The sequence below is a fragment of the Equus przewalskii genome, chromosome 6 (genome assembly GCF_037783145.1).
Source record: "Equus przewalskii isolate Varuska chromosome 6, EquPr2, whole genome shotgun sequence".
Taxonomy (NCBI): domain Eukaryota; kingdom Metazoa; phylum Chordata; class Mammalia; order Perissodactyla; family Equidae; genus Equus; species Equus przewalskii.
The window spans coordinates 46,786,043-46,849,232 of NC_091836.1; the positions used below are offsets into that span (position 1 = coordinate 46,786,043).

The 63,190-nt window shown below is 41.2% G+C and overlaps 1 protein-coding gene and 1 long non-coding RNA gene across 2 annotated transcripts; both read right to left on the reverse strand.

Moving 5' to 3' along the window:
* Positions 1–10,353: 10,353 nt before the first annotated feature.
* Positions 10,354–24,097, reverse strand: LOC103540828 (zinc finger protein 709-like). Its single transcript, XM_070625376.1, is given in 5 exon segments — positions 10,354–13,721; positions 13,724–14,310; positions 14,705–14,765; positions 14,958–15,084; positions 23,861–24,097. Coding segments are annotated over 5 exon segments (2,259 nt in total). The 5' UTR covers positions 23,975–24,097; the 3' UTR covers positions 10,354–12,351.
* Positions 24,098–55,293: 31,196 nt separating this feature from the next.
* Positions 55,294–58,819, reverse strand: LOC139084128 (uncharacterized). The gene is made up of 2 exons (XR_011541471.1): positions 58,455–58,819; positions 55,294–56,998 (listed from the first exon to the last, which is right to left on the reverse strand). It is a non-coding gene; the product is annotated as an uncharacterized lncRNA (long non-coding RNA).
* Between the last annotated feature and the right edge of the window lie 4,371 nt (positions 58,820–63,190).

Here is a 63,190-nt window from a genome sequence, read left to right on the forward strand (position 1 = left end):
TAAAATAGTCCTTTTTCTGCTGATAGCTTCTTATCCTCATTGCCTATACAGGTTCCATCCTTTTCCCGGGAGCTTCTTATCTTCTTTTTCCCATATAGATTCCAACCTTTTCCTCCTCCCCTTTTATGTTTCTGTTGTCACAAATTATCCTTTGTTATCTTGTGAGTTTATTACTAAATTGAAGTATAGTTATTTTAAATTCTTTTCTACCCTCTAACCTGTATGCTATAATTAAGTGTTTAACACCCTATTCTGAAGTAGATGTGCAATTTACTGGTTCTGTCTATTTATCACCTTTCTCAGATTTGTGTATTTTTGCTCTTTTTTGTTTCAGGGAGAGAGGCTCCCTGAAACATTTCTTGTAAGGCAGGTCTAGTGGTGGTGAACTCCTTTAGGTTTTGTTTGCCTGGGAAAGCCTTTATTTCTCCTTCATATCTGAAGGGTAACTTTGCTGGATAGAGTATTCTTGGCTGGCAGTTTTTAGCTTTCAATATTTTGAATATGTCATTCCTCTCTCTCCTGGACTGTAGAGTTTCTCCTGAGACAACTTCTGATAGCCTATGAGAGTACCTTTGTAGGCTGCTGTCTTTTTTCCTTGGCTGCATTTTAAATTCTTTCTTTATTACTGACTTTTGACAGTTTTAAGCTAATGTGTCTTGGTGAAGGTCTTTCTGCATTGAGAGAATTAGGCATTCTCTCAGCTTTGTGGACTTGTGTATCCAGTTCCGTCCCCATGCTTGGGAAGTTGTCTGCTATTCTTTCTTTAAATAAGCTCTGCTCCCTTCTCCCCATCTTCTCCTTCTGGGATACCCGTTATCTTTATGTTGCCTTTTCTAATGGAGTCAGATAGTTCTCATAGAGTTTCTTCACTTTTTAAAAATCTTCATTCTCTCTCCTCTTCCACATGAATCATTTCTAGATTTCTATCTTTGAGCTTCTGATTCTCTCTTCCATTTGGTCTACTCTATTTCCAAAGCTTTCTATTGCATTCTTCATCTCATTTATCTAGTTCTTCAGCTCCAGAATATGTTTGCTTCTTTTTTTTAGAGTTTCAATCTCTTTGGTAAAGTGCTGCTTCTGCTCATTAATTATATTCCTGAGCTCATTGAACTGTCTTCCTGAGTTTTCTTTTACCTTATTGAGTTCCTTCATGACAGCTACTTGGAATTCTCTATCACATCACCATCTTCTGAGAATTTAAGTTTGGTGTCTGGAGAATTGTCATTTGCTTTTTGTGATACCATGTTACCATGATTTTTCACAGTGCTGGATGAGTTGTCCTCTGCTGGCACATTTGAAGTAGTGAATACATTTCTTATTTAGGTAAAGTTTTGTTTATTTTGATTCTAAAAGTTCAACAATTTAGAGGCCTTTCTTTTGTTTTTCAGTAGGTGGTGATATAGTCCTAGTTTTTGGTTCTTGTTACCTGAGCTGCATCTGCCTTTGAGAGCCAGCGCTTTCATCCCTCCACTGCCTCTGACACAGGTGATGCCAGTGCCCTCATGGTTGCTACTTGTGCCTCCAAGTTTGCTGGTGGCTTGTTGCTGCCAGTGTCACTGTGGTCATTGGTATCACCACCAGGGGCACTGGGAGGGCATGTACCTCCATTGTTTCTGGAAATGCCTGGGTCACAGGCACTACTGCTGCTGCTGGGGAGGGGAGTGTAGGGTGGGAGCCGGGGTCACATGCACCTCTACTGCCTCTGGGGCTGTCAGGTTTGCAGACACTGCAGCCACAGTTGGGGTCTGGGGTCACAGGCCTGCTACTGCTCTTGCACATTTATCTGTGGCCATGGGTGTCACAGCAATGAGGGAGCCAAAGTAGCATGTGCCACTGCCACTGCTGCCACCAGGTTTTCTGGGGCTGTGGACTCATCTGCCATGCCCAGAGGGCTGGGTTTGTGGGCCCTGCCTCCACTGTTACCCCATTTTTGCCCCTTCTATGTGCTCTAATCATTATAATTCCAATGAACAGATACATGGATCTCTCCAATACCCTGGTCAAGCAGAGGAAACTTTGTTGAGTTATGAATGTCTGACTAGCTACAGATTGAAAGGGAGAGAGGAAGGGAGCAGCTCACCCTGCCATAATGCTGACATCACTCTGTTTTTTTCTTTAAGGAAGTGGATAATTTGATAATGGAGATTAGGTAAATTGGAAATCTGCAATCTAGATGGGCAGGTTGGAAACCCTAAGAAAGAGTTGTAATCCAAGTCAAAAGTCAGTCTAGAGGCAGAATCCTTCCTGATCAAGGAAGGTCAATTTTTGTTCTATTAAGAACTACAATTGATTGGCTGAGGTGCATCCACATTGTGGAGGGTAATCTCACTCACTTAAACTCCACCCATTGAAATGATAATCTCAGGAGAAAAACCTTTCACTGAAATATCTAGTGGGATGTTGGATTAAATATTTTGGTGCTATGGCCAAGACAAGTTGAAACAGAGATATTGGCTTGTAGTTTTCTTTTCTTGGGATGTCTTTGTCTGGCTTTTGTATCGGGTAGATGCTGGCCTCAAAAAAATAAGTTTGGAGGCATTCCTTCTAGTTTTTGGAAGAGTTTAAGAAGGATTGGTATTAATTCTTTGAATTTGTTTATTGGTGTGTTCAGGTGTTCTATTTTTAATTTTTCTTCGTAGGTTGTATGTTTCTAGGAATTTATCCTTTTCTTCTAGGTTACCCAATTTTTTCACATGTAATAGTCCATTTTGATTCTTTTCAGTTTCAAGGCATCCATTTTAATATGTCCTCTTTCACTTCTGATTATATATACTTTATTCTTCTCTGTTCTTTTCATAGCCAGGTAAGCGTTTGTCTATTGTGTTTATATCAAAAAATTGTTAGTTTTGTAATTTTTCTGTTTTCCTATATTCTATTTAGTTTTGCTCTAATCTTTATTTCCTAACTTTGCCAACTTAAGGTTGTTTGTTGTTCTTTTTCTAGTTCTTTGAGGTGTAATTTTAGGTTGTTGTTTTTGCTGTTTCTTTCTTAATATAGGTGTTTATTGGTATAAACTTGCCTTTTATTACTCCTTATGCTGCATCACACAAGTTTTTGTAAGTTGTTTTCATTTTTGTCTTATTTGTTAAATTCTCTATTGATTGTCTCTTTGACCCAATGGTTGTTCAAGAGTGTTTGATTTAATTTCCACATATTTGTGAATTTTCACAATAAGATTAGGTAAACAGTCCTTTAGTGTGAGGCTGCATGATTTCCTGAACAGGCCTTAGGCTATTAATGTTCGCTTTAGCTGTAGGTGTCAGGGGCTTCAATATCCTCTAGTGTCCTCATAATTTTCTTCCCTAGTGTGTTTTGGGATCCCTAGAAACTCAATATTATGTAGACTCTGTGTCTTACAACCCCATTTTATTCCACTGTTTTTATATTAGATCCCTGTTGATATGGTGGGAAGGTATTAGGCTGGCAAAATATTCTCTTATGTTATGATTAAACTAGTAATGTTTCGGTGGACAGAATCCCTGGACTATGAACTCCAGAAGAGATTCTTAGCATTTATTCCTCCACTTTTGTCAGAGGGGAAACCTGAAGAGCCTGGGAATTGTTGGACTGCTCTTCCCCAGTCAGATAAGGCTTTGTCAAGTTAGTTTTCCTTGAAGGATGGCCTAAGTTACAGAGAGGATGCTTCGCATGTATATCAAAATGTTTTCCCTCCATTTCCTGCATGGAGAATGAGAACTTTTCTTCCATTCTCCATGGTGAGAACCTACTTGGGCTTCTGTAGGAAAAGTTCATGAATTTTGAGGAATTTCCCACGATGGCGGCCCTGAAAAATTTTAAACCTCACTGTAATCTCACTAGTCCACACTTTGGCAAATTCATCTCTATCAGTTTCTGTGTTCCTAGAGGTGGCTGGCTCAGTCACTTCTCCTCCCAGTAAGTGGTAATTCTCTATATTCACTGGTCTCTCATTTTGGGAGCATTGTTTTGCCATGTAAACTCAAATCTCTCATGGATCTAAGAAGAGGTGTTGCCTTTCAGGTTGTTCAGTTTTTTCTTGTTGAGTGAACATGAGGATGATCACTCAGAGCTCTACATATCGGAACAGGAACCATCCATTCACTCAGGTGCTCTGAATTTTTCCCTTGTGAGACTGCACCATTTTCACTTACTGATTTTACTGCTGGAGCTCTTGTAGGGGGTTTCAAAGTTTTTCTTTTGTGACTAATGCATCTAAAAATTTACCATACTGCAGTCTCTGCATTTGGATTCCACTTTTTTTCTTTTTCCATTTTTTTTTTTTTTTTTTTGGTGAGGAAGACTGGCCCTGAGCTAACATCTGTGCCAGTCTCCCTCCATTTTGTATGTGGGATGCCACTGCAGCATGACTTGATGAGCAGTGTGTAGGTCCACACCCAGGATCCAAACCCATGAATGCCAGGGCACTGAAGTGGAGCACACCAACTTAAGCACTCTGCCACTGTGCTGGCCCTGGTACTTGGGTTTCTTATCCTCATCTTCTAAAAACTCCCGACCCTGAAATCCTGTGTGTAAACTGAAAGACATTTTCCATCAGTTATCTTCTCTCTTATCATTGCCATTTTTTTAAAAAAAAATTTTTTATTTTTTTTCCTTTTTCTCCCCAAAGCCCCCCAGTACATAGTTGTATATTCTTCGTTGTGGGTCCTTCTAGTTGTGGCATGTGGGACGCTGCCTCAGCGTGGTTTGATGAGCAGTGCCATGTCCGTGCCCAGGATTCGAACCAACGAAACACTGGGCCACCTGCAGCGGAGCATGTGAACTTAACTACTCGGCCACAGGGCCAGCCCCCTTATCATTGCCCTTTTGAGGGAGGGATAAACATCCTACCTTAAGAGGACCACACATCAACTGATGTATCACTTTAATAGAAATGTGTTTCTTACCAAAGGAATGTTTATGGAGAGTAAGAAAATGGTAAGCAGGTTCAGGTGGATTTTCCAAAGGACATGGGATTGGCCGTTTCAGCCGTGCAGGGATGAAGCTGCTCATTTTAAAGGTTTGACTCTCCTATCCGCTGACACAAAAAGAAAAGGGCACATGTCAACCTTCCTAACTTGTTTACCATTGTGGACTAGACAGGGTGAGCAGGTATCTACAGCTGATGGAGATTCAAATGTTGAAGATAAGGTCAGTGTCTTTTTTTTTTTTTTTTTAAGATTGGCACCTGGGCTAACAACTGTTGTCAATCTTTTTTTTTTTTTTTTCTGCTTTATCTCTCCAAACCCCCCTGTACCTAGTTGTATATCTTAGTTGCAGGTCCTTCTAGCTGTGGGACGTGGGACACCGCCTCAACGTGGCCTGACGAGCGGTGCCATGTCCGCGCCCAGGATTGCAACCCTGGGACCCCGCAGCGGAACGTGCGAACTTATCCACTTGGCCACGGAGCCGGCCCCAAGGTCAGTGTCTTTATTAGTGTTCACTCCTGAACTTAGATGAGTGAATAATGAGAAATCTCATCTAAATAAATCTGAGTATTCATTAAAAAGCCATGTGAAAAGAAAAAGCAACATATTATATTAAGATGACCAAGCCTGAAAAAATAATTTGAATCTAATCATCCAAAAGTGTTGGAGACATCCAGGAAAGTGTGTGAGTGTGGTCTGGAGCTCTGTTCACATATTTTAGTAGCGCTCCTGTTTAAGTTGTTGTGTTCTTGGTGGCACCCTGCCAGTGCAGCCTGCCCACATGCAGCGAGCAGCCCTTTTAAGGGAACAGAGCTTTCCCTGGCTGGTTGATAAATAGTCAAACCCAAGCAGTCATCAGCTACCACGGCTGACAGGGGGTTTTCCTTCAGGAGAACATCTCAAACATAAGCTGTCTGCTACACGTATTCTGAGTGTTTGGGACATTTCTCGATTGCTATTAATCATGTGTTTACTGAATACATCATGTGTGTCCAGGTCAGTACCAGGGACTCCCACACCAATAAGCACATGATTGCAAGTGGTAGGAAAACAGCACATTTGTATTTGATGGGCTAGATGGGTATTTGAAGGAGGGCGCCCAAAATTAAGTATGGACATGCAGGGCACACAGGCGACAGGCAATGTGAGGAGGAAGGCTCAGCATGGGATACAACAGTGGTGCCTAGGGTGCACAATTACAAGAAGCCAAGACCTGCAGAAGTGACCATTTTGGCACAGATATCTATTACTGAAAGGCATCTATCTATAAGGTGCCAGTAAGCCTGAGGATCACAACAAAGTATATAAGCCACAAAGACTGGGGATTGACTCTAACTAATGCCTCAAACAGCAGGAGGGCCTGTTTGTAAGAAAGGTAATTTAGTCTAAGTAAGCCATAAGACCAGCCTTCGGTTGTGAAAGAGGTAAAACTGTTGAATTGACAATGTCAATATTTTCTAGAGCATCATGGTGAGTCTTTGTATTTTGGCTTCAGCAGCATCATGTATGACAGCATGAGTAGTTTGTGTATATGTTTATATCATGGTCTGAGCACAGCATGGAGCCCAGCAGAGGCGCTTAGTGGCCCTACAAAGTCTATCTGCCATCAGCAGTGGAGACCCCTTTCTCAGCCGGAAGGTATGTCCATCAGTTATAATACCAGCGAATTGTTTTCTCATATCAGGTGCATTCGTTCGTCAGTCACTGAGTTAACCATGGCAGAGGACAGAAATCAACTGAATTTTGGCTAGACTCTTAGGTTAGAGGCCTATAAATGGTTTTGTGTGAACATAGAACGAAGGTTAATACCATCAGTTCTGAGGTGTTACGTATCTCAGAAATGAGTCAATTATCACCCTGAGCAATGAAATGAGCCTCTGAGATTGAGGTTTAATATGTTCAGAGTAAGGAGTGACCCGATGTGTACTTGAGTAATTGTGAGGCAAGATATTCCCAGGGTTCTTTATGCTGTAGGTGGCAACCTTGGGTAAGGAGTCGTTGCTATTGGTGGGACAACACAGCTAGATCATTGGCAATGGCCAAAGGATCTGTAAAGATGTACAGATGTGTTTGATTCTTGGCCAAGAAATTTTCTGTTGACAGCATGCCCGCTACTTGACTCATCGATCTGATGCTTGGGTCTGTTCTTTGATCAGGGATGGCCCCTTAGTTCTAGGGACAGAAGCCAGGCTCTCTGCACTGGGCTCCATTAGGTGTGGTGGTGCACACTGCCCGTAAAGTATATGTACATCCTGGTCACCCATGTGCCCCCAAGTGACTCGCCAAGTGTCCAATGTGTCTGAAAAGCAAATTTCCTCCTCCACAATGGAAACATCAATCAGAGCAGAGGGAAACACCCTTCTTACTGTTCGTGGGATAAAGCAGAGGTCCCATCTTTGGCCCTATGCTGTAAGTACCCGTATCTCTTCAATGAGGAGGGCTTTGATTAGCAAGCCTGAGGAGTCCTGCGTCCATGGGTGCTGGCTGTGGAGAATCATTAACTCAGGCCTTGGGAGGGGCTCCATTTAGAAAAAGACTCTGTAAGTTGCCAGCAGTGGCTTCTCTAATTGTGTGCAGCACCCGCTGAAGACAATAGTTTCTGGTACAAGAATGTCTTGGGCAATTTATGTCGATCACAGGAGGATTAGACTCTTGGATGCAAGATGGGAGGCTGCTAAAGCCCCTATGATAAAGGAGTGGGGGGAGGGGGACACTAATGGTATTGTTATGTCAAAAATCCTACAGCGTTGTTTCTTAATCCAATGTAAGTCAATTTCTAAGTGTTGTGTGAGTAAGCAAGCAAACAGATCTGAGAAATCTGAGATGGCTGCATCACTGTGGCTGCCAGAATGTGCCCATGACATGGGTTCTACCACTGCTTCTGTCACCCTCTCAGCTCACTGCCCCCTCCCGTTGCCTCAGAGGAGTTTTGCAGAGTGGGACATGTGTGGATTTCTAAAGATGTTTCCAAGTCAACAGGCACGGAGAAGGTTTGAGATCGGAAATGAACAGCTGAAAACGGTCTATGGATGGCAATGAAAAAAATGATGCTGATGCACATGAACGAGGAGTCCACAGGCATAGAACCACTGTAATTCCTAAGGTTTGTCCAAGGAGGCTCATTCAAACTCAGAGATTCTGGGAGCCTCTCACTGAGCTCATGTGTATGAGATGAGGGCAGGGGCAGCTCTAGGGAATTTCTTTTTTTTTTTTTTACTAAGACAGGGCTGCAAGAAAGGCCTGCAGAGGACTGAGTCCTTCTTCCCCACTCCTCCAATTCTTCCTAAGGATCGCCCTTGGTGGAAAGAAGACTTGAGCACACAAAATCATGGTTCAGGAAAGTTAATATTCTCCTGGCATCTGAAAGCAATTGTGTTGTTTTCTAATTACTATACAGACATGCACACGTGTAACAAAAATACATATAAAATATTTTTAGTGTATTTAGGAGTTTTCACACATGTATAGTAATACTGCATTCAAAAGATGGAAAATACATCATCACCCTAAAAGAACTTGCGGTGCCCATTTGAACAGGACCCTCTCCGATACATAAGTTGACACTAAAAAAATGGAAAAGATTGAACTTCCCTTGCTCTTCTAAACCTCAAAATTGTTACTGTTTCCCACATTTCCACAATATGTGCTGGATGTCTAGGCATACGGCAGTGAAACGTGTGAACAGCAATCTGGACTATGGGGCTTTGTGAACCACTGAAATAAGACTTCCAGCCACTCCTGAGATGAAAAGATGTTGAAAATCTCCCATTTCTCCTTTTATACTCATTAGGATACTACTCCAAATGACACCCTCTCTCTGCAGCTCACCTCATTACTCCTCGGATGATTGCCTCTAAACACCCAGAGCTGTTTTTGAGGTTTCCACTGCGAGATCACAGTGGACTTGCAAAGATATAACTCTAATGATAGAATACACTCAGGATGAGCTAGGACACTGCAGATGAAGGCAACTCTTTCTGTAAATGGGAGGAACTCCACGGTTTAGTGGGGTATAGCATATTCAGTCTGTAGAGCAGCAAAATGAAAATGCCAAATACTATAACATTTTAAATATTTAAATGTAAGTGAAAATCCTCTCCTAGAATATTAAACACAAAATGACAGCACAAATATCTGTGGCCTAAATCAATAGGAAGTCTCAACTCCCAGATAACAAGAATGACATCCTCACTCACCCCTACCCTCACAGAAAAGACATATACCGACCTCGGCCTCCCTGTTAGCTTATATTGCTTTTTACTTTCCTTCAAGGCCCTTATTTCCACCTTACAAACCACAGCTTTATCATTTGTTAATCATCTCTCTTTTCCACAAACCTATAAGCACCAAGACTTCAAGAACTTGTTTATTTCATGCAGCTATATCCAAATCCTACCTGCCTTATTTCTCCTAAACTGGGTACACTGACTCTACAGTGCATGGGATGTGAAGGATGTTGAAACATTAGCATCAAGAGCACAGTCTCTGAGAAAGACTTGATTGGCCTAGTGGTCCTGTCTCTCTCCCTTGCTAGGTGTGTATTGTCTCAAAATTTACCTAAACTCAAAGGCCTGAGTTGACTCATAAATAAGATATTAAAAATATTATGTAGTATACTAAGAAGTGAATGTATATATTTTAATTGAGATACTTTATGGTAAATAGTGTCTAACACACTGTAGGAAATACATCAGTGTTTTGACTATAAGTAGCAAAGGCAAAAGCTCTTCCAGAGGACCAGGAGGTGGCCTGCATTCACTGCAAGGCCAAGTCATCCTGCTGAAGAGAAAAATGTCACACACATCCTTCATCAAAGTTACACAGTTGTCAGGAAAAAACTAAGAGTATTTTGTAACCATACCAGTAAAATCAGTAAAAGATAAAATTACAAATCAAAAAAATGAGTAATAGCCCTGCCTTCTTACTAAAACGACCAACTGGAACTTCTTAGAAATTAACTTTAGCTCCACTACATTGTTTCTGCCTTCTAGAAAACAATGATTATGTTTACCAAAGATAAAATGTTTGCCAAAGATAGGTTTACCTTCTCACCACTTTCAATACAAAAAATGACTTACCTCCTTGAATAGCAGTCAAATACACACAGGCCAAAATCTTGTAAGAAGTTCTTCTGAGCACCCTGTTATTGTTACACTTCACAGTCCTTTATGGTCTGTGGTCATTCTTAGTAGAATTGCTAACAACCCTCTCTTTGCCTACAGGTGCAATCTTGCAGGTCACTGGCTAGTGGGCACTGACAAAACCCATGATTTTTAAGTTTTCAGTTAAGAATGAATGAGAACTTACTTTCATGAAGAAGATTATAACCATAAAATAAAAAATACAGTTTGCCTGAGGAAAAAATACCTGAATTTGTATGCACATGATAAAAGTGACTCATAATGTATAATGATTAAGTGAAGAAAATTGCAAAGTGTATCTGAAAATCCATAATAAATATGAATTTTAATATATTTTCTGAGGAAATGAAACTCACAATAATAGTTATAAACATATGATGGCTTGGAAAACAGTTGGTAAAATATATCATTCAAGCTACAGTGAACAATTTGTGAAACAACAAGTGAACAAAAGAAGTATTCATTTCACAAAGAAACTGACAGTTTTAATGACATACAATCAAACATTATTGAAAACATAGTGAGGGAATACCTTCAGCTGCAAGTAATAGGAAACAAAACAAAAAAAAACATCTTCCTGACATGAGAAAGGTGATTGTTCTCATGTGGAAGAACTGGTGAAGGCAGCCTCTGCACAGTGCAGCAGAGAAACAAACTCCCATTTCTTTCTTTTTATGTCCCATTGTAGATGTCATGGTGAATCAGGAAAACATATTAACTAACAGTATTAACAGCACACACAGTATTTACTATACAAATTAGACCTTATACAGATATAACCTAGAGAAAAAGGGAATCAGAGAATACTCCCAACCACAAAAGTCTGAATTAGTTTCCAAGAGGCCTTACAGAAAAATCCTAATGGATCTTCGATGTGAAACTTGTGAAAACATCAGTGGAAAATACACCTCTATGAAAATGGAAATCTAACAGTTGGTGTGATTTTCAAGATACTCTTGACTAGAAGGGCAAAGAATCCAGAAACTGGGATGGAAAATGCTGTCCTCAAATCTCATACGTAGCTGACTCTCTCTCTGTGTGGTGACTCCCAAATCTGCCTAATGCCTTGTTTGCTTCTGCCTTCCAAATCTCATGCAAGTGAGGCTATTGGGGAATTCCAACACGGAACCATAAAGGGGATGGATTCTTAAAGATCTGGTTCTTATTATTACTCTCATCAACAAAACACAAGGGTGATATGTCCAGCTCTAGATTTTGTTGCCCTATTACAGGTCTCTAATTCAAAGTCTATTCACCAAATACCAGTCAGAAGGAAGGACAAACCACAAAGGCCCAAATATGAAAATAAGAATTCCCAAGAAACTATACTCTTTGATAAACTTGCCACACATGAAGATTTGTCCCCACTGTTTAATATATGGAAAATAAAAATAGGCTCCTATACTGACCACCCCAAAAAAGGAGCTTTCTCTGAGAAAAGAACAATCTATACAATGGATTAGGCATATCCAGGAATTGCAGTATAAGGCCAGTAAGAAAATCCCAACAAATACAAACTTCCATTTTTCAATGGCCCCTTAACACAGAACAATTAAAACATTACAAAAAAGACTTAAAGGGAAAATATTAATAGATTTAAGGAAAAAGCACCTACTTAGTAATCTTCTGTACTATTGATGCAGGATGACTTTCAGAATTATCTCACTTCAATATTCATTTCTGAAAGTCATTAATAGAAATCTGCAATCCAATGCTGCACTTTAAGAGGAGGCTTGGTAAACAATATTTTTACAACTCTTTTATGTTGAACATTTTCTAGAACATCATACACAATTTCCATCAAGCTTTTCCATGATTACATTTATATCTCTTTTTGGTGGGAGATTCACATAGAAAAATGTAGGCCATTTGAAGTCTTTCCCATGCTGTTTATATTCAAGAGGTTTTTATCAAGGTTTTTCTTTCCTGCCTTCCTGACGTGTATACAATTTCTCTTCAGTATGAGTTCTTTCATGTCTTCGAAGAGAACTGGGAAAACTAAATGCTTTACTACATTTCTCACATTCATACTGTTTCTCTCCACTATGATTTCTTTCATGTATTTGGAAACTTTGATGAGAACTGAAAGCTTTCCCACATTCCTTACATTCATAGGGTTTCTCTCCCGTATGAACTCTTTCATGTTTTCGAAGAGAACTGGTATGACTGAATGCTTTATGGCATTCTTTACATTCAAAGGGTTTCTCCCCAGTGTGACTCCTTTTATGTACTTGAAAGGCACTGGGAGAAATAAACGTTTTCTCACATGCCTTACATTTATGAGGTCTGTCTCCAGTGTGAGAGATTTATGTGTGATCGAAGGCTTGAGGAATCTCTAAAGGCTTTCCCACATTCCTTACATTCATAGGTTTGTCTCCAGTATGAATTCTTTCATGTACTCGAAGAGAACTGGTATGACTGAATACTTTATGGCATTCTTTACATTCATAGGGTTTCTCCTCAGTGTGACTCCTTTTATGTACTTGAAAGGTACTGGGAGAAATAAATGTTTTCTCACATTCCTTACATTTATGAGGTCTGTCTCCAGTGTGAGAGATCATGTGTGATCAAAGACTTGAGGAATCTCTAAAGGCTCTCCCACATTCCTTGCATTCATAGAGTTTCTCTCCAGTATGAATTCTTTCACGTCCTCGAAGAGAACTGGAAGTAGTGAAGGCTTTACTGCATTTTTCACATTCATAGGGTTTCTCGCCTGTATGAGTTCTTTCATGTACTCGAAGAGAACTGGTACGACTGAATGCTTTACTGCATTTTTTACATTCATAGGGTTTCTCTCCTGTATGAATTCTTTCGTGTACTCGAAGAGAACTGGTACAAGTGAATGCTTTACTGCATTCTTTACATTCATAGGGTTTCTCTCCAGTGTGATTCCCCATATGTACTTGAAAGGCACTGGGAAACATACATGTTTTCTCACATTCTTTACATCTATGATGTCTATCTCCAGTGTGAGAGGTCATGTGTGATCGAAGGCCTGAGGGATCTTCAAAGGCTTTCCCACATTCCTTACATTCATGGGGTTTCTCTCCAGTATGAGTTCTTTCAGGCATTTGAAGAGAACTGGGATAAGGGAATGCCTTACTGCATATTTTACATTCATAGCATTTTTCTCTAGTGTGATTTCTTTCATGTCTTCACAGAGAACTGGAAGAAGTGAGTGCTTTATTGCATTTTTTACATTCATACAATATCTCTCTAGTGTGATTTCTTTCATGTATTTGGAAAACTTGAAGTGAAATAAAAGCCTTACCACATTCATTGCATACAAAGGGTGTCCCTCCTGTGTGAGTTCTTTTGTGTGTCTTTAAGTTATTGTACAAACTGAAGGCTTTCCCACGTTCTTTACATTCATAGGGTTTTTCTCCAGTGTGACTCCTTTCATGTATTTGAAATGAACTAGGATAAACGAAAACTTTTCCACATTCCTTACATTTATAAGGTCTGTCTCCAGCGTGAGTGATCATGTGTACTCGAAGGTTTGTGAGAGCAATAAAGGCTTTCCCACATTCCTTACATTTATAGGGTCTCTTTCCAGTGTGACGTCTTTCATGTTTTCAAAAAGTACTGGAATCACTGAAGGCTTTGTCACAATTTTTACATTCATAGGGTTTCTCTCCAGTTTGTCTCCTTTCATGTATTCGAAGAGATGTAGAAGAAATGCTTTACCATAATTTTTACACTCATAGGGTTTCTCTCCAGTGTGACTCCTTTCATGTGTTTGAAAAGCAACGAGAGAAATGAATACTGTCTTACATTCCTTACATTTATAAGGTCCATCTCCAGTGTGAGAGATCATGTGTGAGCGAAGAGTTGAGGGAACTCTAAAGGCTTTCCCACATTGTTTACATTCATAGTGTTTCTCTCCTGTATGAACTCTTTCATGTCCTTGAAGAGAACTGGAAGAAGTAAAGGCTTTACTGCATTTTTCACATTCATAGGGTTTCTCTCCAGTATGAGGTCTTTCATGTATTTGAAGAGAACTGGGAAAAGGGAAGACTTTCCCACATTCCTTACATTTGTATGGCTTCTCTCCATATTTTTGATAGGCATATGTTTTGTGTTCAGTGTGACATCTAACGTGCCTATTAAGGGATAAATGATGGATGAAGTCTTTTCCACTTGCGCTGCCTTTACATGGTTTTGCTGTAGTTTTCCTTTTCGGTTTTAGATTTGGAATACAGCTAAAGTTTTCTCCACATTGACTACCCTCTTCACTTTCACAGAGTCTCCCTACCATATGATTTCTGTAAAAAATGAGAAGCACATTATAAATGATTTCTTTATAACAATTTTGTATTTGTCATATTTATTGTGATTTATAGGAAAAGTTTAGGTGTTCTGCCTTGTCTGAATGCTCGCAAATTGAATAAACTGAATACTCTGCAAGAGGACCTCACCCCTGCTATTATCCAAACAGTGATATTCATACATAGGGTTTATTAATACTGTTTCCAAGAGAGCCATTTTGCAAAAGCTGAACCTCTATAACACATCTTAGAAAGTACATTTGGTGAAAATTTTCCAAGAATAGCTAAATTTGAAGAAAGGGTCATTTGGTTTCTTTGCGTCTTTTAAAAATTTCATAACACACCAGGATTCTCATCTAAGACACTGCTTTCTATTGTAAGTGTAACTCACCTTAGTTTTCTCTCCTGGTTTTTGTCCTGATCTTCAATATTATGATCGTCCCATGTTTTTCCTAAAATGCAGACCCGGAAAGTTGATTACAAAGTACTAGAAGTTATGGAAAAAATTTCAGATTCTAAGACTATGTTGAGTTATGACCATTTCTAGTTTATTTACCAACATCTCTCCTTTCCACAGTCAATCTTGATGGTCAAGAAACACTTGTTCTCTCATTGAAGCAGTGAAGGAATGTCCTCACTCTTACCTACTGAGGCCAGGTTCCTGAAGGTTTCCCACATCACATCTCTGTAGAGTTTCTTCTGTGAAGGATCCAGTAAAGCCCACTCCTCCAGAGTGAAGTTCACAGTCACATCCTCAATGACCACTGAATCCTACAATAATACAAATATGTGTAGAATAGGATGCATGAGACTAACAATACTGGGGATCTACATTCTATTGGTAGGAAGGTTACATATGATTCTGTTATCTCCAAACATTTATTCTGTGATGCGATCATCAAAAACTCAGTTTTTCTGTACACACTTCCTCACCAATTTAACAGCATCATGAACACATGGAAATTATCCATTTTTACTGTGATCACATTTCCTCATATTTCTCTGTAATGGCAGTGTGAAGAGCATGTTGGGTAATGACATAATGCTTTACAATGAAACAAGTATTATAGTTATGAGACAAAAAGGAAAAAAAAAACAAAAAAGACAGAACACAATATCCATGAAACCTAGGACAACCCTCTTTAACAGAGGCTTAAATTACCCAGAACAGGAATACCTGAACAACAAAAAAAGGGCAGAAAGCAATAGAAGAAACGACTGAAATAAGAATCATGAAAATATCCTAAAATTAATGAGAGCTGGCAAATTGTACATCTAGGAAGCTCAGAGAACACTAAAAATGATAAGCTACAAAAGTGTACACCCAAGATTATCCTATTCAAACTAGAGAAAAATCGAAGACAGAGAATATATTGAAAAGTGCCAGAGAAGAAACACAACTTGGGTATAAAGAAACAATAATTCAAATTAAATTGGACTTCTTTTCAAAAACAATGCAATAAGAACACAGTAGAGTGAAATATTTAACGAGTAGAGGGAAATGTTGAGAATAGAAAATGACTCTCTTAGAAGTCCAGTCAAGGAAAATTATCCTTCAAAAATAAAGGAAAAATAGCAGCTTTCTGAGACAAAAATTGAGGAAATTTGTCATTAGTACACCTACTTCAAAATGATCAAAAATTTATTGGAAAGAATGTAAATGATAAAGGTAGAAGATTAGAAAAAGAAAAGATGATGGTAAAACATCTTTTATGTTTATAATTAATATAACAAATGACGCTTTGTTTCATATAATATTAGCAACAATGTATTTGGTAATGAGAAGCTTATGGACAAGTGAAATAAGTGACAGCAATGTGACAAGGCATAGGAAGGGGAAATAGGGAATATTCTGTTATGAAGTACTTGCACACAGTGAAGAGGTACAGTGTTATTTGGCAGAAAAGGTGCGTTAGGTATCAATGTATATTGAAAACTCAAGGGCAAGTTTTTTAAAAAAAATGCGTAATTAATATACTAAGAGAAGAGAATAAAGAAAATCACATAAAATGCTGGATTTCAGCCAGAGAAGGTGGAAGACAAAAAGAAACAAACAACAAGAGCAAGATATAAAAAAACAGTAAAGGGGATACTCAATATTAATCCAGCTGTATCAATAAACACCTTAATCATCAATGGTCTCAATATAATTGAAAGATACAGTAACACCAGATTTATAAAAAACAAACTGAGTTATATACTGTCTATAAGAAACCCACTTTCAATATAAAGACACACACAGATGAGGGGTAAAAGGATGGAGAAAAATATCCCATGCCAACACAGGTCAAAAGAAAGTTGGCATACATATATGAATTACAGATAACACAGATTTCAAATGAAGGAAAATTCAGAGATAAAGAGGCACATTACATAATAATAAAGGAGTATATTTTCCAAGAAGGAATAGCAATGCTTCATGTGCATGTGCATAAGAGGGGGCAAATACATAAGGCAAGAGCTGACAGAATGCAAGTAAAATAGAAGAATTGAATTCAATAGTTGGAGAATTCGACACCCTCTTATTATGAATTATAAATTCCAGTAGGCAGAAAAGGAGAAAGGACAGAAGTGAATGGAACAGCACTGTGAAACAACTGGATTTCATTGTAATCTATGGAATACTTCATGCAGCAACAGCAAAATATACATTCTTCTCAAGGTCACGTGGAACATTCACTAAGACAAACCACATTCTGGGACATAAAGCACACCTTGACAAATCTGAAAGAACAGAAATCACATAAAATATTCTCTCACATCACACAGGCATTCATCTAGAGGTCAATAACAAGAAGATAGTTGGAAAATTCCCAAATATGTGGAGATTCAACAATACATTTCTAAATAATACAGAGGATCAAACAAAAAGTCTCAAGAAAGTGAAAAATTATTTTGAACTAAATGAAATGAAAACAGAACATACAAAAGTTCTTAGATGCAGCAAAAGCAGTGCCTAGAGGGAAATTTATGCCATTGAACAATTACACTGGGAAAACCAAAGATCTATAATAAAAAATGTAAGCATCTATCTTAGGAAACAATAAAAGGAAGGGCAAATAAAAGCCAAAGTAAGCACAATAAAAACAAAACAATAAAAATTAGAAAAGAAAGCAATGTCATTGTGGGAAATCAAGAGAAAATTAAAACAGAAAAACTAGCTCTTAGACAAGACTAACAAAATTGTTAAACATTTAGTCAAGATTAAGAAAAGAGGGAAGACATATTACTAATATAACAAAAGGAAAGGAGGGGGAAATGAAAATAAAAAAGGATTTGATAAAATCTAACATCCATTTATGATACACTAGTAATAGAGGGGAACTTTCACTACTTGAGAAGGAACACCTTTTTGAATTTTGCAGCTAAACTCATAACGTTTTCTCCATATGGCATGACTGTGTCCGTGAAACCTGAGAAAGGATTCACAACAGAAATAACTCCTGGAATTCATAAGAGAGTACAGCAAGGTTGAAAGGTACATGAGTCAACGGCTTTCCTTATAGACCCACACAAATATAGCCAACTGATCTTTGACAAAGAAAGAAAGGCAATTCACATGAAAGTAAGTTTTTTAAACAAACACTGGTGGAAATAATGGATACTCACATACAAACACACACATAAAATGAATGCAGTCACGGGCCTTATACCTTTCAAAAAAATTAAGTCAAAACACATCACAGATCTAAATGTAAAATTCCAGAGGAATAAACTCCTAGGATATGACATAGGAGAAAATCTAGCTAACTTTGGGTTTGGAGATGAATTTTTGGATACAAAACAAAAAGTAAGATCCAGAAAAGAAAAAAAACAAAATTTTACTTCCTTAAAATGAAAATCTCCTGCTATGAGAAAGATAGTGTTAAGAGAATAAAAACACAATTTACAGAATATGAGAAAATCTTTGTAAAACACTTATCTGATAAATAAGTACTACCAGAAATATCCAAAGAACTCTTAAAACTCAACAGTCAGAAGAGAAACAACCCAATAAAAAAATGGGCAAAAGATATGAAAAGACAGCTCACTGAATAAGATATACAGATAGGAAATAAGCAATATAAAAACATGCTTCGCATCAAATGTCATTAGGAAATTGCAAATAAAACAATGAGGGAAGATTAAACACTTATTAAATGGGGAAAACTCAAAATAGAACACTAAATATTCTTTAAGATGCAAAGCTACAGGTAATCCTCATTCACTGTTGGCAGGAATGGAATTTGGTGTGCCTACAATGGAAGGCAGGAACTTTCTTTGAAAACAAACTACACTGTTGCTACATAGAGTAAGATCCACCAATAAGGCACCTTGGTATTTTTCTAAATGAGTTGAAACCTTACATTCACATAAAAGCCACATATGAATGTTTATAGGCACTTTATTCATAATTGGCAAGAGTTAGAGTTTTAAGCAAGATGTCCTTCAAGTGTTGAACAGACAATCAGTGGTGTATCCATACAATGAAATACTGTTCAGTGATAAAAGAAATGAGGTACCAAGCCATGAAAACACAGGGAGGAACCTTAGAAGTATACTGCTAAGGGAAAGAAGCCAATGTGACAAGGGTATGTAGAGTATGATTCCAAGTACATGACATTCTGGAAAAGACAAAAGCATGAGCAAGTAGAAAGATCTTTGGTTGTGAAGAACCTGGGGCTTGGGGGAGGGATGAGTCAATACATGGAGCACAGGGGTGTTTTAGGGAAGCGAAACTACACCCTATGACCCAGAAATGATGGACACAGGTCATTATACATTTGCCAAAACCCATACATTGTATAACACAGAGTCAATGCTAATGTACACTGTGCAATGTGATGCATCAATATGGGTCAGAAATTGTAAGAAATGACCACAGTAATACAAAATGTGAAAAGTTGTGCAAACTATGTGGATGCAGAGAGAAGGGTTATGTGGAAAGTATGTAAAATCTGATCCACTTTTCTGTAAACCTGAAACTGTTCTAAGAAACACTGAAGTCTTTAAAAGAAAGAAGTAGACAGACTCATTACAATCCACTGCTGATGAGTGAAACAGGACACTTCTTACTCAACTGATCTCAGTAAGCCAGCCCGGTGCTCTATGAGTCTGGGACCCATAAGGGAGGGGAAACTTCCATCGAATGCCTTGTTGGAGAACTCACCCACCGTATCCTCTGAGAAGCGCCATGGTCAGTATCAGTCGTGTCAGAACTCCAAGGTGGATGACGAGTGTCCTGGTGAGTCCTTGTATTGTAGACCCAGCAATGTACAGACAAGTGTTACCTTGATTTCTATTTTGAGTATCTCCGAGTCAAGAGATTCCCAGAGTTCTTTTGCCACAAAGCGGCATCCCTTAGACAATCATCCAAGAGTTTATGAACATGTGCAGATTAGGCCAACTTTGGGCCTGTACTAAGATTACTGCCTGCTGCTTGGTTAGCTCTAATGATCCTTCGGTTTGGTTCTTCATCACGGATGTCCCAATTAAGGGATGAAGAGCATCAGCGCCGCACTGAGCTCCATCATGTACAAATGTGTATTGTTATCAAACTCTATGTACTCCCCAGTGCTGTGCATTCAGTTAATCCCGAGGAACTACCCAGGGAACCAAGGGGTCTGGGAGAGGGGTGGACTCCTCCATCACCACAGTATCTTTCAATAAACTGAAGAAGGGCCATGCCCCTGCTGCACGTGGCATACGCTGCAGGGCCAAGGTTAGGCTCCATCATATCACAAGTAGGTGTCAGTAGCTGAGCTGAGCAGGCAGGGTGCTGTTTTCAAGGCCAAAGGCATAACAGGTGCCCTGGTAGAGGGTCTCATGCTCATTACTTACGAGAGCCTCTGTTTTCAAGAGATCTCAGTATGAGATGAAAAAGCAGCTCTAGTGGCATATAGTGCGGGACGTGGGGCAGTTTCCTGCATCAGAAGCCTACAGACAACTTAAGGCCCTCCTCCAGAGAGCCTCACATCACTGCCGCCATCAGGGTCAGACGCCTCCTCCATGACAACTGGTTGGTTTACAGAGTTTAAGGAACCCAGGCTGAAGATGGGTTCCAACTAATCCCTTTGCTGTGCCAGACGCAGACTGTGGGTGTTGTCCACCATAACCTGGAGGGTCAGGACCTACGTTGCAAAAGACACACGGGCAGCAGCAGCAGACTTCCCTAGGGGTCCTGCTGAGCCCTTTGAGCTCTCACCACCTACCGGCTGCATTTTCCTCTCTTCTCTTTCTCTGTGAAATGATTGCTCTGTAAGCAGTGACCCTTGATGGGCTCACCGCACTGACAGGGTATAATCGTCCCCTCACAATCCCAGTATCAAGGCAACCCCAACCTCAGTGTCACACTCACTCTAGACACACAGATAGATCCCACCAAGTCACTGACTGAGGCCACATAAGGAAGGCCTCATTCCTAGACTCCTGCTCCTGAAGGACGAGGAATTACCCAAACTGCCACCTGGGAGTTCTCCGCACCTAGAACCCAGGCTTGGTGGGGTCAACAGTGCAACACAGGGCAGCACAGCGCCCAGGAGGAGCTGCCCCGCAAGCAGCAGCCCACAGTGCAGGAGCCTCCAGGCTTTCTCATCAGCCTGTCCAGGGAAGAAGGCCCAGGGGGAAAGGGAGGGCGAGGCTTAAGTGTTCAGTGGTCAAACAGCAAATATGTGGACCCTGGCCACACATTACAGGAACAAACACAGGTGAGAAAAACAGGCATATGCACTGGTGTGGTTTTACATAAAGAAGCACTAACAGGATGGTGAAGCAGTGATCAACACTGGTCATGGGAGGGGGGCTGGAGTCAGGTAGAGGAGCGGGGCAGGACAAGCAGGTGGGGAGTCTCCTTAAGGGCGTTTCCTCTCTTAGGAATATTTTAACCTTCCCACGCATGATTTATTTGAGATAAGGAGAGAAATTTATATACACCACATTTTCCTAGGCTTGATCATTATTTTCAATTAACTTTTGCATTTTAAAATTAATTTAATTTTAATATTTCTACATAGAAAAGCACACCAGGATTTTATGCTTTAAGCCCCAATAAACACAAACCAGTGAAAACAACTTACAAATTCATTTCCAAAAGGACAAGGGGCATTATAGTTTGTCCCTCCACTATGTTTCACAGTGCTGATATTTTCAGGAAGGAGTACGCTAGGGGTTTGCGATTAAGCCCTGCAATAAAGTCGGAATTCCAAAGATTTACGTAAGCTTTACGTGACTCCTTATATCAATGAAAATAGAAATTCAAGTGTTTTCCTCAGATCCATTAAAATAGGAATTCATTTGCCTTAGGAATAGTATAGCCTTTTAAATGTCAAAGTTCCCTCAGAACATGGACACACAGAAGCTGACATAAAAGTGGAAAATGCGCCTGAGAAGTTAAGCAAACCTACCTCACATCACGAGGTTCTCTTGCCTAAATGAAACAAGAGTTCTATTTGGCTCCATGATGTTCTTGCCTTACTCATCCTATCTCACAATCAACTTACATTTTAATTTCCAAGCGCCAATGGAGACTAGAATCAAAGGGCTGCAATCTTCAAGTGAAAAAGGAATCCGAGGACAGAAACATGAATATTTGAATGAGGCCATAGAAGCAGCCTGCTTGTCTACAGCGCAGAAGGAAAACTCATGTTCAGAAAGTGACCATATTCCCAGACTTGAGGTCTAAACACTCCCGCCTGAGATGTAAGCCCTAGAGTGGCCTTGTGGCTGGTGAAGGAGGGTGGGGACCCCTGAGCAGCCACAGGAGTGAACTCTGGAACCCCACACACCCTCCCTCTCCTGTGAGCAGGGAAGCAGTGCCTCCCCCAGGCTCCCATCCTCACAAGTGAGGAAACTCTCAGCCGGATTCAGTTTAAGCTTCTGACCCACATGAACTCCAAATTCATGAACCCTTTGTCCACAGGACAGAACACCTGATCCTCACAGACTTTCTCACTGTGCACAGATTACACGCTCAGTGCACCTACAGTGTGGGTGCAAAACTCAAACAATGTCTAAAATGTCCAGCCCTAAGGAACCACAACCACAGCCTCAGAAAGGGCATCACTCCCCAACCCATGAGCACGTGCACCCCCAGCTTTCCAGGGCTCTGCAGCTCCTCTCAGGATAAAGGCTCCTTCCATGGGGGTGTGAGCAGCAGGACACCTGCAGGGGGTGGCTCCCCAGGAAGGACAACTGGGCCTTCAAGGCCTTCCCTCTGCAGGCCCAAGGGGGCCTTAGCTTGGGTCTTGGACTGGGGGCCTCTGCTCCCCACTGGAGATGCTTTGGAACATCACTGTTATTTCAAATGACACAAACCCAGTATTTGAATAATCCAGGAAAATCACTTAAACTCAATCTTTATGTGAAAAATAGGGCAGGGAATTATAAGGCAGTTTTACTAGTTCAGCTGGAAAATCCTAACAATCTATTACTTTCAAGAAAAAAATCAGTTATTTATTATTTCCATGGCAAGAAGTCACACTTGAACACTTGGGGTCTGCATGTCTAAGGCCAGAAACTTCATTTAATAACATTCAAAAGCAAAGAACAGGCCTCAGAAACTTACTACACACGTTCAGGGGAAGAAAGAGTGAAATGAGAATTCTTAACAAATGGAATGTAATTTTTTTTTCTGAAATTCAGCTCTTTGTTGTCTGTTTTTAACTATTTTATATTGTCTTCCAAGGTTTATTGATTAAATATATCTACGGTTATTGAAAAATGGAGACACATGAGTTAGTGAGTCTTTTCTAGGTCACAAACCTAAGGAGGGGCAGTGCTGACAGGACGGATCACCCAGGAAAGTTTCTCAAGAGGAAGCTCCACCCAAAGGAGTGACAACTGCATGTCTGTGCCCAGAAAGACCCTGGGGGAGAGACAAGGATTTCATGCATTGTAGTTGCAGGTGGTTATTCTCTGCTTTCCTCTCATGTAAAATATCCACAGACAAATACCATCTTTAAGAAAGGGGCATCCATGGCTCTGGGGAATAACGATAAACAGCTAAAAACGGGTTTGTGCGATGCACCACGGAGGACGAATAGTTGATAAGGATGCTGTGAATCCGAGAGGGGCAGGTGGCTTTGGGAACACAAGGAGCGATCTGAAAATTGAGACTTATTGGCAGCCCTGGAAGAGCTGGGGGCACAGGGTTGTGGATTTGAGACTTGTCTCCCCAAATATTTGGAAAACTCAGGAAAAACTGGGCGCCTCCTAGGGAAAAAAGAAGCACTGGGGACCCACAGACCGCAGCCCCTCCGCGCACGGACCCCGGAGACCGAGGCCCGACTGTCCTGCGGACCCTCCCGCGGGCCCCGCACCGTCTGGGACACGCGGGGCTGCGGGCGCACAGCGGCCCAGAGACGCTCCGGCCCAAGTCGCCGCGCCCAGGGACCACAGGACGCCCGGGGCCCGGCTGACGGCCCCGCCCCCACGCTGTGGCCGAAGGGGCCTGAGGGCCGAGCGGCGCCACCGCGGACTCGGGGCTGCAGACCCCGGAGGGGACCGCTGGAGGCCGGGCCCGCCCCGCCGCTTCCCACCAGCCCCTCCTCCTCCGGGGCTGAACTCTCACCATTGCTGAGGCTCGTGGGGCTCCCGGCGTCCTCCCTCCGACTCGGTACAGGTCATGGCGCGACGGACTCCGCGGCAGAGCAACGTGGACACTTACGGGCAGGCGACCCGCCATCGGAACCACTGCAGAACCACAGGCAGTCGACTTTGGCTGCAGAGCGTCTCCCCGCCCACCTGCCACAGGGCCAACACTGATTGGACAGGTCAGAAGGCCCCTCCCTTTCGCTCCTGAGTGACAGCCGGTCGGGGGTCAGGTGTCTGAGCTGACCTGGAGCTGGACTTTGTCCTCTCCGGGGACTTTTCCATTGAAATGGCGATGCCAGGAGGCCGCTCGTGGAACTGTGACCCTTTGCAAACAGACACTTCATAGTCAACTCACGGTGCGTAATGATTACTCTGGCTCCACTTTGATCTCTGACTGTTGACAGCCTTGAGTCTTCCACCCAGAGCTTCCCCAACCCCTCATATCAGACTAGGGAATCCTCTGGCCTCCCAACCCCTTAGCTCTGATGGGAAGTTGGAACCGCAGCCGCAGCTGGGCGCAAGGTCTCTTCTCAGTCTAACCATATGGTGTGAGGGGTGTTCATTCAATTCTCAGGTGTACCTTTTACCCTGGAGGGAAATTTATTTTAGATCATTGTTAGAATGTATCCTGAGAGAACTTTGAAGTGTGAAGGCTATAGTATCCCTAAGGTAATTCAATTCCTGTTTGGACTGATACAACAAAAAAACAGAAAAGGTTATGTAAATGTGGGATGTACCTGAAAAGCACTCACATGTTTAAGAGATTGGATTGCAAAACTCATTTGCATTGCAAAACTCTTAATGTATTTATCCACTTATTTGAAGTTTTTTTGAGAAACAATACATATCTGATACAATGGACCCCTTAAATGTCTGCAACTCATGGTCTTCAGTGCAATCATCACCACAGTCAATTTCAGGACATTTCCATCACCTAAAAAGAAACACCTCTACCCTTAACCCACCACTGCCCTGTCTTCCTGCCTAGCTCCTCCAAGTGCCAGCCCCAGACAACCACTAATCTATTGTCTGTCTGTATAAATTGCCGTGTTTGTTGACTTTCATGTGAATGGAAATATGTAATATGTGGTCTTTGTGTTTGGTTTCATTCACTTGGTATAATTTTTTCAGGGAATTCCATGTTGTAGGATGTATCAATACTTCCTTCTTTTTTTTTCTACTTTAGATATAATTGACATGTATCATTATATTCGTTTCAGGCGTACCACAATAAATCTAGTTAAGATGCATCACCACATGCAGTTATAATTTTTTTCTTGTGATTAGAACTTTTAAGATCTCTCTTAGAAAATTTTAAATATACAATTCAGTAGTATTAACTATAGTCACTATACTGTAAATTACATCCCCATGACTTAGTTTACCATGCAAGTGTGTACCTTTTGACCACCTTCTGTATTTATTCCATGCAAATTACATCTTATCCATATTTAAGTGTATAGTTTATAGTGTGAAGTACACTGACATTGTGAAACCAATCTCCAGAACGCTTCATAATGCACAACTGTAACTCTACCCATATTAAACACCAACAGCCCATTGCCCTTGCTCCCCCAGCCCCTGACAACCACTGTCCTGCTGTCTCTATGAATCTGACCATTCTAGGTACCTCATATCAGTGGAATCATACATTTTTTGTCCTTTTTTCAACTGGCTTGTTTCACTTACTATAATGTCCTTGAGGTTCACCCAAGTTGTAGCATGTGTCAGAATTTCATTTCTTCTTAAAGCTTCTTAAACTTCAATAGTACTCAGTTGTAGGTGTGTACCACATTTTCTTCATCCGTTCATCCATTGATGAAAACTTAGGTTCCTTTCACCTTTTGGGTACTGTGAATAATGCTCCAAGAACACAAGTGTACAAATATCTGTTTGAGTCCATGTTTTGAATTCTTTTGGGTATATACTTAGAATTAGATAAGCTGGAGCATATGGTAACACTTTGTAATTTTTGAAAAACTACCATACTGTTTTCCACAATGGTGGCATGATTTTGCATTCCCACCGGAAGTGCACATGGGTTCCCATGGGTGTTTTCACTTGCTTGATGATGTGCTTTGAAGCCCCAAACTGATGAATTTCAATGAAGTTCAAATTATTCCCCCCTTTTTTTCTTTACTGTTTTTGCTTTTGGTATCATATGTAATAATTCTTTGCCAAATCCAGGGTCATATTTTTCCCTGTTTTTTTAAGAGCATCATGGTTTTGCCTCAGGTTGGGGTCTTCAATCCATTTTGGTAAAATATTGTGTGTGGTGTAATGTGAACATCCAACTTCATGTTGCTATCCAGTTGTCCCAGCACCAATTTTTGAAAAGAATATTCTTTCCTTATTCTCGGTACCTTTTTTGAAAAGTAATTGACTATGGATGAAGGGTTTGCATCTGGAATCTCAACCGAACCCATTGATCTGTGTGTCTGTCCTTGTGTCATCACCACATTCCTTGATTACTGTGCTGAGCAGTCAGATTTGAAATCAGAAAATGTTAATCCTACTACTTTGTTTTACTTTTGGAGATCGGTTTGGCTATTATGATTCCCCAGCAATTCCATGTAATTTATGAAACAGCTTGCCGATTACTATTGTCAACCTAAAAAGCAAATTTGCCTGGTATTTTATCTCAAAATGAGTTTATTCAAGAATAGCCAAAAGAATTGCAATTTGGCGTGTGCACGCTGTGGCAAACCAGAGGCAAATCCAGCAAACAAAGAAAAGGAGCTGCTTTTATAGAGAAAAAGGGAGAGCAGGGAGGGGCTGTTCTAAGTGAAAATCCATTGTCAGAAAGTAACAGCTCAGGGCAGCAATGATCCCTCATTGGCTGAGCTGCAGCGTTTCTCATTGGCTGGGCCCTTGCCAGGTGAGGAGAGAATTTTCCTTCAGTGAAAAGTAGTTTTACATCCTGTTGAAGATGAAAGCCATCGTCTCTTCTTCCTTGGTCTAATTGAGGGTGAGTGGTAGTGCATGAGAGCTCCCCCTAGAGGCCTTCCTGACTCAAATTTAGTTAAGGTTTCTTTTATTAACATCCACAGTATAATGCAGTCAGCTGAGATTCTGATAGGGATTTTGTGGAAATTTAGAACATTCTGGGAAGTATTGACATCTGAACAGTATTTAAATATAAGCATCCATGAACACGGGCTATTTTCCCTTTTATTTATTTATTTGTTTACTTACTTACCTACTTACTTATAGGGTTCACCTTTTTTTTCTTGCCGCTATTGGTCAGGGAGAAATAAAGAGCAAGAAAAAGGATGGCATCACTCCAAGGCCTTTGCTCATCTTTATTAAAGATTTGCAATGGTCAAATATCCAAATCTCTTCCCAACCTCACCTCATTCCTTTCATTTCCAAAAATGCAAATCAAACTTTTGGCAATAAAAATGTTTAATTGTTATCATGACCAGAAGTTAGTTTCAGGGAAAATGTGGCTAGAAGAGAGTTTTTCTCCACATACCTTCAAGATGCTTGCAGCTCTGTAACTGATGTCCCTTCGCATGTGTGTACATTCAATAATGATCTTCCAATAGCAATGGTGTTAGCTTGTAGATTTAAAATATATAGAAGTATATGATCATTATTCTGTCACTATGTGATTATCATAAACATGCATTTTTTTTAGTACAACTCCTTTCCTTTTTTTTTTTTCATTTTACCTTTTGACCCCCTTCACCCATTTCTGCCAGCGGCCACTCTTCACCTTTGGCAACCACCAGTCTGTTCTCTGTATCCATGAACTTCTGGTTTTTGGGTTTTGTTTTTAAATTCTACATATAAAAGAGATCATACAATGTTTTTCTTTCTCTGACATATTTCCCTTAGTCTAATGCCATCAAGGTGCATTTGTGTTGTCACAAATGGCAAGATTTCATTCTTTTTTTATGGGTTAATAATTTCCATTGTATATGTGTACCTCAATTTCAAATCCATTTATTTATTGGTGGACACTTAGGTTGATTCCATAACTTGACTATTGTAAATAATGGTGCAGTGAACGTCAGGTGCATATATCTTTTTGAGTTAGCATTTTTGCTTTCTTTGGATAAATACCCAGAAGTGGAATTGCTGAATCATATGGTAGGTCTATTTTAATTTTTTATGAATCTCCATACAGTTTTCCATAGTGGCTGCACCAATTTACATTCCCACCAAGAGTGCAAAAGGGTTCTCTTTTCTTGAGATCCTTGCCAACATTTGTTATTTCACACTTGTAGATCTTTATTAATTTTTAAATGATGTTTTGCAGTTTTCAACGCGTTTTCTACTTCTTTTATTAAGTTTATTCCTATTTTATTCTTTTTTGTGCCATTATAAATAGATTTTTATTAATTTTGTTGTCAGATTGTTCATTGCAGTGTATAAATATAATTTACTTTCGTATACTTACCTGGTATCAGACAAGATTGTTGTACTCGATGATCAGTTCTAATAGATTTTTTAGTGGACTGGTTCGAGTCTTCTATTTACAAGATGTCACATGCACGTGAAGACAGTTTCACATCTTCCTGCCCAGTCTGGGTGCTTTTTATTCCCTTTTCTTGCAAAATTATTCTGGTTAAATCTGCAGAACATTGTCACATAGAAGTGACAAGAGCAGACATTTTTGTTTTGTTCCTCATTTTTGGGAGAAAATATCCAGTCTTTCACCATTAAATATAATATTAGCTGTGGGTGTCCCACACTTGCTCATTATCAGGTTCAGGAAATTTGCTTCAAATCCTGGTTTGCAGAGTGTTTCTATCGTGAAAGGATGTTGGATTCTGTCAAGTGTTTCCTCTGCATCTATTGATATCATCAAGTCACTTTTGCTTTTTAGTTTATTAATATGATGCATCACATTAATGGATTTTGGGAGGTTACCCCAACTCTCCATCCCTGGAAGAAATCCCACCTGGTCATGGTGTGTAATTCTTTTAAGATGCTGCTGGATTAGATACTAGTTTTGGTTGGGGTTGTTTGGGGTCAATATTCACAAAGGAACTAGATCTGCAGGGTTTTTCTGGTGATACTTTTGTCTGATTTTGGTGTCAGATTAACGCCGGCTTCACAAGTGAGTTTGAAATATTGTGTTGATTCTGTTTTGGGGAGACTGTGAAGAATCACTATGAAACCTTAATTGAATGTTTTGGAGAATTCTGCAGTGAAACCCTCTGGGCCTCAGCTTTGCTTTATGGGTAGTGTTTTGTTTACTAATTCAACCACTTAAATTTTTATAATTCTATTCAGATTTTCTGTTTCTTCTAGACTTACTTTGGTAAAATACTTTCTGATGTTTACTTTTAGTATTTTCATTTTTATGGTTTTTTTTTTTTTTTTTTTGAGGAAGATTAGCCCTGAGCTAACATCTGCCGCCAATCCTCCTCTTTTTGCTGCGGAAGACTGGCCCTGAGCTAACATCCGTGCCCATCTTCCTCTACTTTATATGTGGGACGCCTACCACAGCATGGCTTGACAAGCAGTGAGAAGGTCCACACCCAGGATCCGAATGGGTGAACCCCAGGCAGACAAAGTGGAACGTGCGAACTTAACCGCTGAACCACTGGGCTGGCCCCTCATTTTTATCTTTTTTGATGTTTAACTCTTTACTCCATAGATAATTTGTTTGGATGTAATAGAAAGGAGAGTTAAAGATAGCCACAATTCATCATCTATTGTTTCATATCCTTGTGTCTGTTTATAGACAATCAAGGGTTCATCTGACTAGTCCACAGTTTCTTGACATGGACACAACTGACATTTTTGGCAAGATAATACTCTTTGTCAAGGGGACTATTCTGTGCATCACAGGATCCCTAGATGTCTGTACCAGTGCTCCCCACCTCCCACAGTCATGACAGCCAGAAATGCCTCCAGATATTGGCAAATGGTCCCTGAGAGGCAAAATCACCCATATGACAAACATCTTGTCAGTTCTTATGGTGGCAGCAGACCATTAAATTATCATTCCTCATTAATTTTTGTAATTGGTGCATCTGGTGAAACTTGTCCTTCATCATTCTTTATTTGCAATAATTTCCTGAATACTCTTTGCACCTGTTTTCAGAGATATACTTTAAAATGACTGTATTATGAGGCAGAAACAAAGATCCTGATGCAAATTTGAGTGGAAATGTCTTTTAAAATGTGGCTGTGTGTAGAGAGAGTTGCATCTTTGACTTCAGGAGTCTTCCATGCACCAAAGTTGACTATGTTTCCATGGAGGTGATGCCATCTGTCATCTCATCAGAAAACACTCAGACTTGTCTGCACATAGATCTCACACATGGCGTTAGCCCTAAACCTCCAAATTTCATATATATTTTGCAGAACATATGATTTTAATTCAATAATATGGGTTGTTGTGTACACAATGTTAAGAAAATTGACTCCATCACTTCTAGTAATTTTCCAGTTATTTTCTCTTTAACTTGCCAAATACGCAATGCTCTCATCTCCAATAAGAATATTTGCTTCTTTCATCTTATTCTTCATTTTGATCACTGTGTCTTCTGACATGAAGTTATAGATGAAGCAATGATAGATATGAGGAATGAGAAGAAACGTCTTTGTTGTTTGGATTGGTTCCTCCTTTCTTTTTTTTCAATTTTAAATTTTTTTTATTGGGGTCACATTGGTTTATAACATTATATAAATTTCAGGTGTACATCATTATATATTGATGTCTGTGTAGATTACGTTGTGTTCACCATCCAAAGACTAATTACCATCCATCAACACACGCGTGTGCCTATTCACCCGTTTTCCCTCCTCCCTCCTCCCTTCCCATCTGGTAGCCACCAATCCAATCTCTGTCTCTTACGTGTTTATTTGTTGTTGTTTTCATCTTCTATTTATGAGTGAGGTTATATGGTATTTGACTTTCTCTGTCTGACTTATTTCACTTTGCATAATATCTTGAAGGTCCACCCATGTTGTTGCAAATGGCAAGATTTCATCTTTTTATGGCTGAGTAGTATTCCATTGTTTATATATATGGTGTCTTCTTTATCCATTCATCCCTTGATGGGCACTCAGGTTGCTTCCAAGTCTTGGCTATTGTGAATAATGCTGCAATGGACATAGGGGTGCATGTATCTTTATGCATTCATGTTTTCATGTTCTTTGGATAAATACCAAGCAGTAGAATAGCTGGATCATATGATATTTCTATTCTTAATTTTTGAGAAATCTCCATACTCTTTTCTGTAGTGACTGCACCAGTTTGCACTCCCCTGAGCAGTATATGAGAGTTCCCTTTTCTCCACATCCTCTGCCAAAGATGTCATTTCCTGTCTTGTTAATTACAGCCATTCTGACAGGTGTGAGGCAATATCTCATGGTAGTTTTTATTTGGATTTCCCTCATCACTGGTGATGTTAAACATCTTGGCATGTGTCTGTTGGCAATCTGTACATCTTCTTTGGAAAAATGTCTGTTCATTTCTTTTGCTCATTTATTTTACTTTTATTCTTTTTATTTTATTTTATTTTATTGAGGTCATAATAGTTTATAGCATTGTGAAATTTGAGTTGTATCTTATTATTAGTCAGTCATCGTATATATGTGCACCTTTACCCCTTATGCCCACTCCCAACCCCCTTCCCCTCTGGTAACCACTAATTTGTTATCTTTATCCATGTTTTTATCTTCCACAAATAAGTGAAATCATGGAGTGTTTGTCTTTCTTTTCTGGCTCATTTCACTTAACATAATACCCTCAAAGTCAATCCATATGGGTGGAAATGGGACAATTTTGCCCTTTTTATGGCTGGGTAGTATTCCATTGTATATATATACCACATCTTTATCCATTCATCAATCAATGGGCACTTGGGTTGCTTCCATGTCTTGGCTATTGTGAATAATGCTGCAATGAACATAAGGGTCCATAAGTCTCCTTGAATTGCTCACTTCAAGTTCTTTGGATAAATAGTAGTAAATTAGCTGGATCATATGGTATTTCTATTTTTAATTTTTTGAGAAGTCTCCATACTGTCTTCCATAGTGGCTGCACCAGTTTGCATTCCCACCAGCAGTGTATGAGGACATCCTCTCCAACAGTTGTTATTTTTTGTCCTGGTTATTATAGCCATTCTAACAGGTGTAAGGTGATATCTCATTGTAGTTTTGATTAGCATTCCCCTGGTGATGTTGAAAACAATGTCATGTGCCTATTGGCCATCTGTGTGTCTTCTTAGGGAAAACATCTGTTCATATCCTCTGCCCATGTTTTGACCAGATAGCTTGTTTTTTTCTTGCTACATGTGAGAGGTCTTTACATATTTTGGAGATTAATCCCTTATTGGATATATGATTTTCAAGTATTTTCTCCCAGTTGGTGGGTTGTCTTTTCATTTTGTTCCTGGTTTCCTTTGCCTTGTAGGAGCTCTTTGGTCTGATGAAGTCCCATTTGTTTATTTTCTCTTTTGTTTGCCTTGCCCAAGTGGTATTTGAAAAGATGTTTCTACCATCAACAAAACAAAAAGACAACCTAACAACTGGGAGAAGATATTTGCAAACCACGTATCAGATAAGGGGTTAATATCCAAAATATACAAAGAACTCATACAGCTCAACAACAAAAAAACCAACAATCCAATTAGAAAATGAGCAAAAGATCTGAACAGAGATTTCTCCAAAGAAATACAGATGGCCAACAGGCATATGAAAGGATGCTCAACATCATTAGCTATCAGGGAAATGCAAATCAAAACTACAATGAGATATCACCTCACTCCAGTCAGAATGGCTATAATTAACAAGACAGGAAACAACAAATTTTGGAGAGGGTGTGGAGAGAAGGGAACCCTTGTTCACTGCTGGTGGCAGTGCAAACTGGTGCAGCCACTACGGAAAGCAGTTTGGAGTATCCTCAGAAAATTAAGGATAGATCTACCATATGATCCAGCTATTCCACTGCTGGGTATTTATCCAAAGAACTTGAAAACACAAAGGCATAAAGATACTTGCACCCCTATGTTCATTGCGGCATTATACACAATAGCCAAGACTTGGAAGCAACCTAGGTGCCCATCAAGGGACGAATGGATAAAGGAGATGTGGTATTTATACACGATGGACTACTACTCAGCCATAAGAAATTACGAAATCCAGCCATTTGTGACAACATGGATGGACCTTGAGGGTATTATGCTGAGTGAAATAAGTCAGAGGGAGAAAGTCAAATACCATATGATCTCACTCGTAAGTAGAAGATAAAAACGACAAAAAAAAAACACATAGCATTGGAGATTGGACTGATGGTTACCATTGGGGAAGGGGGGACGGGGGAGGGCAAAAGGGGTGATTAGGGTCACATGTGAGGGGATGCACTATAATTAGTGTTCGGGTGGTGAACATGATGTAATGTATCCAGAATTTGAAATATGATGTACATCCAAAATAAATAAAAATTAAAAAAATAAATAAAAAGAAAAGAAAAGAAAAGATGTTTCTAGGACCAATGTCAAAGAGTGTACTGCCTATATTTTCTTCTAGGAGTTTTATTTTTTCAGGTCTTACCTTCAAGTCTTTAATACATTTTGAATTAATTTTTGTTTATAGCAAAAGTTAATGGTCTACTTTCATTCTTTTGCATGTGGCTGTCCAGTTTTCCCCACACCATTTACTGAAGAGAATTTCTTTTCTCCATTATGTGTTCTTGGCTCCTTTGTCAAAGATTAGTTGCCCATAGAAGTATGGTTTTACTTCTGAGCTTTCACTTCTGTTCTATTGGCCTGTGAGTCTATTTTTGTGCCAGCACCATGCTGTCTTTATTACTCTATCTTTGTAGTATATTTTGAAGTCAGAGATTGTGATGCCTCCAGCTTTGTTCTTTTTTTCTAAGGATTGCTTTAGCTATTTGGGGTCTTCTGTTGCCTCCTATGAATTTTATGATTCTTTCTTCTATTTCTGTGAAGATTTTCATTGGGATTCTGGTTGGGATTGCATTGAAACTTATAGTTCTTTAGATAGTATGGACATTTTAACTATGTTTATTCTTTGAACCCATGTGTGTGGAAAATCATTCCATTTCTACATGTCATCATTGATTTCTTGAGTCTACTTTGTCTGATATTAGCATGGCAATTCTTGCTTTCTTTTGTTTGCCATTCGCTTGAAGTATTGTCTTCCATCCCTTTACTCAGAGCCTATGTTTGTCTCTAGAGCTGAGATGAGTTTCCTGGAAGGAGCATATTGTTAGGTCTTGTTCTTTAATCCATCCTGCCACTCTATGTCTTTTGATTGGAGAATTCAATATATTTAGATCTAGAGTGATTATTGATATGTGAGGGCTTAATATTGCCATCTTATTGCATGTTTCCCAGTTCTTCTGCATTTCCTTTGTTTCTCATCCTGTGTTTTTTGGACTACCAATTTAATTAGGTAGTTTTGTCTCTTGGTTTTCTTCTTGTATATCATAAATGTCTCTATTCTAATTATTTGTTTAGTGGTTACACTTAGGTTTGTATAAAAAGTCTCATAGTTGAGATAGTCCATTTTCTGATAGCCTCTCACTTCCTCAGACTATACTGACTCCATCTGTTTCCTTTTCCCCTTCTAAGCTATTTCTGACATGTCTTTTTCCATCTTGTGTTGTGAATTTGTGGTTAAAATGATGAGATCATTTTTGTTTTAGTGTTTTCCTTTTCTTTATCCTTGATGTTAAAGTGTTTACTAACCTGATCTGATAGAGAGCTGCCATTTTCTGATTATTGTCTGCCTATTCATCTCCTTTCTCAGGGTTTTGTACCCCTTTCCTTTTTTTTTTTTCAGCTATGAGGGCCGTCTTGAGGATTTCTTGTAGGGGGAGTCTTGTGGCAATGAACTCCCTTAGTTTTTGTTTATCTGGGAAAGTTTTTATTTCTTCATCATATCTGAAGGAAATTCTGGCTGGATGGAGTATTCTTGGCTGAAAGCTTTTGTCTCTCAGGATTTTGAACATATCATTCCACTCTCTCCTAGCCTGTAAGATTTCTGCTGAGAATAAAGCTGAAAGCCTAATAGGAGTCCCTTTGTAAGTTATTTTCTTCTGCCTTGCTGCCCTTAGTATATTTTCTTTGTCCTTGACTTTTGGCAGTTTCACTACTATGTGCTTTGGAGTGGGTCTTTTTACACTGATAAAGTTAGGAGATCTGGAGGCGTCTTTCACATGGATTTCCAGCTTCCTCCCTGGGTTTGGGAAGTTCTCAGCTATTAGTTCTTTGAACAAGCTTTCTGCTTCATTCTCCTTCTCTTCCCTCTCTGGACTACCTATAATCCTTATGTTGAATTTCCAGATTGAGTCAGATATTTCTCTGAGAGCTTGTTCATTTCTTTTTAGTCTTACTTTTCTCTTCTCCTCCCTCTGAAGCATTTCTATAGTACTATCCTCTTAACTGGCTGATTCTCTCCTCCATATTGTCAGCTCTGTTGTTTAGGGAATCCAGATTTTTCTTTATTTCATCCATTGTGGTTTTCATCTCCAACAATTCTGATTGGTTCTTCTTTATGGTTTCAATCTCCTTTGTGAAGAAGCTCCTGAATTAGTTAATTTGTCTTTCTGTGTTTTCTTGTAACTCATTGAGTTTTTTAATGATAACTGTTTTGAATTCTTTGTCATTTAGGTTATGGATTTCTGTGCCTTCAGGGTTGATTTCTGGGTACTTGTCACTTCCTTCTGGTCTGGAGATTTAATATACCTACTCATACTGTTTGATGGAGTGGATTTTTGCTTCCTCATGGTGCTCTTATCTGGTTGTAGCTGCCACATACCACCACTAGGTGGGGCTCAGACACTGTGTATTCTGGGCCTAGCATGAACAAGGGCTCCCCAGCTCTGGCCACTGATGCTTTTCTCTCTGAGTGACTGATCTATGGAGGATCTGGAGCACTGATTGTGGGGATACTCTCCTTCCCCAGTGCTTCCCCCAACCCCTGCTTGTCTCTCTGTACAGAGCTCTGGGCGATTGCAGGACTGAGCACTTTCACTTTTCCAAGCAACTGCTCCTTCACTCATGGCTCCGTGCACCAGGTGATACTGGGGCTGGAGTGCCAGGCAGGGATGGGGTACCTTGCCTCACCAGCACACTTTCCCTGCTGCCTCTGCCGTGTTCTCCGCACTATGCTCCAGACGATTCTGGGGCTGTTCACTTTCCCTGCTGCCACCACCAATTTCTCTGCACCTTACTCCAGGCAGTCCTGTGGTTGGAGTGTGGTACAGGGATGGGGTACCACCCTCACCTGCACGCTTTCCCTGCCACCACTACCATGCTCACCACACTGTGCTCGGAATGATTCTGGGGCTGGAGTACCAGGTGGGGATGGGGCACCCTTTTCTTCTGCACACTTTCTGCCACTGTGGCCCATCTCTCTCCATGGAGCTCCTGCAGATCAGCTTCCACTTCCTCAGGAGGATCCAGCCCCACCTTCACTTTCAAGCATATGGCTGTGTGGGTCTCTCAGACGTCTTTTGTGATGTGTATATGTCGTCTGTTGGTGTATGAATGTCCTGTTGGTTGTATCTTAGAGAGCAGAGTCCAAGGGAAGAGCTCACTCCGCCGTGATGCTGGTGTCACCCCTGGAGTGTCCCTTTTATCACTATATACTGCCCCTCTTTGTCTCTCATTACCTGTTTTAGCTTGAAGTCTACTTTGACTGACATAAGTATGACAACACCTGCTTTCTTTTGTTTGCCATTAACTTGCAGTATCACCTTCCATCCCTTCACTCTGAGCCTGTGTTTGTCATTAGAGCTGAAATGTGTTTCCTGGAGGCTACATATTGTTGGGTCTTCTTTTTTAGTCCATCCTGGCACTCTGTGTCTTTTGTTTGGAGAATTCAATCCATTTACACTTAGAGTGATTATTGATACATGAGGGCCTAATGCTGCTATTTTATTAATTGTTTTCTGGTTGTTCTGTATTTCCCTTGTTTCTTCTCCCATGTATTTCGGACTGCCAATTCAGTTTGGTAGTTCTCTCTGATAGTTTTCGCAGTTTTCTCTTTATTGATCATTTGTGTTTTTGTTCTGATTATTTGTTTAGTGGTTACTGTGAGGTTTGTATAAAAGATCGCATATGTGAGATAGTCTATTTTCTGATAGTCTCATTTCCTTTTTCTAAGTAGTTTCCATCCCTCGCCTCTTCCCCTTCTAAGCTATCCTTGTCACAAATTATTCCATGTTTTGGTGTGAATTTGTGGTTAAAATGACTGGATTATAGTTATTTTTGATGTTTTCCTTCCCTTATCTTTATTGTTATAATTAAGTTATATATCTTAAATGTTATAAACCAGTTATAACATGTTAGGCTAACTGGTTCTTATAGAGAGCTGCAATTTTCTGATTTTGTCTGCTTATTTATCTCCTCTCTCAAGACTTTGTAAACCCTTTCTTTGTTTTTTCTCATTTGAGGGCCTTCTTGATCATTTCTTGTAGGAGGGGTCTTGTGGCAGTGAACTCCCTCAGCTTTTGTTTATCTGGGAAAATTTTTATTTCTCCATCATATCTGAAAGACATTTTCACTGGATAGAGTATTCTTGGGTGAAAGTTTTTGTCTTTCAGTATTTCAAACATATCGTTCTACTCTCTCTTTGCCTGTAAGCTTTCTTCTGAGAAATCTGCTGACACCTGATGCAGAGTCCTTTGCACATTATTTTCTTCTGTCTTGCTGCCCTTCATATTTTTTTCTTTGTCATTTCATTTTGCCAGTTTTACTACTATATGCCCTGGAGAATGTCTTTTTACATTGATGTAGTTAGGAGTTCTATTAGCTTCTTTTAATTGTAATTGCAGCTCTTCCCCAAGATTTGGGAAGGTCTCAGCTATTATTTCTTTGAACAATATAATAGAATGCATTAAACCTTCAGGAACCTGGCCTCAGTAGGTAAGGATGACAATTTACATTAACTTCATCAACTAGAAAACAAGTGTTTGTTGTTCATCAATGTTGTTCAAAGATGTGGAAAGTGGAAAGGGAGGATGTTGGTAAATAAACTGAGTGTGGTCACAGCTCATCATGGACCTAGAATCTAATAACTGTTCTACACTTTCTAATATTTTGGATCATTATTCTGGGTCTGCATTTTAGGGAAAAAAAATGGAAGATCTGTACAAGACCCAGGGGAGAAAACTAAGGTGAGTCACATTCACAATAGAAAGCATTGTCTCATGTGAGAATTCTAATATATTATGAAATTTTAAAAAGCAGAAAATGAAACAAATAACCCCTGCTTCAAATGTATTTATTCTTGGAAAATTTTTACCAAAACCTCCTTTTTAAATATGACAAAGAATTTAAATATTTGCAAAGTAGTTCACCTGGAAACAGTATTAATAAACCTTATATATGAATATGACTCTTGATAATAGCATGTGTGAAGTCCTCCCACAAAGCATTCTGTATATTCAATTTCAGAGAATTCAGCCAAGGCAGAAAACTTAAACCTTCCCTATAAATCATAATAAATATAATAAATGTAAAATCATTAATAAGGGAATCATCAATAATACGCTTCTTGTTTTCTACATGTCATATGGTAGGGAGACTCTGTGAAAGTAAAGAGGTTTGTCAATGTGGAGAAAACTTTGGCTTTACTCCAAATCTCAGTCTGAACAAGAAAACTCCTGGAGTGAAACCACATGAGTGCAGGGCATGTGGAAAAGTCGTCATGCATCATTCATCCCTTTATAGGCACATCAGACATCACATTGGATACAAACCATTTGAGTTCAAAAATATCAAGAGAAACCACATAATTGTAAGGTATTTGAGAAAGGCTTCAGTTATCTCTAATTTTTTGAAAACCATGGAAGAAATCATAATCGAAAGAAAACTTATAAATGTAAGGAATATGGGAATGCCTTCGTGTGACTCAAAACCCTTCAAAGATACGTGATAACGCACACTGGTTATCCTCCTTATACAGGTGAAGTATGTTGGAAAGGCTTTACTTGTTCCAGTTCATTTCAAATACCTTGAAAAGCCCACTGTGAAGAGAAACTGTATCAATGGAAACAATGTGGAAAAGCCATTTGATATTTTTATTCTTTAAAAAAACATAAAAGGGCTCTAACAGGAGAGAAAACTTATGAATATAACAAATTCTGTAAAGTCTTCAGTTCCTCCAATTCTCTTTGTAACCTGAAAGAACTCATACTAGGGGAAAATCTTATAAACATAAAGAATGTGGGAAAGCCTATGGATATTATAGTTCCTTGAAAAGACATGAAAGGTCTCACACAAGATAGAAGCCCTGTGGATGTAAACAATGTGTTAAAGGTTTTAGATCTTATCTAGGTTTCTAAATACATGAAAGAAATCACACTGGAGAGAACCCTATGAATAAAAAGAATGTGGGAAAACCTGTATTTCTCTCTCAGACCTTCAAGTACACATGATCGTGCACCCCAGTGTTGGGTCTTAAAAATGTAAGGAATGTGAGAAAGCATTGATTATTCACAGTTCATTTTGAAAAATTAGTCACACAGGAGGGAAACCCTATGTATGTAAGGAATGTGGGAAAGCCTTTTGTCATCCATCAGGTATTTCATCACACATGAAAATGCGTACTGGAAATATACCTTTAAATGTAAGAAATGTGGAAAGCTTTCATTTGTCTCAGTTCATTAGGAATACTTGAAAGAACTCAACAAGAGAGAAACCTTATGGATGTAAAATACATGGTAAAGCCTTCATTTTTCCAGTTATTTGCAAGTACATGAAAGAACTAATCCTGAGAGAAACCAAATAAATGTGAAGAATGTGGGAAAGATTTCTATGATTCCAGTTCTGTCCAAAGGCATGAAAGGTCTCACTGGATAAAACCTCTTGAAAGTAAAAAGTATGGGAAAGACTTCAATTGGCCCACATCCTAAAGTGCGAAACTTCCTACTGATAAAAATTATCAATGTAAGTAACCTGATAAAGCTTGGTGGGAATGAATGCATTCATAATGTTCCAGCCAACTTTCAATATGAAAGAGTTGATATAGAAGTTGTAAATATATTGGTTTACTAAGCTTCTTTCTTAAAGTATATCATTGGACTGTGGATTTCTACTAATTACATTCAGAAATGAATATTGAGGTGAGGTAATTCTTCATCTTTCAACAATAGTGCATAAGACTAATAGGTAGTGATTTTTCCTTAAATCAATTCGTGATATTTTCTCTTTACATTTTGAAGCCTCTTGGAACCATGAGTGAATTGAAGTGTATTTGTAACATGCAGTTAGTTTTAACATTTTTATAATGTTTCATTTGTTTTATTTTAAGGGGCCATTAAAAAAGTGACAGTTTGGTATTTTTTAGGATTGTCTTACTGGCCACATGAGAATTCCAGGATATCCTTAGTCCATTGTATACCTTATAGCTTTCTTACTGAGAAAGCTCCTTTTGTGGGATGGTGGATATACGATGTTTTCCCATTTTTCCATAATATTAAACACTTGGAATAATTTTTGTATGTATGACAAATTTATCAAAGAGTATAGTTCCATGGGAATAATTATTTTCATATTTGAGCCTGTGCTCATTATCCTACTTTCTGACTTGTATTTAGTGATGGACCTTCATTTAAGAAGAGAGCTCAAAGATGGGACAAAAAATCTAGAGTTGGAGATATCCTCCTTGTGAGTAATTTTAGGAACTGGGTTTTCCATTATCCATCCCTTTTATGGTTCCATGTTGGAATTCACCAATAGCCTCACTTGCATGAGATTTTGAAGGCAGAAGCAAAGAAGGCATTAGTCAGATTTTGGAACCACCATACAGGGAAAGAGATAGAACATAGAAGCTTAGAGCAAATCATGTTCCAGCCTATTTTACAGATTCCTTGCCCTTCCAGTCAAAAGTATCTTCAAAACCACCACCAACAACTCCACTCATCAGCCATGCAGTGGATGCATCCTACATACAAAGTAGAGGAAGTCTGGCACAGATGTTAGCTCAGGGATCATCTTCCTCAAGGAAGAAAAATAAAAAAACAAAAAGAGGAAGATTGCCAATGGATATTAGCTCAGAGTGAATCTTGCTCACCAGAAAAAAAAAAAAAAGAAGAAACATCTGACTGAATTAAGAAGTGCAACATAAGGATTAAAGGTATCAAGAGGGAGAAGAGAGGGAGAAAGGAGCATAGAGCTTGGTCAAAGAAATAACAGCTGAGGGGGCTGACCCGATGGTTGAGTGGCTAAGTTTGTGTGCTCCACTTTGGTGGCCCAGGGTTCACTGGTTCAGATCCTTGATGCAGACCCACGCACTGCTCATTGAGCCATGCTGTGTGGGCATCCCACATAGAAGAACTAGAAGGACTTGCAACTAGAATATACAACAATGTGCTGGGGCTTTGGGGAGAAATAAAGGGAGAAAAAAGAGGAAGACTGGTAAGAGATGTTAGCTCAGGGCCAATCTTCCTCAAAAAAATAAATTAAAAGAAAATAAATAATAGCTAAGAACTTCCCATCCTGGGGAATGATCTGGAATTAGAAGTAAATGAAGAAAATAGAACTCCTAATTACATCAATGCAAAAAGAACTTCTGCAAGGCATATATTAGTAAAACTGGCAAAAGTCAATGACAAAGAAAAAGTATTAAGGGCACCAAGGTAGAAGAGAATAATGTACAAAGGAACCCCATCAGGCTTTCAGTGGACTTCTCATCAGAAACTTTACAGGCTAGAATAGAGTGGAATAATATACTCAAATAGTGAAAGACAAAAACTTTCAGCCAAGACTACTCTACGCAGCAAAACTATCACTCAGATATGATGGAGAAATAAAAACTTTCTCAGATAAACAAAACCTGAGGGAATTCATTGCCACAAGACCCCGTCTAGAAGATATGACCAAGAATGCCCTCACACCTGAAACAAAAAGGAAAAAGTTTATGAAGCTTTGATCATGGAGATAAATAGATGGACAAAATTAAAAATTTGCAGCACTCTATCAGAACAGGTTAGGAAACACTCAATTTTAACATTAAAGATAAAGGGAAGGAAAGCATCAAAAATAACTATAAACACGTCATTTTAATCACAAACTCACATTAGAAAATGGAATAATTTGTGACAACAATAACTTAGATGGGGAAGAGGAAAGGGATGGAACCTGCTTAGGCTAATGGAGATAAGAGGCTCTCAGAAAATGGACTATCTCATCTATGAGATCTTTTATGCAAACCTCATGGTAACCACTAAACGAAAAATCAGAACAGAGACACGAGTGATAAATAAAGATAAAACTGAGAAAATCATCATATAAAATCACCAAACTGAAATGGCAGTCACAAATACAAGGGGAAAGAAACAAGGGAAATACAGAACAACCAGAAAACAAGAGATAAAATGTCAGTATTGAACCCTCATATATCAATAATCACTCTAAATGTAAATGGATTGAAATCTCCAATCAAAAGACACAGAGTGACTTGGTGGAGTCAAAAACAAGACCCAATGACATGCTGCCTCCATGATATACATCTAGGCTCTAAACAAAAGCACAAGCTCAGAGTGAAGAAATGGAAGATGATTCTCCAAGCAAATGGTAAGCCAGAGAAAGCAGATGTTGCCATACTTATATCAGACAAAGCAAACTTCAAGATAAAAAGGCAATGAGACCAAAGTGTTGCAGTAGATAATGATAAAAGGGACATTCCACCAAAAGGACATAAGACTTATGAATATATAGGCACCTGACACAGGAGCACCAAAGTATATAAAGCAACTGTTAATAGATCTGAAGGGAAAAATTAACAGCAACACAATAATAGTAAGGGACCTCAACACCCTATGTACATCAAAGGATAGATCATCCAGACAGAAAGTCAACAAGGGAATAGTGGAATTAAATGAAAAACTAGACCAGATGGAATTAATAGATATATAGAGAACATTCCATCCAAAAACAGCAGAATATACATTCTTCTCAAGTGCACATGGAACATTCTCAAAGATAGGCCATATGTTGGGAAACAAGGTAAGCCACAATAAATTAAAGAAGACTGAAATCATATCAAGCATCTTTTCTGATCACAATGCTATGAAACTAGAAACAACTACAAGAAAAATGCTGGGAAAGGGACAAAGATGTGGAGACGAAACAACATGCTGCTGAGCAACCACTATAACCATGAAGAAATCAAAGGAGAAATAAAAAAATATCTGGATACAAATGAAAGTGAAAATACATACCAACTCTTATGGGATGCAGCAAAAGTGGTTCTAAGAAGGAAATTCATAGCAATACAGGCCTTCCTCAACAGAAAAGAAGAATCTCAAATAAGTAACCTTAAACTACACCTAACAGAAGTAGAAAAAGAACAAACAGAGCCCAAAGTCAGCAGAAGGAGAGAAATAATAAAAATTATTATTGAAATAAAACCCCCTCAAAAAACAGTAGAAAGGATCCATGAAACTAAGACACGGTTCTTTGAGAAAATAAAAAAAATTGACAAAGCCTTAGCCAGACTCACTAAGAAAAAAAGAGAAGGCCCAAATAAGTAAAATTCGAAATGAAAGAGGAGAAATTACAATGGATACCACAGAAATACAAAGGATTGTAAGATGATGGTATGGAAAATGATATGCCAACAAATTGGACAATCTGGTAGAAATGGATAAATTCTTAGACTTCATACAACCTCCCAAAACTGGATCAAGAAGAAATAGAGAATCTGAAGAGACAAATCACAAGAAAAGTGATTGAAACACATGTACATGTTATTTATATATTTTGGATATTAACCCCTCTTCAGGTATATGATTAGCAAATACCTTCTCCCAATTGGTGGGTTGTCTTTTTGTTTTGTTCCTGGTTTCCTTCACTTTGCATAAGCTCTTTAAGTTGATGAAATCCCATTTGTTAATTTTTTTCTTTTGTTTCCCTTGCCCAGGTAGACATGGTATTTGAAAGATCCTTTAAGACTGATGTCAAAGAGTGTACTGCCTATATTTTCTTCTAGGAGTTTCATGTTAACCGATACTTTTTCAAAGGAGATATATAAAGATGGTCAACAGACACATGAAAAGACGTTCAACATCACTCATTATTAGGAAAATGCAAATCAAAACTACAATAGGATATCGTCATCTTATACCCATCTGAATTGCTAAAATTTACAAGATAAGAAATAAATGTGGGAGAGGGTGTGGAGAAAATGGAACCCTCAAACACTGCTAGTGGGAAAGCAAACTGGTGTAGCCACTATGGAAAACAGTATGGAGATTTCTCAAAAAAATTAAAAATAGAAATACCATATTATCCAGATATCCCACTACTGTGCATTTATCCAAAAGACACAGAATAAATAATTCAAAGTGATTTATGAATCCTTGTGTTCATTGCAGCATTATCCACAAAAGTCAAGATGTGGAAGCAACCCAACTGCCCATCAACGGATAAATGAATAAAAAGAACATGGTATGTATGTACAATGGAATACTACTGAGCTATAAAAATGATAAAATTATGCCATTTGTGACAACATGAATGGACCTTAAGGGTATTATGTTAAACAAAATAAGCCAGACGCAGAAAGACAAAGAGTCTACAAATTCACTCATATTGGAAGGTAAACAAACACATGGATAAAGAGAAAAGATTAGTGGTTACCAGATGGGAAGGGGATGAAGGAGGGCAAATGGGGTAAAGGAGCACATACATATAGTGATAGATAAAAACTAGACTATTGGCTGTGAACACAATGCAGTCTATATAGAAACTGATGTATAACAATGTACACCTGAAATTTACACAATGTTACAAGTCAATATGGCCTCAATAATTTTTTAAAAAATGGCTTATTCTGGATTCTCTACAAACTCCTAAAAATTAGAATGGAGACAACACTTCACACTCATTTTTTGAGGCCAGTACTACTGTGATACAAAACCAAGCAGTATGTTGCAGAAAAAACTACACTACCATATATGAAAAACCCACAGCCAACATCATGCTCAATGGGGAAAAACTGAAAGCCATCCCTCTGAGAACAGGAATGAGACAAGTGTGCCCACTCTCACCACTCTTATTCAACATAGTACTGGAGGTTTTGGCCAGAGCAATGAGGCAAGAAAGCAATAAAAGGTATCAAAATTGGCAAGGAAGAAGTGAAACTCTCACTGTTTGCAGACGACATGATCTTATATACAGAAAACCCCAAAGAATCCATTGGAAAACTCTTAGAAGTAATCAACAACTACAGCAAAGTTGCTGGGTACAAAATCAATTTGCATAAATCAGTAGCATTTCTATACTCCAATAACGAACTAACAGAAAAAGAACTCAAGAACACAATACCATTCACAATCACAACAAAAAGAATAAAATACCTTGGGGTCAATTTAACTAAGGAAGTGAAGGACCCATATAATGAAAATTACAAGGCCTTTCTGAGAGAATTGGATGACGACATAAGGAGATGGAAAGACATTCCATGTACATGGATTGGAAGAATAAACATAGTTAAAATGTCTGTTCTACCTAAAGCAATCTACAGATTCGATGCCATCCCAACCAGAATCCCAATGACATTCTTTACAGAATTAGAACAAAGAATCCTAAAATTCATATGGGGCAACAAAAGACCCCGAATTTCTAAAGCAATCCTGACAAAAAAGAACAAAACGGGAGGCATCACAATCCCTGACTTCAAAACATACTACAAAGCTACAGTAATCAAAACAGCATGGTACTGGTACAAAAACAGGTGCACAGATCAATGGAACAGAATTGAAAGCCCAGAAATAAAACCACACATCTATGGACAGCTTATCTTCGACAAAGGAGCTGAGGGCATACGATGGAGAAAAGAAAGTCTTTTCAACAAATGGTGCTGGGAAAACTGGAAAGCCACATGTAAAAGAATGAAAATTGACCATTCTTTTTCACCATTCACCAGAATAAACTCAAAATGGATCAAAGACCTAAAGGTGAGACCTGAAACCATAAGGCTTCTAGAAGAAAACGCAGGCAGTACACTCTTTGACATCAGTATTAAAAGGATCTTTTTGGACACCATGCCTTCTCAGAGAAGGGAAACAATAGAAAGAATAAACAAATGGGACTTCATCACACTAAAGAGCTTCTTCAAGGCAAAGGAAAACAGGATTGAAACAAAAAAACAACCCACTAACTGGGAAAAAATATTTGCAAGTCATATATCTGACAAAGGCTTAATATCCATAATATATAAAGAACTCTCACAACTCAACAACAAAAAATCAAACAACCCAATCAAAAAATGGGCTGGAGACATGAACAGACATTTCTCCAAAGAAGATATACGGATGGCCAATAGACACATGAAAAGATGCTCATCATCGCTGATCATCAGGGAAATGCAAATCAAAACTACATTAAGATATCACCTTACACCCGTTAGAATGACAAAAATATCTAAAACTAATAGTAACAAATGTTGGAGAGGTTGTGGAGAAAAAGGAACCCTCATACACTGCTCTTGGGAATGCAAACTGGTGCAGCCACTATGGAAAACAGTATGGAGATTCCTCAAAAAATTAAAAATAGAACTACCATACGATCCAGCCATCCCACTACTGGGTATTTATCCAAAGAGCTTGAAGTCAGCAATCCCAAAAGTCATACGTACCCCAATGTTCATTGCAGCATTATTTACAATAGCCAAGACATGGAAGCAACCTAAGTGCCCATCAACAGATGAATGGATAAAGAAGATGTGGTACATATATACAATGGAATACTACTCAGCTGCAAAACAGAACAAAATCATTCCATTTGCAATAACATGGATGGACCTTGAGGGAATTATGTTAAGTGAAATAAGCCAGAGAGAGAAGGATAATCTGTGTATGACTCCACTCATATGAGGAATTTAAAAATGTGGACTAAGAACAGTTTAGTGGACACCAGGGGAAAGGTGGGGTGGGGGGTGGGCACAAAGGGTGAAGTGGTGCACCTACAACACGAATGACAAACATTAATGTACAACTGAAATTTCACAAGATTGTAACCTATCATTAATCCAATAAAAAAAAAAATCCAGAAAAAAAAATGGGAAAGAGGGTCGGCCCCATGGACAAGTGGTTAAGTCCTCACACTTTGCTTTAGTGGCCTGGGGTTCACTGGTTTGGGTCCTGGGTGTGGATCTACACACTGCTCATCAAGCCATGCTGTGGCGGCATCTCACATGGAAGTAGAATGACCCACAACTAGGATATACAACTATGTACTGGGGCTTTGGGGAGGAAAAAAAAAACAAGGAAGATTGGCAACAGATGTTACCTCTGGGCCAATCTTCCTAGATAAATAAATAAATGTAGCGAAGGATCTCAATACACATTTTTCCAAGGAAGATACGTAAATGGCCAAGAGCACACAAAAAGATGGTGGACGTCACTACATATTAAGAAAATGCAAATGAAAATTTCAATGAGATACCACTTCACAACCATTAGGATGTCTAGAATCAAAAAGTGAGATAAATTTTTCAAGGATGTATGGAGAAATTTGAACCCTCTTACAGGGGGATGCAAAAATAAAATGGTGCAGCCACTTTGGAAAATAGTCTGGCAGTTCCTCAATAATTAGACCTAGAATTACAATCTGACCCATCAAGTCCTCTGCTAGGTGTATGCCTAAGAATAATGAAAACATGTTCAAACAAAAATTTGTACATGAATTTTATAGCAATGTCATTCATAGAAGCCAAAAGGTGGAAATAAACAAAATGTCCATGAATGGATGAATCGATAAACACAATGTGTTTTATTCATACAGTGGAATGTTATTTGGCCATAAAAATGAATGAATCATTGACACATGCTACAACGTGCTTGTCCTTTGGGAAAATTATGCTGAGTGAATGAGGTCGAATACAAAAATCATATATTATATAATTCCATTCATTTGAGAGCCCAAATAGGGAAATCTATAGAGACAGAAAGTAGATTAGCGGTTCCTAAATCTGGGGGGATTGGAGGAGGAAGACGGGAATATTGGGAGTGATAGCTTACGTGTAGGTCAGTTTCTTTTTGAGGTGATGAAAATGTGCAAAAGTTGCCTGTGGGGATGATTGCACATATTTCTGAGTATACAGAACCACGGAATTGTACACTTTAAGGGAGTGCAATGTATAATAGTTGTGTTGAGAAGCTGGAGCTGGTACATTAAATTCAGTGTGGGCAGATTATGACCTGCTGAATGGGGAGGTACAGGCCACCCACATGGGGTCTGCAGGGAGCTCCCTCAGCACCTGAGCTCCCACTGTGGGGAAGTGAAACCCCGGGGGTCATTTTGATTGAAGGTGCAGTTTCAATACATCCACACAAAGGAAAGAGAGTCACTTATAGATCCTAGAAATAGGCAGAGGTGCAATAAACCAGAGGAAGGGCAGTCCACTGTCCTAGATCAGGGGTGAGCGGGAGACAGAGACCAGGGTAGCAAGCACCTGTTACTTATAAGGCGGTTGGGGCGGAGGTCACTAACTTTTTGCAGACTCAACTCTAAGTTGTTATTTTAAAAAGTCTCCCAGGAAAAGCAAAGGGGGGACTGATGGCGGAAATCCTAAGCCCAGGTCGTTATCTAAATGTCCAGACTCTGGGTGTGAACAGGGTCGTCATACTGTAACATACCTAGGCAGCAACACAAAATAGTTATTTTTCTCATCAACATTGACCCCATGATGCCTAGGCATTAGCCTTTAGGGAAAATCGTGGGCACTGTCTGGATGGTGGAGATATTAAAAGCCACTGGCAGGCTCTTGGTCACCCAGCGGATGAAACATTTGAGCAAAGCAAAATGTCAATCAACAATATCAATAGATGAATGATAGTTTCAAATCCTGTCCATAACCCTCCACCCTTTGTTAGAGCCCAGCCAAGAAAATAAATCAAAGCCCTTGGATGAGGTTAAGGCAAGTATTTGATTAAACGCTACAGTGAGATTATGGAATCCTTGCACCTGTTGGGCCATCCTTTGTAAATTTGTCCAGAATTATTAACATACATGCAGCAGGTGGTGCCCTTTACAGCACATCCCCTCCTTTCTTGGCCAATAAGTAATCTAGAGCTAAATGGTTATGGAAACCATCTGTGCTAAAGAATCCTGTTGTTGCATTAAGGCCTGGCTTTGGTGTAATATCCCTGTGCGTCCAGCCAGGTGGCTGACAGGTTGGTTTTGCCTTAATAATGTGCTGTTGCCTGGCCAGTAGGTGCACCTAGCCGAGTCCAGGGGAGGGATGGTAGCAGACCTACTCCCAACATAATGGGGATGAAAACTTAATGCTTTTGATGTGAGGGGGCAGAAAGGAAAAAAGATTGAAGTTCCTGTCCAGTGATTTGTCAGGACAGTCCCTAGGAGACTAAAGAAAATTGGTATGAACAGACACAAGTCCTCAGGGGCCATCAAGGAGAAAAGTGCATTGGAGGCAGAAGGGAGGAGAAGTGCACATATGGAGAACCACGTGTGTGTGACGGCCACAGGGCACTGGACCCACAGTGGACACCAACGGCTTGATCGGGGAAGATGAAGTAAACAGTGGTTCCCCCCAGATGCCTGAGCCTCAAGGCCCAAGACTGTGGGGATTGTGCTCCTTGGGAGGAGATGTAGGTCGTGTCCATCCACGTGGTGTTGGCCCTGGGCAGATACGGGGGATTGTAAAAGGCACAGGCGGGCTTCTGCCAGGTGCCACATAGTGAACTGTAAAGTCGCCTGCCTGGCTGCAGTTGAGAACCATAGAGAACAGCTGGGCAATCCACAGGGATGCATGGGGCACCCTTTGTGTGGCAAATTGGGAACGGTCAATAAGTCAGCCCTGTGAGCCACTAACTCAGGATAAAGCCTTTGTTGAGCCTGGTAACTTGCCTAGCAATTACAGTGACCCCCAAAATGAGCTCCAGTTTCTGCTCATTGTATAAAAATATTAAGACTATTGGAAGGCTTGACCAAGAGGACTGTGGAGCCCTGAGTGTTGACCATTGGGAAGGGTCCCCTCAGGGTGGTGTAGGGAGCTGACCGTGCAGCTGTGGTCCTGGAGGGTGTAGGGGGATGCTGTGGGGGTAGCAGCATCTGAATTCAGGGAAATGTTCTCCCGACAGAAATTAAGTTCACCACCTCCCAGTAGGATTCACAATGTGGACTAATCTGAAGTGTGTGGTGAAGGCGAGCAACTGAGTGAAGTGTTTAACGGAGCCCCTGTAAGGTTGTGAGACTTGACACATACCCTGGCCTTTCAAAGCTAAAAGGTGCAGAGGGCAGCCTGGCAGGCAGAGAAGCACCTCACTCTCGAGCAGCAAGCATTGTAGTGAGCAGGAGGGCCTTGGGGTAAACATATAGTTAGTTCTGCAACATGCCACTCAATGGGGTCGTCAGCAGGGAATTTAAACAAGCATTCAGTTCAGCAACCAAGTCCCAGGGAGTGCTCACTGTCATCAGCTGCCACATCTTCCTTGGTGTCATCTCTGCTACAGAGGAAGGTTACAAAGAACTTTTATTTATATGCTCCTGATAATTTAATGTTTAGTCCTGCATTACCAGAGATGTATATCCTGGTTGAACTGCATAAGCCTGTCAGCCAATTAGGGTTGAAATTAGGGCAGTGCAAGGGCTACTGTCTGAAGGTCAGGACGTTAGTGACTGTTTGGGCCTTTAAGCATTGGTGGCCTTTAAGCATTTGTGCCATTCATCCCATTTAAGATAGAGGGCTTGAATCACCTGGCTAGCATCCACACCTGGTGGCATTGGGGGCACAACCCCTCTAGGGCTGGCTTCCCACACACACCATCCCCTCATCTTGGGTTGCATTTATGGGTGAGGGCTGTGTGGTTCCAGTACCTTTCCAGTGTTGCCTCTCGGGGGTTGAGGAGAAGCCCATGACCCAGATGGCACAAAAGCACAGAGTAATGCCAGCAATGATCAGCCACATTTTATAATTTTACCTCTGCCCACTGGCTGCCTCATGGGAAGTCTTTTTATGGGGAAACTGTGGGTCAACAGCTAATTGGTGGCCCCTCCAAAGTGGGGTATGGCCAAGTGTTGTGACTACATTGCCATGCTGTCATCTTCTAATGTTGCTAGTGTCAACCAACCTGAGTGCCTCTTCCCCATTTCAGAGATCCACATGGTTCCTTCAGTGGGTCTGGGTATAAGTATTTCCACTTCCTGTGGGGAGGGATAGTTAGGAGAAATGAGTCATCCACTAAAGCCACTAAACATTGGAATTTCAGCTGGTATTTGCAGATCAAGTGGGGAGGTGTGGCCCAGCAGCAGCATAGTGGGTCTGAGTTCTTCTAATGGGCCAGGACTGTATATGACCAGGGGTCATAGACAACACCCTCGCTGTTCCCAAGCAGGTTGCCAATGAATATTGGAAAGTGAGAGAAATAACATCTTAAATGTGTAAGGGGAGTCAAAATTGTTTGGAAAATATACATAATGTTGTCTCATAAGATGAAGGCATTAGATTCCCCCATGATAATCGTCTGCAGCATGGCTGGGGGAGCCCAGCTGATGTGAGGACAATGATGGCCATATGGCCTAGAGTTTAAAGTGGTAAGTGCCCCTGGCAGCAAGGAAGCCCATTTAGGAGTCCATTTACCTCCTGGAAACTTAAGGAGCCAGGATTTTACAAGACCATGGTGGCATTCAATAACGCCAGAGGCCTGCGGCCGGTATGGGAGATGAAAGTTCCATTGGACGCCCTGTTGGAGAGACCAGTGTTGGGTTACATGGGCCGTAAAATGAGATCCTTGATCTGTGTCAATGATGTCAGCAAGGCCAAATGACAGCAGGATATAACTAGAAAAAAAGAGATTACCTGCTCCCCAGAGGGGTTCCTGGTGGGTGGAGCAAGCAGTAGGCTGCTAAAAGTAACCAGACATAGCGGCAAGTCTGCAGATGGAGGAAGTGGCCTGATGAAATCATCCTGCCAGTGGGTAAAGGGCAGTCCTCTCAAGGAACCAAAGCATGATGGGGCAGTTTCCAGTGTTTGGTTTGGGTGCACAATTTGCAATGCAAAACAATGCATTTTGCAAGGGCTGCCATAAAGGAAACACCCCTGCTGTGGGCTCAGGCCAGTGTGGCAGCTGCTCCCCCATGACCCAGAGAGAAATGGGACCATCTGGCCAGGGAATAAGGAGTAAGGAAGTGGTGACTAAGAAAGGCCAGAATAGGGGAGCTGAGGATGGATGGGGGGAAGCTGCAGTTTTGTGGTAGTGAGTGGAGCCCACATTTGTCGGTAAAGAGTTAATGGCTGAGAGCCCCAAACAAGTGGTGACTGGGATTCAGGCAAGGGGCATTCACCGTGTGGTTAAAGCTGCCTCTGGTGTGGTAGCATTTGTTTGTTCTGTATGTGAGTACCCTTTACTGTGACTGGTGCCTGGGGAATGTCCCTCCAAATTGGGGCACTCCAAATGGGATGGCCTTGAATATGATAATTTTCACATTCCCATTGACCCTACCAAACCATTAATTTGTTAGCAACCACCCATGAGTCAGTAAAAAGGTGTACAAGAGATTTGTCACGGGCATCAGTGATACAGCCATTTGTACTGCCACCAGCTCAGCAAGGTGAGCCAACCCTCACTTGCCATCTTTGCTAAGAGTGATGCCACTGGCAGGATGGTACATTACTAGCCATCAGGCTCCACCACATACAGTGGTAGCATTACTGTCTGTGTAGTAAACAGACTCCCTCTGTCACTCCATCAGCTCTTCCCAGGGGCTACCCTAGGTTACCAGAGTCTTAGGCAGTAGAGGAGCTCCCACCAGTTCCTAAAGGTCTGTGGGGCGGGGGCTGAGGATGCGGAAAGTACATCCTCCTGTGATGTAGAAAGACCTGCCATGTCAGGTTTAGCCCATTCCAGAAGGTACCATTTCCATTTTAGCCAAGAGGCATTTATGGCCATGCTGAGCCACTGTTGGGAGGCCTCCCTTTTCCATGATGTGACAGGAATGTGGGCATGCAGGAGACCAGGCTCCTTTCCTGCAAAGGCCTCTGTTTCTAACAAAGCCCAATAAGCAGCCAGAATTCGATGTCTAAGTGGGTATAGCAGGCAGCTGTGGGGGCAGCTGTCTGGTCCAGAAGTCCATAGGCAATCAGGAGGAACTGTGCAAGATCCCTGAGGATAACCCAGCAAAGGGGCATCACATCCCTTGAGAGGGGAAAGCCAAGTGCAGCTGAGAGGCTGTGGACACAGGACTGGACAGAACAGACTCAGCCAAACCTGTGAGAGCAGGATATTTATCAATTGCTGATTGGCTGTGGTCAGTAATTTCCACACTTTGGGGACTGGGGACAGAGGTCTGTGTGGTGCAGCCACAGCCTCAAGATGAGGTAAACCACTCTGAGGTGTCGTCCATTCTTTCCAGGTTTAACAACAGGACAAACTGGGCTGTAAAAGAAGCACTGGGAACAATCAACCCTTTACTAGCTAGGTTTTCTATACAGTTCTCAATCCTCCCAAGCCCTGGATAATCTACATTGAGCCATGTTAACTACTTTATTTGTGGGGTAAGGTCCCTGGGTCCCAATTTGTCAAGCCAATTTATATTTGGCAGACTTCATTTAATTTTAATTCTGAATCATTGGTTCAGAGCTTCCCAGCTCACTATGGGATATTTTAGGACAATGAGTGTTATGACCATGGAGAATTTAGGCAAGACCATAGTTCTGATGGCTAAAGATGAAACACTTGTCCTCTTTGTCCTCTATATTATGTTCATTAACACCCCTAAGATCATCAGGGGCACCTTCCTTAAATTTAGTGGGATCCTAGGTATAACTGTAATTTGACACCTAGTATTAACTGCTTGAAGCTTTCTGAATGAGTGCATTACATCAGAAAGCAAAAGCAATTCAGAACCTACATTGTAGAGGCCCAGAAGTCAAGCAGTGTACCTTCATCTGTTTTGTTATGTAACTTCTTCTATGTATTTTGGATTTCCAATTGGGGCAAATTGTAGACCTTTTTTCCAGTATTTTGTCTTTTGTTTCCTTCCCTCTGGTCTTTCTTGTACTCTTTTCTTCTTCATGGGATATACTTTAGGGAGGGAGTGCCCCTCTACCCTAGTATTTATAACTTTTTTCACCCAAGAGCCACAAAACAGTGCCATCAGGGCTAGGAGCACACCCTCCCACCCCCCACCCATGACAACTGGTTGCATTACAAGGTTTAAACCCTGGGCTTAAGTCAGGTTTCCACTAATACCTTGTGCCACAGGGGTGCCATGGGTGTGTCCCCTATGACCCTGAAGGTCAGGATCTTTGTGGCAGTAGAGGCAGCGGCAGCAGCAGAAGTACTGAAGGGGCCTGGGGAGCCCTCTGGTATTAGGAGCATCGACTCAGCCTGCCATCTGCTGTCTGCTTTTCCTGCCTCTTCTCTGTTTTTTAAATGACAGCTCTCTCAGGAGTGACCATCTGATGGACCCACCTCTTGCACAGGGTATAGTCCCTGTCCACCACCCCCTTCCCTGGGCTATGTCAGGTCAACACACTTTCTCTTGCAGATTCACTCTAACACACATAACTCCCAGCAAAGACACTGACCCAGGACCCATTTCAGGAGGCCTCAATCCCATAGCCCTGCTTCCAAATGCCTGTAAATTCTTGAAGCTACCAACTCTAGTCTGAACCTAGAACTTGGTAGGTCAACCTAGCCTTGGTAGGGTCAACAATAAACACAGCAGCACAGCTCACAGCATGAGCTCCCCAGCAAGCAGTAGCCCACAGCGCATGCCGCCACCAGGCAGCAGAGCAGGGCAGCAAGTCAGAGCAAGAGAAGACAGACCCACGGGTGGAGGTCGTTTGAACACACTGCTCAGGGTACTGTTATGGTCACCTGCAGAGGCGTGGTTCCCTTCTTGAGACTCAGACGAGTGTGGTGCTTGCACGCACGCACGCACGTGCACACACACACACACACACACAGGGTAGGAAAAGGCTTAGGACCCACATAACAGAGGTCTGGGGGAGGGCACGCACACACACACACACACACAGGGTAGGAAAAGGCTTAGGACCCACATAACAGAGGTCTGAGGGGAGGGCACGCGCGCACACACACACACACACACACAGGGTAGGAAAAGGCTTAGGACCCACATAACACAGGTCTGAGGGGAGGGCAGGGCCGGGCTCTCAAGCAGCTCTGACAGGACTCAGAAAGCAAGGAATGGAGCCTGGTCTGGGGCTTCACTGGGCCTGGGGGTGGGGCCGGGGCAAGAGCTCTGCACACAGGCAGGGGCTGGGGTGGTGGGAAATCTCCTGCCTGCTCTAGAGGAGAGAGCACCCAGGCTTCTCCTCAGCTTGTCCAGGTGGGGGCACAAGGGAAGAGGGTGGGTGAGGCTTAAGCTGTGAGAAGTCACCCAAAAATATGGAGTCTGACTGCTCACTACAAGGATAAAGTGGGTAAGAAAAATATGCATTCTCAATTGACTTATATAAAGAAACACAAACAAGAGATGAAAAAATGATCAAAACTCTGTATTTGAGGATGACTTGAGTAAGAGAGCTAGAGGGGACATGGCTATGTTGGAAGTGAGTCTTCTTAAATCTGAGTTTTCTGTCTTACAGATTTATTTCAAATAAACAGAGAAATTTATGTTCTTTAACTTTTTTTTTTCCCCCTGCTTTATCTCCCCAAAGCTCCCCGGTACAAAGTTGTATATTTTTAGTTGTGGGTCCTTCCAGTTGTGGCATGTGGGATGCCACCTCAACGTGGCCTGACAAGCGGTGCCATGTCTGCGCCCAGGATCCAAACCGGCGAAACCCTGGGCCGCCAAAGCGGAGCGCACGAACTTAACCACTCGGCCACAGGGCCGTCCCCTGTTCTTTAAGTCTTGTACATAGAAATCCATTCTAGGATTTAATTCCTTTAAACAAAAATAGTTACAAAAGTGTAACCATACCAAATAAAACTTTCAAATCTCTTTCTAACTAAAAGTACATGCAGCATCCTAGTTTACCCTTCCCCTATATCTCACACTGGGATATGCTCAGTAGTAAGCAGCATATTGTAATACCATAGGGGTTTGAGTTTAACCCCTTATTTAAGAGGTTATTGGATTTTCAAATATTTATATAAGCTTTCAGAACTTTCCTCACATCAAAGGAGCCTTTAAAGGAGCACATTGAAATAGAAATTCCATTGCTTTAGCATTTTTAATTTCTATGTTCTCTAGAGACAGGCACATAGAAAAACTGGTCTTAAAATGAAAAAATTGTCTTCATTTCATCACATCCTATCTCTCAATCAACTTTCAATTTCAGCCCAAAGTGCTAAGGGAAACTAGAGCCAAAGGGCTGCACTAACCCATCGATAAAGGAATCCAAAGGAAAGAAACACAAATACGGAATCAGCTCAGATGAGCAGCCTGCTTCCCACAGGACAGAAGGAAAGCCATAGTCAGAAGGTCCCGTGTTCCTGACTCTCCTGGTGGAGACAGAGCCCTGGAGGGGGTCAGTCCCTGGAGAAGGAGGGGAGGGCACCTGAGCAGCCACAGGAAGGAGCTCTGGGAGCCCCACACACCCTCCTCTCCCCAGGGAACAGTGCACATGCTCCATCTCTCAGGCTCCATTCTCACAGTGAGGAAACTCAGCTGGATCCAGTTTAAAGTTCTGACCCAAATGGACCCCAGATTAATGGGCCCTAATCCAGGACACAGAGCTCCTGACTCTCACAGACTTTCTCAGTGTAAACAAATTACTCTCTGAGCACACCTACACTGTGGATGCAAAACTCCAATTATGTCTAGAAACAGGCCCAAGGAATCCACAGTGACAACCTCAGAAAGGGCATCACTCCCCACCCCATGAGCACGTGCACCCCCAGCTTTCAGGGCTCTGCAGCTCCTCTCAGGATAAAGGCTCCTTCCATGGGGGTGTGAGCAGTAGGACACCTGCAGGGGGAGGCTCCCCAGGAAGGACAACCGGGCCTGCAAGGCCTTCCCTCTGCAGGCTCAAGGGGGCCTCAGCTTAGATTCACTGCCCTCAGGCCTCTGTCCCCACTAGAGATTTTTGGACCACCAGAGATGTTTTAAGTACACAAACCCAGTGTTTAAACAATCCAGCTATATCACTCAAACCAGTCTGTATGTGGAAATGAGGGAAGAAAATTGTATGGCACTTTGTTGGCTCAACAAGAAATCCCAGAAGAATGTATCACATTCTGGAAAAAAAAAAAAAAGATGTTAATATAGTATTATTTCCATGACTAGAGATTGTTTTATAAACTATTAATCCTACTTGAACACTTCAGGTCTGCAAGTCTAAGCCCTGGAAATCCATTTGAACTCACCCAAAATAAAAGAACAGACCTCAGAATATTACTACCCACACTGGGAAGAAAAAAGGGAAAGACGAATTTAGTACATGCAATGTAAAATGGGAATATTTTATTTTTTCTGAAATTCACCTCTTTGGAAATATTTTATATTGTGTTTCAAGTCATGTTGGTTAAATAAATTTCTATTCATTGAAAAATTGAGACAAAATAAATTCAGTAAGTCATTTAAAGGTGACCAACTCAGGCAGGGACGGTGCTGACAGGACAGATCATCCAAGAAACTTTCCCAAGAGGAAGTTGCACCCAGAGGACTTCCCACAGGATGTCTGTGCCCAGAAAGATCCTGGGGGAGGGGCCGGCCCAGTGGTGCAGCGGTTAAGTTCGCACGTTCCACTTCTCAGGGGCCTGAGGTTCGCTGGTTCGGATGCCAGGTGTGGACATGGCACCGCTTGGCATACCAGGCTGTGGTAGGCGTCCCACGTATAAAGTAGAGGAAGACGGGCACGATGTTAGCTCAGGGCCAGGCTTCCTCGGCAAAAAGAGGAGGACTGGCAGTAGTTAGCTCAGGGCTAATCTTCCTTAAAAAAAAAAAAAAAAGATCCCGGGGGAGACGCTGGAAGATTTCATACAATGTAGCTCCAGGTGGTTATAGGCTGTTTTTCACTCACGGAAAATATGCACACACACAAAATAAATATTTAAAAAACAGCCATTCAACGACCGTGAGAAAATGATAAAACAACTGAAATATTGAACCTGTTTCAAATCCAACACGGAGAACAGGTAGTTGATGACAATGCTGTGAATACAAGGCAGAAAGTTGGCCTTTAGGAATGCGGGGAGACATTGGAAATTTAGGCATTTGTCGCCAGCCCTAGGCAGACCTAGACTCGGTCATCCCAGACAGGGTCATGGATTTGAGACTCTGCTCTCCAAATACATAGAAAATTCAGAAAAAACGCCCGTCCTCTGGGGAGAAAGGAGGCCCTGGGGACCCCACAGACCGCAGCCCCTCCGCGCACGGACCCCGGAGACCGAGGCCCGACTGTCCTGCGGACCCTCCCGCGGGCCCCGCACCGTCTGGGACACGCGGGGCTGCGGGCGCACAGCGACCCAGAGACGCTCCGGCCCAAGTCGCCGCGCGCAGGGACCGCAGGACGCCCGGGGCCCGGCTGCCGGCCCCGCCCCCACGCTGCGGCCGGAGGGGCCTGAGGGCCGAGCGGCGCCACCGCGGACTCGGGGCCGCAGACCCCGGAGGGGACCGCGGGAGGCCGGGCCAGCCCCGCCGCTTCCCACCAGCCCCTGCTCCCGTGTCCTCACGCCGGGGCCGCACACTCACCATTTCTAGGGCTCCTGGGTCCCCTGAGTCCTTCCTATGATTCCTATGCTCAGTGCAGGTCACAGCGTCACAGAGGCTGCGGCAGAGCCACCAGGACCCTTAAGCGCAGGCGACCACTGACCCCGAGCACGGCAGGAGGGAAAAAGGAAGTCCACCTTGGGCCAGACACTCCGCCCCCAAATCCTGACTCCGCCCGAACCCTCGCCATTTCTAGGTTTCCTGGGTCCCCCAGTGTCCTTCCTACGACTCCTGCGGTCGGTACAGGTCACAGCTTGAGAGAACACCGGCAGAGCCATGTGAAGCCCTCAGTGGCGGAGAGACGCGGTCCCCAGGCGGCTGAAGCAACAACTTCGCCCCACCCCGCTGCCCCGGCGCCGCCTCTGATTGGACAGTTCTCAAGAAACGCCCCCTTGTGTCTGAGTGACAGCCCCTGAGTTTAGGTGTCTGAGCAGAATGCCAGCCAGAACTCCTGTTCTGCAGGGATATTTACATTAAAAGGTAGCGCTGGGAGGGGACTCATGAGACTGTGATCCTTCTTTACAAACACACAACTGAAGGTCACCTCACCATATGCAATAATTAGTCCCTCTCCACTTTGATCTTTGTTGACAACTGGAGTGTGACATAGTTTTGCCAAATCGGTACACAGGCGCAGATACTGTGACCAGGGAAGTAGGCAAAGCAAGGGGTACAGAAGGTCTGATAAAAACTGACATTATCTGTTGAGTGTTTTGCAGACAGAAAGTTACAGGAAGAGCCTAACCACAGAAGGTTCCCACAAGCGAGCTGGCTGAAGCCAGTTCTAGCCGCCTCAAACTGCTCTTCAGTGAACTGAACTGAACTGTCCCCGTTATAATCTCAATAACATTTTAAATTCTCCTCTTCTGGGAGGGACAAAGCAGCCATTTCTAGATCATGCAATGTATGTAGTAGCATGTGTGCATCTACCCATGAACCTTAAAGAAACATGACTGTTAGGCAACAAAACCTGATGTCCTGCCTTTTCCTTAACTGAATATTCATGAACTGTACTATGATCTCACATTATAAAGGACTTTCAAACCCTTGTTTGGGGAGACACAGCTTTGGGAGAGATCACTGGTGTTCTCCATTGCTTGTGCAAGTAATGAGCCTTTCTTTATCTACTTCTGCCTTGGTTGTGCTTTTCTGCTCCACACTCACCAAGAGGCAAACCCATTGAGATGAGTTACAACACCAGGGATGCATCAGCTGAGCATCCTCCCAACACTTCAGTCAGATTCAGAATAACAGCACTGGGAGCAAAAACAAGCCATCATTTCAGAAGAAAAGTGACTTGTGGGTATTCAGAATGGTTAACTTTAGAAAATGTTTCCGACAAGAAAATATTTGTATCCCATGGGCAATATAAGCAGGAACTCTTTCTCACTGGTGGTTAAGTGACTCTCCATGGTGATGATCTGTCCCCTACTTTGGTTACGCTATTTAATCCACCTATGATGAGACTTATCAGAAAACTGAGTTTTATCAAAATAATCATCTCACTGATCGGTGAGTCTATGCTACTGGAGAGTCATATTCATTCTGACAATGTTGGAATCACTTCATGACAGGCATCCTATCCATGTAGTATACACACATACCATTTCTGACCACTGCCTCTCCCAATTCCCTGAGGACATGCTCCCCTCTGATATCAGCTGAGTCAAACAGCCCCACCCAAGTCCCCCTGCACTTCAGCAATAACTCCACCAGACCCAGGGCCAGAAGCCATCTGACAGATGGAAACTGAGGGTCAGGAGCAAAGGACCACAAGTGATCTCAATGAAAACAAAAAAGGAAGGCCCAGTTTACAACTAGTGGTCATCATACAAGGGAGAACACTGCTGGGCAGTGGCATCATCCATCAGTCACCAGCCAATGTAGGAAGAAAAGTTCTGTGGGTATTCAGCATCAAGCGTTGAGAGATGGAGAAGACATTTTCATTTCATTAGCTTTCATCTCCCCTTTAAGAACTATCTGGAAAACAATGGTCTAGAAACAGGTTTCCTGGAAATCACTCTGATATCCTAAGACAGGAATGCCTCTGTTTTTTTGTTTTATCTCCTAACTCCTCATTTCCACCTTAAATAAAGGACACACTATCCTAAGAATGTGCATTCACCTGGGAAGATGCATGAGTCTGGCTCCACTCTCTCACACTCTCATAAACATGGTGCTGAGGAAACTACGTTTCATCACTGCCCTTCCCCACCCTACTTTCACTTGCACTTGTGGGAATTGTACAATTCCAGTGGTGGCCACATCTGGGTAGAAACTGGGGATGTGCTTCCTGCACTGATGAATTGATAAATTGTTCTGCTTCTCAGTGGTAACATTAGGGACAGTCTGGCTCTGTCTTGAGGTCACAACATGGTGCTCCCAAATGTCCTTTAGTCACAGTGGTTGGCACAATAGACATGATGTCTTAAAGTTGTCATTGTTAAGAGCATATGGTTCCTGTTTATCTCCATCATGGCAAACATGAGGGCCGGAATATACTTAGAGTGTTGGTGCATCCACCTGCACTGAGGGAAGCCCATGAGGACTCAAGGATACCCCGCAAGGTGGTCTTCTAAGCCAAACAAAAAGCCCCACTGAAGAAATACAGGGAATTATTTATAGGTATGGAGAGAGAGCTTTTCCCCATGACTTTGAAAAATGGGCCTAATGGAATGAGTTACCCAAGATTCAAGAAGCTGCTCTGTTGGAGGAGGTCATTGAAAGCATTTGAACACTCGTTGACCCTCCAGCTGGACTCTAGCAATTGGAGGCCCCTTACCCAGTCCCCTGACCTTGGAACGTACATTCTATACACGGTTCCTAAACTAAGAGCCATTTCAAGGATGCAGCCTGGAGAGAATAATATGTTGTTGAGACCATCTAGACTGTAGACATTACTGAACCCCATTAAAGCCTCTATATAAACTTTCAAGGGGCCAGCCCAGTGGTGCATCAGTTAAGTTCACACATTCTGCATTGGCATCCCTGGGATTGTCGGTTTGGATCCTGGTTGCGGACCTACACACTGCTTTTCAAGCCATGCTCTGGCAGGCATCTCACATATAAAGTAGAGGAAGATGGGCTAGGATGTTAGCTCAGGGCCAGTCTTCCTCAGCAAAAAAGAGGAGGATTGGCAGCAGATGTTAACTCAGGCAGGGCTAATCTTCCTGAAAAACAAACAAACAAAAAAGACTGGTGGGTGGGTGCAGAAAGCTACTTGTCTTGCCCCGCCTGAGACAAGCCTCATATGTAAGTTCCTTGCTTATTAAAACTGCCAGCTCCCAATCTAGAGTGATCTGCTTCATTCCTCAGTCTCTCCTTGCCCTCCGTGGACAGGAGCCAGTTTCAGATGTCACCCAAAGAACTCTCAAGGTTCTGAACCAACATAGTCTTAGCTCAGAAGGAAAATAAGAGAGCAACTGATCCTTCTTGTGCTGGGAAGCATGAAGTACTTCTAAATGGCACAACACCAAGATATATGTTTGCACATTAGAGCTATTTTTTATTAATAGTCTGACTGAACTATGACATGGAGTTTGAGGTAGTGGTGGGAGGAAGGATTAATGAAATTGTTCTATCTAGTGGGGGAGGCATAAATTACCAAAAACTAATTATCACAGGATGTATTTAGTGAAGATTTCAAAGTGCGGCAAAGTAAGCACTCATACAAGAAATCAAAATAGCCATCACAAGACTTCATGAAAAGCATTAGTTCTCAGTAGTCTTACAGGCCAGTTGCAACCTTACATGTCAAAGAACGATTGAGTCATCTGCAGTATAAAATGTAAATTCCACTGAGAGAATTCTGCTTTCTAAGTTGTTATGAAGATGATGATGATAATGACAGTGAGAATACTAACAGGAAGGCTGACACTAATAATAAAGGCACTTTAGGGAGGCTTACTAAGTGTGGGGCACTGCACTCAGAACCATAGGTGGACTGGCTCATTCCTTTTCATCTGCACAGACTTCTAACAGGGAAGCACCAGCATGATCCTGTTTGATAAGAGAGGAAACTGAGACTTAGGGGAGCTGAGTGACTTGTGTGACTTTACACAGGCAGTCAGGAGGGGGCTCAAATTCATCGCCAGGCTGCATGACTCACAACAGCTTTGCCACTGAGCACATTTCACCTCCTATTACGAAATTAGGACAAATGGTTCATTAACTAGGACAGACGCCTCTGTGAGAATCAGAAACAATTCTGTTCTTCCCCACAGGCCTTATTCAAATCCCCGCTGTGGAACAAATTCCCCTTGCCCTTGGTTGAAATCTGAAGAAGGTGCCACAGTATTTTTAGTCACTTTTTAGTGCTAAAATCCCGTGGTCACTCTCAGGCACAGTGACTGCCAGCCCAGCCTAGGACTCATGGAAGATGTTTGGGAGCAGAGCATGAAGAGGAACCGCTGTGTGAGAGGCAGCCCATCGAAAGGAGGAGCCAATCCAAACAAGAACCAAAGATGTTTCTTCCCACTCCATTTATCATTGCTTTCATCTATAGCTTCACGTCAGAAAACACAATGATCGATCTGATGAATAAGATGGAAAAAGCAAATATTGTTATTGGAGATGAGAGCACTGTTTATTTGACAAACTAAAGATAAAATAGCTGGAAAATTACCACAACTGATGAAGGAGTCGATTTTCTGAACGTTGTATAAATACATGCATTACACATAACAACTCATAATATTGAATTAAAATCACCTGTCCTT